General features: G+C 46.6%; 1 protein-coding gene across 5 annotated transcripts; it reads left to right on the top strand.

Annotated features, from left to right (window-relative positions):
* The first annotated feature begins 32,642 nt into the window (after positions 1 to 32,642).
* CALHM2 (calcium homeostasis modulator family member 2) lies at positions 32,643 to 66,245 on the top strand. 5 transcript variants are annotated; one of them, XM_073546575.1, is made up of 3 exons: positions 32,643 to 32,694; positions 53,121 to 53,706; positions 64,168 to 66,245. In XM_073546575.1, the coding sequence occupies exons 2-3, from the start codon at positions 53,164 to 53,166 to the stop codon at positions 64,582 to 64,584; spliced, it is 960 nt and encodes a 319-aa protein (XP_073402676.1). In that variant the 5' UTR covers positions 32,643 to 32,694; positions 53,121 to 53,163; the 3' UTR covers positions 64,585 to 66,245. The 5 variants fall into 5 exon arrangements, with proteins under 5 accessions (XP_073402676.1, XP_073402671.1, XP_073402675.1 ...); XM_073546570.1 differs by lacking the exon at positions 32,643 to 32,694 and adding an exon at positions 50,202 to 50,480; XM_073546574.1 differs by lacking the exon at positions 32,643 to 32,694 and adding an exon at positions 51,222 to 51,383.
* Positions 66,246 to 72,089: the final 5,844 nt, after the last annotated feature.

The raw sequence follows: 72,089 nt of genomic DNA, 5'->3' as shown, positions 1-72,089 counted from the left end.
ATATTCCTTTTTTTTCTAGTACATCAAAAGGTAACTAGTTGTGCTCATGTATGAAAGAAAGTGAATTCAACCAGGTTATGCATTTGGGCAGAGGAAATAAATTGTAAAATTATGTACTAAATTGTAAAAAATGGGGGAAACTGTCATTGAAAAACACTTGGGTGAATGGGTGGACAGCAAACTCCACTTTAGTGACCAGTACCAGACAGCTGCTGCCAAGGTAAACAAATTCATGGGATGCATTAAAACAGGACTAGAACAAAGTTTTACCTCTATACGAGTCACTAGCGGCCACACTTAAAATACTGGATACAATTTTGGTCACCAGTGTATAAGAAGGACATAGCTGAACTACATTGGGTGCAGAGAAGAGTAAGCAAGCAATACAAAGACAGGTTATTAAATTTGGGGTTATTCGGTTTGGAAAAAACGAAGGCTTAGGGGCAATCTTATTACAATGTATAAATATATGAGGGGACAGACCTTTCTAATGTTCTTTTTACACTTAGGCCTACGACGAGGATAAGGGGACATCTTCTACATCTAGAGCACAAATGTCAAACTCTGGCCCATAGGGTGAGCATATTTGGCCTGCGATGCTGAATGGGCCACTCACCCCATAATCACACTTTTAACTGTATCGGTATTGTGAATGACGATACAGCTGAAATCAGTGATGAAAAAGGGAGCATCAACTGACTTTCCCTCAGCCATCATTATCCCTTTGCGCTTGACGCCTCAGCACAACCAGCGTGATGTCACTTCAAAGAACCCGCTGTGCCAACCAGTAGAATCATAAAATGGTCGAGTTGGAAGGGACCTCCTGGGCCATCTGGTCCAACCCCCTACTCAAATCAGAATTAACTAAATCATCTCAGACAGATGTCTGTCCACCCTCTGTTTGAAGACTTCTATTGAAGGAGCACTCACCACCTCTCGTGGCAGCCTGTTCCACTCATTGATCACTCTAACTGTCAAGAAGCTTTTTCTAATATCTAATCTGTGTCTCCTCCCATTCAGTTTCATCCCATTGCTTCTAGTCTTTCCTTGTGGAACTGAGACTAAAGATGATCCTTCTACAATGTGACAGCCCTTGAGATATTATTAAGTCTCCTCTCTGTCTTCTCTTTTGCAAGCTAAACATTCCCAAATCCTGCAACCGTTCCTCATAGGACATGGTTTGCAGACCGGTCACCATTCTGGTCGCTCTTCTCTGAACTTGCTCCAGTTTGTTGATGTCTTTTTTTAAAATGTGGTGCCCAAAACTGGACACAGTATTCCAGATGAGGTCTGACCAAAGAAGAGTAGAGGGCAATAATGATTTCACGTGATCTAGACTGTATGCTTCCGTTAATACATCCCAGAATTGTATTTGACTTTTTTGCTGCTACTTTACACTGTTGGCTCATGTTCATCTGTGATCTATTAGTATACCCAAGTCTTTTTCACATGTGATGTTGCTTAGAACTATTCCTCCCATTCTGTATATGCTTTTTTCATTTTTATTGCCCAGATGTAGTACTTTGCATTTTTCCCTGTTAAAATCCATTCTGTTAGTTGCTGCCCACTGCTCCAGTTTATTTATATCTTTTTGAATACTGTCATGATCCCAATGCAGGTTTTTGAGCTGCACACCGGGGGTTAATGTCTGGAGCTCTGTGCAGGTTTTGACCTGCACACTTGGGGTTAATGATTGTGGCCTCTTTCTGGTTCTGGGAGAGCTTCATAAACCTCTGGGTAGCTTCAATCCCTGCCAGTTATACTTTTGCCTTTGGTCTAGTGTGCTGACCCCCATGTGCCTGTTTATTGCTATAGCTTGTTTATATGGTTCTGACCCGATTCTGTTCCCCGTTGTGAGTTTGCCTGTTGATTTTGTACTGCGTTATTATCTGTGTATGACTCATTGCCTGTGACCTGACCACTCTCTGCTCACCCCTCTTGTACCTTGCAGCTATCTCTGTGTGTGACTCATTGGCTATGTCCTGACTATTCTCACTGTCTATGCCCCTTGGTAACTTTGTCTCGCAGTTACTCTGCTAGGAATTGTCTTGCAGCTCCTAGCTCTGTGGAGTTTAGGCCACGCCTCTAGCAGTCACGTGCTTCAGGTCCTGCGGCTCTGAAGTACGCGTCTATTCGGTTGCTGCCCGCTCCACAGGTAGCTTTGAGCACGCTTTCGCTTACTCGGGGCACGCGCACTGGCTCAGTGAGCAAGTTCAGTGCGGTGTCTCTGACAAATCCTCTCTCTCTCTTCTCTAGTATTAGCTATCCCTCCTAGCTTTGTGTCATCAGCAAATTTAATCAGTTTACCCTCAAGTCCTTCATCTAAATCATTGCTAAAGATGTTGAACAATACAGGGCCCAGGACAGAGCCCTATGGTACTCCACTTGAGACATTCTTCCAACTGGATGTGCAGCCATTTATGACCACCCTTTGGGTCCGATCACTAAGCCAGTTATGTATTCACCTAACCAGTAAAGAGCTTCAGAGCTCTTGCTGCAGAGACCGGAGCAGCAGGGAGAAGTGAGTATTTTTTTTTATGTGGAGCCCATAATTCTTTATAGAGGACAATGCAGGGTCCCGTTATACTGTATGGAGCCCTATGTGGTGCCATTATACTGTATGGCGCACTATGTGGTGTCATTATACTATATGGAGGACTATGTGGGGCCATTAATCTGTATGGAGGACTATGTGGGGCCATTAAACTGTATGGGGAACTATGATGGGACAATACACTGTTAAGAGCACTATGTGGTGCCATTATACTTTATGGAGGACTATGTGGGGCCATTATACTGTATGGAAGACTATGTAGGGTCATTACACTGTATGGAAGACTATGTGGGTTCATTATACTTTATGGAGCACTATTTGGGGCCATTATAATGTATGGAAGGCAATGAAGGGCACATACTGTATGAAGTACTATGTGGGACCCATTATACTGTATGGAGCACTATGCTGTGCCTTTATACTGTATGGAGGACAATTTGGGGCCATTATACTGTATGAAGGATTATGTGGGGCCATTATACTGTATGGAAGGCAATGCAGGTCTCATTATACTGTATGGAGTACTGTCCACTGTCCTATAGACTTGGTCACTGTGTGCATGGCCCATGTGTTTATATTCAATTGGTTTCTTGCTTTTGCAAGATTAGGGAGGTCTCCACCCCTCCCTTGTGGGCCATGCACATATAAGCCGTCTTCCACAGCGTGTCCACATCGGACATTACCTTTCTGAATCCTGCTCATATAGGTACTATACACTTGGTCAGGTTTTTAAATACATTGGTTAGGGACTGCTCTTAGTATACATTTTTTGCAAAAAAACTATCAACCAAATACCCTGTTTTGTTATCATCTTTTTACTAGCACTTGCTGTTTACTGTTACTTTTTTACAACAGAGTATTTCTATACGTTTGTTATACTGTGTTTTTCTCTGTTTCTGTATGGAGTACTGTGTGGGGCCCATTATACTATATAGAGGACAATATGGGGCCATTATACTGCATTCTCAGGAACAGAAGGATTTTTAACTCTATAGTGTACAACTCGTTGTCTAACTTACCTGCGACCTCTGGAGTCTATGAGAGGTGGCCTATTTCACAGACAAGGTGCTTACAAGCTTTTTGCTTTAGAGCACATGTCAGACTCTGGCCCACGGGCCAAATCTGGCCCACAGGGTGAGTATATTTGGCCTGCAAGGCCAGGCGTGCCCCCCTAGTATATTTGGCCTGCAACACCGGGCTGGTCTCCCGCCCATGTACACCTGGCAGCGTGCTTTCAACTATATCGGCATCCTAGATGCCATGCCAATAGAATTGAAAGTGTCATTACAACATGCCTGTTGTACCAATATGTGCAGAGGACCTGAAGAGGTCATGAAGAGGTTAGATTTCAGAAAGGCAGATTTTAAGGGATTCAGAAAGAGAATTGGAGGGATCCAATGGCTGGATATCCTTAAGGACAAAAATGTCCAGGAAGGATGGAAAATCTTGAAAAATGAAATTCTCAAAGCACAATTGTTAACAATTCTGAAAAAAGGGAAGAATAGGAAGTGTTTAAGGAAACCAGGATGGATGAACACAGACCTTAAGCACATGCTAAAAAGGAAGAAAAAAATGTTTGTAAAATGGAAAGAGGGAGGCATATCTAAAGAAGAATATAATGCTGTCTGCAGAACCTGCAGGGCACGAATCAGATTACTAAAGCTGACAATGAATTGAGGCTTGCAAGAGACGTCAAATGCAATAATAAAGGATTTTGGGATATGTCAAAAGTAAAAGAAAATTTTGCATCTGTTTTCTCTCAGAAAGGAAATGTAACATCAACTATTCTTCACTGTCCTATTAAGTGTCATGCTCGCCATGTCTGTTATGTCCGCCATGTCTGTTTTACCTCATGACCCTGGAGCGGTGTGCACGCGCATCTCATGTCTGCTATCCTGCTTGTTCCCTAGAGCAGTGTGCACACTCACCTCATGTCTGCTGAGCTGCAAGATGCCTGCGTTTCTGCTTTGCCTTCTGTGATCTTCTCGTCATGTCTAGAATCCCTGATCATGTGTCTTTCCTAGGATCCTGCAGTCTGGTTCTGCAATCATCTCGTCATGTCTGAAACTCTGATCATGTGACCTTTCCTAGGATCCTGCACTGTCTGGTTCTGCAATCATCTCGTCATGTCTGAAACCTTGATCATGTGATGTTTCCTAAGATCCTGCACTGTCTGGTTCTGTGATCGTCTCGTCATGTCTGAAGCCCTGATCATGTGACTGCACTCTGTGATCCTGGAGCATCTGAACTAGGAAGTTCTCCCCTGGTCCTGACCCGGAAGAGGAGGTGCTATGCCCTATATTAGACTGCCCCTTCCTATGCTCAGGGCCTGAGTATTGTGTGGTGTCCCTGCATGGCTGTTTGGTCTGTGGGGTTGCTCCCTCTATTCTGTGCCCTTGCACTCTGCTCTGTCGTGCGTCTCTGCACACGCTCCGTGCTCGTACTCCATCTCTTGTCCAGTGCCTTGTCTTATGTTTGTCCGTTGTGCCATGTTCGTCCTTGTCCTGCTTGGACTTGTAGCCCTTCTGTTACTCTCTGCCTTGCCTGTTTTCGCTATGCCTTGTTTCGTACCTTGCCTTACTCTGCCTTGTTCCTCCCTATGGTCTCAGTCTTTGCTTGCTCTGCCTCGCTCTCTCCTATGGTGCTCTGTAGTGCTCCCTGGCACACGCACCATCCCTCCTTTCTTTCCGTTTGTGCTCTTTTCCATGTCTAGTCCCAAGGCTCTGCCTTGACGCGGCTCTGGGCTTCGGCCTACGCTCCGCTGCTAGACTCTTTCCTATTATGCTCTCTTGCACGTTTCTAGGCTAGTCCCAAGGTTCTCCCTTGGCCCGGCTCTGGGCTTCGGCCTACGCTCCGCTGCTAGCTCTGTTCTTGCTCTGACCTGAATCCGTGTTTCTGCCTATGCTTCTGTCCCTGGTTCTGTACTCTGTTTAAGCTCTGCCTTGTTTCTCGTCTTGTCTTCCCTTGCTCTGTTTCTTCGTATGCTCTTTGCATGCACCTGGCCTTCCTAGCCTCCTGTTTGTGCCTCAGCCGTGCCCGCCTGCTTGTGCCTCAGCCGTGCTCGTCGGTCAGTGACAGCTGTGTCGCCTGCCATGCCTCAGCCGGGTTCGCTGGAGTCTTGCCCGTCTGTCAGTGCCGCAGCCCGATCAGCTAGCCAGTGCCCTAGCCGTGCCCTCTGTGCTCCCTTGCACTTCACGCTGTTTCCGCACTGTGCTCTGCGTGCTCTCTAAAGCACGCGCAGGCCCTCGCCTGCCCATGGCATACCTCCCCGTGCTTCTGTAAAAGTACGCGCAGGCTTTGCCATGTCCCCTGTCGTGCCCTAACCCTGTCCTGGAACCCTGTCCCTGGCGTGCCTCTCTGCACGCGCAGGACTCTGCCTCGCCTGTCCCTGGCATGCTTCTCTGCACGCACAGGACTCTGCCTCGCCTGACCCTGGCATGCCTCTTTGCACGTGCAGGACTCTGCTTTGTTACCTTGTGCCTTGGCGTGTCTCTACACACACACTCTGTCTTACCTTGTGCTTTGGCGTGTCTCTACACACGCACCCTGTCTCGTTTTGTGAACCCTGGCATGTCCCCTACACACGCACCTTGCCTTGCACCTAGCCTTGAACCCTGGCGTGTCCCCTACACACGTACCTAGCCTTGCACCTAGCCTTGGACCTTGGCGTGTTCCCTAACACGCACATGCCTGGATATCTGACGTGCCTCTTTGCCTGAACCCTGGTTTGCCTGCCGGATGCTCGGAACCTGCCGATCGCTGCCAGAGATCGTAAGCTGGATGACTGCGGCCTGATGTCCGGAGCTGATGTCCGCAGCCTGATGCCTTGATCATGTCGATCGTTGCCAGCGGTCCGGAGTCCGATGCCATTGTGCCTTTACCTGTACCCAGGCGTGCCACCTGGCACGTACCATTCTATGGACCTTGGCGTGCCCACGCACGCACTTTGCACGTTTTGCTTGTTCTCACGTTTTTACACTGAATGTGATTCTGAAGTTATCCTAATGAAGATACCTTGCACCTACGTCTTGTCTTGCTTCTTGCTCGTCCTGTTGCCAGACACTCAATAGTGTCCCCTGAGCCGGCTGTCTGGTCCCAGCAGTCGTGGTGGCTCACCCCCTTGGTCTTGCCCCTGACACTCCCTGTACAGGGGGTGGGTTCTAACTAGGTCAGCTCGCCCTAGGTGGGTGGGTGCCACGGCCCAGAGGGTCCGCTCTAAAAAGGAAGATGGGCTCAGCAGAAGCTGAGTCCGTCACATTAAGGGAATAGAAGAATCCAGGATATCTATAAACAGAAAGATGGTGAGGAAACACTTAGCTAACCTAATTGAATTCAAGTCTCCAGGTCCAGATGAATTACACCCCAGAGTACTGAAGGAGATAGCAGAAGAAATTTTTGAACCGCTCTCCATAATCTTTGAAAATTTGTGGAGAACAGGAGAAATCCCAGAAGACTGGAGAAGAGCAAATGTTGTTCCTATCTTCAAAAAGGGGAAGAAGGTGGATCCAGGCAACTATAGGCCGGTGAGTCTGACTTCTATACCAGGAAAGATCTTTGAACAAATTATTAAACAGCATGTGTGTCAGTACCTGGATAAGAATGAAGTGATTAAACAGAGTCAGCATGGGTTTGTAACTAATAAGTCATGTCAGACTAACTTAATTTCCTTCTATGACAGAATCACTGATTGGGTGGATCAGGGAAATGCTGTAGATATAGTATATCATGACTTCAGCAAAGAATTTGACAAAGTATCTCACACAATCATTATTGAAAAAATGACTAAGTAAGGAATGGACAAGGCAACTGTTAGGTGGATTCATAACTAATATGTATGCAAATAACAAATATGTGAATTTTTTTTTTAATTGTTTTATTTTCAATGGGTAAAAAGGAGGGTGAGTTGAACGTCTGCTTTTTTAATTTTTTTTCATATTTTTTAAACTTTTTTTAAAAATTTTTTTACAGTATTTATTAGTTCCCTTAGGAGACTTGAAGCTGTGATCATCTGATCTCTTGTGCTACACATAGAAGTGCATCAGCATTGCTATGTATAGCTAAAAATCACCATCTCTTATGAACTATCTCCTATCACAGGAGCATCGTAATCACTGGAATATCGTAATAACAGGCACGGGGGTCATCAGCAGACCCTTGACTGTCATGGCAACCGATCAGCACCCCGCGATCACATCACGGACGTGCTGATGGGCAGGTGGAATGACACCCCCCACCAGAAAGTGTTAAATGCCGCTGTCAGAGATTGACAGCAGCATTTAACAGGTTAACAGACATGGGTGGAGCGCCACCCCACCCTTGGCTAATAGAGGCACATGATGACTGATAGTCATCAGGTGCCAGGATAGATGTGGCTTGGCGTGTGAACCCACATTAAAGTCAGAAACATGACCTTTAACGTACATGTATGTCAAAGGTCATGAAGGGGTTAAAAACTATGAAACAACATCCTGGATATACACAAACCTTACATCCAGCCTATATTACTGGGAGGTTGCAAACTAAATAATCAAGAGGCCTGAAAATCACAGAAGGAATGAAGATTGTAAACTGAAACTGAGTGTTGTTTAATCTTTATTTTCAGTTTTGAGTTAATTATATGCTTGTGCTGTGGGGCAGCCTGTGGGTGGGGCTGTGGGCGGGGCTTCATGTGGTGCTCTGCTTACATATGCATCTGTATGGGCTTTTAACAGGTCACTGATCCCTCAGTGACCTGCCCCCTATTTTACATACTACATATCTTATTGTTTGCAAAACAAAAAATTAAATTCATAGATAGATGCTACTGCGCAGGCGCCATCTTGGTGGAGACAATTTTTTGGGCAGGTCAGTTAGGGATCAGTGACCTGTCATAATCCGTACAGATGAATATCTAAGCAGAGCACCACATAAAGCCCCACCCTGGAGCATGAGCAGATCATAAACTCAAAAGTGAACAACAACAAGATGGATTTCATCAACCAAGGTATCATTTTACTCAGTATAACGGTGCCGACCTAACAGTGTCTGTAGGTTACTGTGCACAATCCTGCTGACAGGTTCCCTTTATCTAAAGGTAATCAGTAAAGTGTAAAAATTATTTTCCCCCTTTTCTTCTGCATAAACATCTACATTGTGTGAACCCACCTTTACTTTTCCTGTTATTCTCTCTACCGCACTTTCTGAAGTGTAAATTTTTCCTTATTTTTTTTTTATTACACTATGAATGTTGCATTTTTACTTTGTTACATTGTATCTTATCTTTGACATTTTAACAAGGTTTTTTACAGCATGAATATCCTTGAGCGAAATTTATCACAGTTGTGACTACATGAGCTGTATACATTATTCATACAAAAGCACATCACATACTAACTATAGGCAAATATATGCGAAGATTGTTCAGCTGCTATATTCTCACATAGTTTTATACTATTTTATGATATGATTTCCATCTTAACCAGCATCACTTTTATGCAGAAGATTATGCAGAGCTCACATTTGTCTGTTTATGATGTTTTTTTCGTTATCTCTTCACTGCTATTTGGTAAAAGTTGTGGATAGAACTTGAAATGAGAGAGGAAAATGACATCAGAAAGTGAAAATAAGATCACAATATCATTTTTCTTTTGGTGTTTTCATTAAAGGGGTTGTTCATAAATGGGTAAAATTGTAAAGTAGTTAAAAAAAAGCAAATGTACATCTTATTAAAAATATTTTATGAAGATTGAAGGGATGTTTCATTTTGTAGTTTACAGCTCCTTGCCTAGGATACCGGCCACACCACAGTTCCAGCTTGTCTGGCTACAAAGGAAAACAGCGCATTGTTCAAGCAAGCTCTATGTATTACAGCTTTCTCTCTCCACTCTGAAGCGAGCCAGATCCCTGGACCCAGCTAGCTTCTGTTCCTCTGTACTTTTATGCTGCAGAGACAAAGTTACCTTTGTTAGCTCCCTTGTAGAAAGCACGGTTCAGAGCAACGTCATGACTGTGCCGCTGGTCAGAACTGTTGGACCACAGGAACACACCGCTTCTGCAAAGCAGTAAACAAGGGGCAAGGAGTGGTGAGCTCCTGAAGCTGTATCTTAAGGCAACCAACAGTAATTGAATTGTACAAAAGTAAAAAAAAAGGTAACACCACTAGTTTGCAGGTTCAATGTATGTACTTTTCATTGATATATGTTGAGACGTTCACTCAGACCCAGTCTACTACGTCTGATTGTCCACCTCCAGTAGGCGTACGATGCATGGCAGTGTGCACATTCGCTCTGCAGGCACCATTATAGTCTATGGAATGTTGGCTCATACGTACGAATCCCATTTTGTGGGGGTGTTCAGACATAAGAACTGACAGGGCCACCGAGCGGGTGCCGGAACGCACTGTGAAAGCACCCTAAGGTGGAAAGAAGGTTGACTAGATCCAGGACCTGGAATGTAGGGATAATAAATGCACTGGTGGCATAATATGGGCTGGTTGCATTGAAAACAGTTGGTATCATATTAAAAACGACATTTGGATTCTGATAGCAGAAAGTCAGAAAAGTGCAGTGGCATGACTAAGAACCATACATATTTCTAGGTTTCTTACAAGGTTTCCTGTTTTTAAACTTGTGTTTTTTGTATCCTTTTAATGAACAAAGTTCTTTTTTTGCTTTGAAAATTTGGAGATTGCATGCTGGACAAGATCACTGTTTTTTCACATTTTTATTATTTATTACATTTTGCTTATATAGTGCTATCTTATTCCGCAGCGCTTTACAGACATTATCATCGCTGTCCCCGATGGGACTCACAATCTAAATTCTCTATCAGGATGTCTTTGGAATGTGGGAGGAAACCGGAGAACCCGGAGGAAACCCACACAAACAGATCACAGACTGAATATGAGTCAACAGTGTGATGCAGCAGCAAAAAGGCAAATGCTATTCTAGGATGTATTAACATAATGTTAGGGACGGCGGAACGCACTAAATATTAAATGACAGAAAGTACGTTCGCCTACCGGGGGCCACCGTGCAGAGGTGTTAAACTGCTGCTTTATAATGGCAGACTCGCTATATGGTGGTATAGCACACGCGGGTTATACGTCACCCGATGTGCGCTGGCGAGCTCTGTTAATCTCACAGAGACGCCTAAGGTATAAACATAAATGCTGGTCACATGACTAGGCCCAAGACTCAGGGTCAATGTCCGTCTAGACCTACCGTGCGTGCTGCGTCGCTAACGCGGACGCCTACAAGTGTTGCTGACTGCAGCACAGCGACCAACCCAGCCGCCACACGACAATGCCCAAGAGGTAGCACACTGTCGGACGCTAGTGCTGTAAGATGTGAACTGTGGCCTGTAGCATGCCACTGACTGGCGCTGACTCTATGACAAAGTCCCTATCCACACACGTAATATCAGAGGGAGAGGATCTTAATGAGTCATTTGCAGGCACATGCATTCATCATCATTCACACAGATAGCAATTAGAGTCTATACTAGCGCATGGCCGAGCGGCCATGCGGGCCTTTTATAGCCGTGCGCTTCCGGGATCTTCCAGATCTCTGAGATGGACTAATCAGATCCGGGGAAGGACCTGAGCACGTGACTCCCGATCACCAATGAAAGATCGTCTCATAAGCATGCCCAGTAGTGCGATGAGAGGACTTAGCCTCTGGAGTGGCTTGCTGCAGGACAACCTGCGTTGCTATTGCTGACTCAGAGGTGGCAGCAACAACCTGTCCTACAGAGCTGTTCTGAGCTGAGCGTCTGGGATGCTGAGATTGCTGTGCAGACTCCTGAGTGGTGGTGGAGAATGGGAGACCGCTGGATGCAAGGCTCTGGATTCCCGCTGTGCAGCTGCAGGAATCCGGCGCCTAACACAGAAGTATACAGTCTAGATCACGTGAAGTCATTATTGCCCTTTACTCCTCTTTGGTCAGACCTCATCTGGAATACTGTGTCCAGTTTTGGGCGCCACATTTTAAAAAAGACATCAACAAACTGGAGCAAGTTCAGAAAAGAGCGACCAGAATGGTGACCGGTCTGCAAACCCTGTCTTATGAGGAAAGGTGGCAGGATGTAGCATAGTGTATCTTTTGAGAATCCACCGGTACACAGGAGAACTTCACAGAGCAATTTATCTTGAGTAATCAGCATTTACTTCTTATGGCTAAACATGAGATAAAAATTCAGAAGCACATATCCGTGCTGCTGGTATAATACAGTCAAAAGCGAAAGTAAAACTAACAACAACAATAGAGCTTCCCTCCCCACTATACAGCAAACATATAACTTCACACTATGGCCATCTGCTGTCAGGCTAGTGTAAAGTCCTCCTTTACATAAACAATAAGTCCATTTCTGTTGCATATGCCAACACCCTTTCTCAACAGTAAGGACTTATTCAGTCAAACCCAACCTTTTATTAGTCTCTTGTGTTTATCAGCATTCAACGCCTTCGTGAAGATGTCTGCTGTTATTTCTTCAGTAGGACAAAATTCTAACTTAAAGACTCCTTGTTCCTGATGATCTCTCAAAAAATGATACTTCACATCAATATGCTTTGTTCTTGGATTGACTCTTTCCATCTGAGCAAGAACAAGACATCCTTGATTGTCCTCTTTCAATTTTGTCGGTTCCAACTGTGGTTTTCCCAGTCTGTCAACAATTGTCTTAACCACAGAACTTCTTGACTTGCATGTGCTGCGGCAACATACTCTGCTTCTGTTGAAGACAGTGTCACAATTAACTGTTTCTTACTTGTCCAACTTATTGGTCCACCTGAGAGGAAAAAAATATGTCCACTGGTAGATCTTCTGTCAGTTGGATCTCCAGCCCAATCTGCATCAACGTATCCTGTTAAAATGCAATTATCACTTGTGGGTAGTTTGAGCTTAACGTTGCTGGCTCCTTTCAAATAACGCATTACACTCTTTACAGCATTCCAGTCAGCTTTAATTGGTTTTGACACCTTTCTACTCAGGATTCCTACTGCTGCTGCAATGTCTGGCCTTGTAGCAGTCACTAGATACAGTAGTTTTCCTATTGCTGCTCTGTACTCTTCATTATTTGGTAACATGTTTTTCTCACTATTTGTCAGACACCGTACTGCACTTGCTCATAGAGCCAGTGCGCGTGTCCTGAGTACAGAAGCAGTGCTAAGAGTTACCTGGGGAGCAGGGCAGCAGAGGTGACCAGGCGTGCTTCAGGCTAATAGTGTCAGGGTCCAGTCAGCGCTGGAAGGTAAAGAAGCATAGGACCTGCGGACACTGAAACTGAATAGTCTGCACGGGACCTATGGTCATGTGACTACAAGGGGCGGGGCTTAGCGTCCTGTATTCAGATAGGACAGGACACCATACAACAACTCAGAGTCAGGCAAAACAGAGGTCACAGCAGTACGGGCAAACGAGGCACAGGAGCGACAAACAGACGGGTAGTCAGACAGAGCCAAAGGTCATACACAAGAGGGCGACGTGGTACCAAGGGGACGAGCAGAGAGGAGTCGGGTCACAAGCAGAGAGTCATACACGAGAGGTAGCGCAGTACAAGAGGGTCAGGCAGAACTCGTAACAGGGACAGAACCAGATCACAACCGAACAAGCAAGTAAGATATCAGGCACAAGGCACACGTATACAAGAGGTCACTTAACTCAGCCGAGGGCAGGAGTATAACTGACACCGGACCCAGGTCCAGTGAGCACTAAATAGCCTCCTGCTGCCAGAGAGAGGCAGCACAATTAACCCATAGTCTAACCAGGACGGGTCAAAGCGAAATCCCGTCCTGGATCATGACAGTACCCTCCTCTCAATGGGGGGCCACCGGACCCCCAGGTCTCTCAGGGTACTTGGCGTGAAAGACTCGGATCAACCGATCCGCATGAACCGATCGAGCAGGAACCCACGAGCGTTCCTCAGGACCATAGCCCTTCCAATGTATCAGATACTGAAGGGCGCGACGGACCAACCTGGAGTCGACAATTCGTTCCACCTCGTACTCAGCCTGCCCATCTACCAGAACCGGTGTCGGGGAAGATGATGATCCCTCCCCACTGGACCTCACAGGTTTCAAAAGGGCCTTATGGAAAACATTAGGGATCCTTAGAGATGGCGGAAGACTCAACCGAAAAGCCACCGGGTTAACTGCTTCGGTAATTACATAGGGACCTATAAACTTGGGTCCAAGCTTCGCAGAGGGGACCTTGAGCCTTATATTTTTGGTGGATAACCATACCTTATCTCCGACCTGAAACACTGGACCCACGGATCGTTTTTTGTCCGCAAAAAATTTAAATTTGTCCTGGGCCTTCGTAATGTTATTCTGGACCTCCCGCCATACCTCCCCCAACCGCTGGATCGTCTCGTCCGCCCCAGGACACCCAGAATTCAAGCGGGAAAACTCTCCGAAATGAGGATGAAACCCATAGTTGCAGAAAAAGGGAGATGTACCCGTACACTGGTTAATGCGGTTGTTAAACGCAAACTCGGCCAAAGGTAATGCAGTACACAAATAATCCTGTCAGGCTGAGGTCAAGCAACGCAGAATTTGCTCCAGAGACTGATTGGTCCGCTCGGTCTGCCCATTAGTCTCTGGATGGTAAGCGGACGAAAAGGACAGACCAATACCCAACCTATTACAAAATGCCCTCCAAAATCTGGAAACAAATTGTACTCCTCTATCAGACACCACATTCAAGGGTATCCCATGCAACCGCACCACATGCTCAACAAACAATCTGGACAACGTTTCCACATTAGGTAGAGCTGCCAAATGTACAAAATGTGCTTGCTTACTAAACCTGTCCACCACAACCAAACAACGGTATTACCCTTGGAGGGGGGAAGGTTGGTGATGAAATCCATGGACAAATGAGTCCATGGTCTCTCAGGAATTGGCAGTGGTACCAATTCCCCGGCCGGCCGGTTATGGGGATTTTTCGCACGGGCACAAACCTCACACGCAGACACATACTCCCCAACATCAGAGGCTAAAGAAGACCACCAGAATATTCTAGCAATGGCCTTCCGGGTCGCTGAGATCCCTGGATGTCCACCCAGAACTGAGTCATGGAACTCCTGGAGGACCTTGAGACGAAACTGAGCTGGCACAAAAAGTTTATCCAACGGCTTAGCTGGAGGTGCAAGAGCCTGGGCTTCTCGAATCTCCCGTTCCAACACATTAGAAACCTCTGCCACCACCACCCCAGGCTGAAGAATGGAGGATGGAGGTTCCGGGGGGGACACCGGATCAAGACTGCGTGACAATGCATCCGCTCTGATATTCTTGGATCCTGGTCGAAAAGAGATCGAGGAGTTGAATCGGGAAAAAAAAAAAAGTGACCATCTAGCCTGTCTGGGAGTCAACCTTTTAGCTGACTCAATGTAAGCTAGGTTTTTGTGGTCCGTGACTACCGTTATAGGATGAACAGCCCCCTCCAAAAAATGCCTCCATTCTGCAAAAGCCAATTTTACGGCCAGAAGTTCCCGATTCCCCACATCATAGTTTCTCTCCGCAGGGGAGAACTTCTTTGAGAAAAAGGCGCAAGGTCTTAAATTGGTCAAAGTGGCGGGTCCCTGGGACAATACCGCCCCCACCCCCACCTCTGAGGCGTCTACCTCAACAATAAATGGTTCAGAGGGGTCCGGTTGGATAAGAACCGGGGCCGACATGAAACATTTCTTCAAAAACTGAAATGCCGCTACCGCTGCGGTTGACCAATTCTTGATATCGGCCCCCTTTTGAGTCATGTCTGTGAGGGGTTTAACCACCTGTGAGAACCCCCTTATAAATTTCTGATAATAATTAGCGAACCCTAGGAAACGTTGCAGACCCTTCAAATCACACGGTTGAACCCACTCGAGAATGGCCTGCACCTTATTAGGATCCATGCGATACCCTTCAGCAGACACGATGAACCCCAGAAAGGACAGTTCCTGAACAAAAAATAAACATTTTTCAAGTTTAGCAAACAGACAGTTCTCCCTGAGCCTTTGGAGAACTGCCCGAACATGACCAATGTGAGTCTGTTTATCAGGCGAGTAGATTAAAATGTCATCCAAATACACCACCATAAAACGTCCAATCAAATCGGAGAACACATGATTTATGAAATTTTGGAAGACCGCTGGAGCGTTGGTCAGGCCGAAGGGCATGACCAAATTTTCAAACAACCCTTCAGTAGTGAGAAAAGCGGTCTTCCATTCATCTCCGTCCCGGACTCGGATAAGGTTATACGCTCCCCGTAGATCTAATTTCGAAAACCACTTAGCTCCGGACAACTGATTGTATAAATCAGGAATAAGTGGAAGGGGATAAGTATTCCTCACAGGTATTTTATTTAACTCACGAAAATCGAGGCATGGGCGCAAACCACCGTCTTTTTTTTTTACAAAAAAGAACCCTGCCACCACAGGAGAAACAGAAGGACGAATATGTCCCTTACGGAGGCTCTCGGAAATATATTCCTTCATCGCAGCCCGTTCCGGACCCGAGAGGTTATACAGGCGGGCTTTGGGCAATTTAGCACCTGGAACCAGGTCAATGGCACAATCAAATGGGCGGTGTGGTGGTAAAACCTCAGCCTCTTTTTCGGAGAAAACGTCAGTATAATCTATCAGGCACTCCGGAATGCCTTCTAGACCCACGGACGACACAGACACAGAAACAAGACATTTCTCAGAGCAATAGGGACCCCATTTAACAATGTCCCGAGATTCCCAATTAATCACAGGATTATGCAGCTGTAACCAGGGGAACCCCAACACCAGTCCCGCAGGCAGGTTGTTCATTACAAAACATGAAATACGTTCCTGGTGTAAGGAACTCACTTTAAGGAGAAACTCTTCAGTACAAAACACAATGTCATTCTTAACCAGTGGTGTTTTGTCAATAGCAACAAGGTGAATCGGAGTTTCCAACCTAACTGTCCCTAACTTACACCTGGCCACCAAGTCAGAGTCAATAAAGTTCAATGATGAACCGCAATCCACGAAGGCAGAAGTGGATGTGGAGACACCCCCACAACAAAGTTCCACTTGAAATGACATTTTAGAAAATGCAGAAAAGGGTACCTGAGAGCCTGGGTGACCTCCACGATAATCACCCGGACTCAGTCGCTTGCTGGTTAGTGGCCGGGAGGGGCAATCCTTTTTCCAATGTCCAGACTCGCCACTGTGAACACAGCATTTTCTCACGTGCCGTTGTCTCCTTTCTTCCTCCTTAAGGTTGATGGTTCCCATCGCCGTGATTTTCAATGAAGAACTGGCTCCCCTTCCTTGGGAGAATAATGATGTCTCGGTTTGTATCACTCCCCTTGCCCGTAACCTGCGATCCATTCGGACGGCCTGTGTCATAGCTTCCTCCAGGGCATCAGGTGGGGGGTGGAGAGCCAAGGCGTCTTTCAGATGCTCAGACAGGCCTCTACGGAACAACCCCCGGAGAGCGGCGTCGTTCCAGCAGACCTCAGCAGCCCAGCGTCTGAACTCTGAGCAAAACCACTCGGCTGAATGTTTCCCCTGACAAACATTCATCAGCCTGTCCTCAGCCATACACACCCGATCAGGCTCATCATAAATATGCCCCAGGGCCTCAAAAAATGCATCCACAGTCAAACGCTCAGGGGCCGTGGTAGGAAGGGAGAAAGCCCAAGCTTGGGGGGCTCCCCTTAACAGAGACATAATGACCCCCACTCTCTGACTTTCATCCCCAGAAGAGTGTGGTCTTAAGGAAAAAAAAAAAGCTTACAGCCCTCCTTGAAAACTCTGAAGTCATTTTTATCTCCAGAAAAGGTATCTGGTAACTTCACTGGAGACTCAGGGGAAATTAATGTAACATCCCGAGCCCCCAATGAAAGAACCCCCTGCACAGTGTCAGCGATCAGCTGCTGAGACTGAGCCAGGACTCTTTGTTCTCCAAAGAGTTTCTGAGACATCTGCGTCAGATGCTTAACAAGTTCAGAAAGAACATGCATAGGATCCATCACACACACAGGTGAATGGGAGCAGAGAAAAAAAAATGGTATGGGTCAGTTATAATGTCAGAGACAACGCACTCACTACACTTGCTCATAGAGCCAGTGCGCGTGTCCTGAGTACAGAAGCAGTGCTAAGAGTTACCTGGGGAGCAGGGCAGCAGAGGTGACCAGGCGTGCTTCAGGCTAATAGTGTCAGGGTCCAGTCAGCACTGGAAGGTAAAGAAGCATAGGACCTGCGGACACTGAAACTGAATAGTCTGCACGGGACCTATGGTCATGTGACTACAAGGGGGTGGGGCTTAGCGTCCTGTATTCAGATAGGACAGCACACCATACGACAACTCAGAGTCAGGCAAAACAGAGGTCACAGCAGTACAGGCAAACGAGGCACAGGAGCGACAAACAGACGGGTAGTCAGACAGAGCCAAAGGTCATACACAAGAGGGCGACGTGGTACCAAGGGGACGAGCAGAGAGGAGTCGGGTCACAAGCAGAGAGTCATACACGAGAGGTAGCGCAGTACAAGAGGGTCAGGCAGAACTCGTAACAGGGACAGAACCAGATCACAACCGAACAAGCAAGCAAGATATCAGGCACAAGGCACACGTATACAAGAGGTCACTTAACTCAGCCGAGGGCAGGAGTATAACTGACACCGGACCCAGGTCCAGTGAGCACTAAATAGCCTCCTGCTGCCAGAGAGAGGCAGCACAATTAACCCATAGTCTAACCAGGACGGGTCAAAGCGAAATCCCATCCTGGATCATGACACTATTCATCTCTTTAAGATAATTAGTTTCCATTGGAGACTTTACAGTTTTTGCATCCTTCAATCCAAATTTTTCTGTTATGTCTTGAATCCTGTGATTTTGATTCAGTAGGAAACTTCCGTCTTTTTCTTTTTCTATCTGTATTCCTAGGTACTGTTTCACATTTCCCAAGTCTTTGATTTCAAAATGTTGCTTCAGGGTTTTTAGAATGTTTTCTTTATCCCTTTCTAGTTCAGAACAAATCAAAATGTCGTCTACATATATGAATACATAAATCCATCTATTCATCAGCCTTTTTGTGTACAAGCATGGATCAGCTTTTCTTCTTTGAAAATTTTCATTTGTAAGCACTTCCGTGATTTTGTCATTCCATGCTTTAGCTGCTTGCTTTAAGCCATATATGCTTTTCTGTAGTTTGCAAACTTTGTTTGGGTTTCTTTCATCTTTGAATCCTGGAGGTTGTTCCATGTAAATGTCTTCTGTTAAATCTCCATTCAAAAATGCTGTCTTTACATCCAGATGTATCAGTTCCATCTGTTTCATTGCTGCAACTGTAAGTAAAGTTCTTATTGTAGTATGTTTGACAACTGGAGCAAATGTCTCATCATAGTCTTCTCCATATTTTTGAGAATACCCTTTAGCTATGAGTTTTGCTCGGTATCTTTCAGGTGTGCCATCTGTTTGGTATTTTACTTTAATAATCCATTTACATCCTATGGCTTTTCTTCCTTCTGGTAAATCTGTCAGTGTCCATGTATTTGAGTCATGCATGGATTTCATTTCTGTTTCTGTTCCTTCTATCCATTTATTAGCTTCTTCTTTTGGGAGTTTAGATATGTCTTCCCAACAGGTAGGTCCATAAATTTTACTTGTGCTTGTCTTGTATGAGAGACAATTTGGTGGTTTTCCTTTGTTCGCTCTCATTGAACGTCTTGGTTCTGTGTCTGTTTGTAGTTGTATTTCTTCATTTTCAGTATTCTGTTCTTCATCAATTTCAACTACTTTCTCATCAGATACCTCTTCAGTTATGGCACTGCTGTTTTTCTCATTTTTTGTGTCAAGTGAAATCATAGCGTCTTCATTTAGATCCTCAATGAATGTCACACTGTTACTCACCATGACTCTTTCTGTTTTGGGATCTAGGATTCTGTATCCCTTGCAATTTTCACTATATCCAACAAATATTCCCTCCATGGATCTGTTTTGAAGTTTGGAACGTTTTTCTGTTGGAATGAATTCAAAAACTTTACATCCAAAAACTTTTAAATGATTGACACTTAGTTTCATACCTTGCCACAGTTCATATGGAGTTTTCTTCAGTTATCTGGAAAAAAGTCTGTTCTGTAGATATGTAGCTGTTATTGCTGCCTCACCCCAATATTTCTCTGGTAGTTTGGAATCTGTCAGCATACATCTCATCATTTCTGTCAGAGTTCTGTTTTTCCTTTCTGCTACTCCATTTTGTTCAGGTGTGTATGGAACAGTTTTCTGGTGTTCTATACCATTTTGTCTTAAGTAGTTTTCTATTTTGTGACCTGTAAATTCACCTCAATTATCACTTCTGATGACAATTGGCTTCCTTTGAAATTTGTTACTCAACCTTATTACGTAGTCTACAAGTTTATCAAAAACTTCACTTTTATTCTTAATTACGTATGTGACTGTGTATCTTGAGTAGTCATCTATGAAAGTCACCATGTATCTATTTCCTCCTGATGTAGTCACTTGCATGGGTTCACATACGTCAGTATGCACCAAATCAAGTGGACTTTTGCTTTTCATCTCACTGTCTTTTGGAATAGATATTCTTGTGGCTTTAGATTTTATACAACATTCACATCTTACGGTAATTGAGTAATCTGATATCTTTAGATCTTTAGTCAATTCTTTTCTTTGTAGTTCCGTTATACTATCAGGGTGTCTGTGTACATACCTTCATCTGTTTCTTTGGTGTGTCAAGATGATATAATTGTTCATCTGCCTAGACATTGGTTATTGCCTTGTTTCCTACTAGAATTGCACACTCATTGTCTTTGAATTTTACAGTGAGTCCATTGGCTGTTAAACACTTCACAGAAAACAATCCGCCTTCCAATTTTGGAACATACAACACATTCTGTACAAGTATCTTCGAATCTTGTCCGAACTTGTTTGAAGAGTTTAGCATACCTTGTCCTATGCCTTCTGCAGTTATTTTGCTTCCATCTGCAAGATAAATGGCTTCTTTCTTATCTAAATCAAGATCAATGAAGAAATTCTTGTCACTTGTCATATGACTCATTGCTCCTGAATCAATAAACCAACCAAGTGATGATTTCTTCTCTGTTACTTTAAATGTGCCATTCCAATTATTCTCACATGAATCGGAAATTGTGCTTTTCACTTTCTGTGTATGCTCTTTATGTTGTGCTTTCCATATGGTACAGTCTTTCTTTAAATGACCTTTTTTTCTTACATCTGAAACATTCTCTTGTCTCTTTATTATAGGGTTTTTTAAATTCTGTAGCTTTAAGAGCGTTTCCACTGTCCTTTTCAGTAGAAGAATCATTTGTCTGTTCTTTTCTTCTCTGATATTCATCTATTAGTCTTGTTTTCACAAAATCTAATGAGATGTCTTTTCCAGGTCTTGTCTCTAGTGCATTTATCAAGGCTGTATACGAATCTGGTAAACTGCACAATAATATTGCTGCTACATGACTTTCTTTAATGTCTTCACCAATAGACCTTAGCTGTGATATTACTTCCATCATTGAGAATATGTGCTTCTGCATATTGTATTTGCACTCAATCTCATACTGTAAAACTTTCTTAGATCTTTCATATAGCTTTTCAATGCATCCCACATTCCTTTTGCTGTTTCTTCATTCCTTATGTGTATTATTTGAGCATCATCCACTAATAAGCTAATGGTGGCTATAGCTTCTCTATTCTTTCTATCCCATGTCTGATTATCTTCATCAGGTCTATCTGTAGTAATTACTTCCCATAAGTCATCTTTAGATAACATCTCTACTTTGAATTTCCATAACTGATAATTTTCACTGTTCAGCTTAGTTACTATGAGTTTCAGCTCAGTGCTGCACATCATTTTTATATAATCTTACTTGTTTTATGAAGATATTCTTTCTTCTTGAGTTCCTGTATATCCTGTGTGTGGTGATTCTCTGTAATTATCTCCAGTGTGCGACCATCCAGTTCCTGGGTCATAAATTCCTTTGTCGCTCTGTATCTGGATTTTTTCTTTTTTTTTTTTCAGTCTCCCTTCACTGGGTTTTATCTCCTTCTGTTAACAGAGATTATCTGCTTCTCCAGTGTCTGGATTGATTGCTTGGAGTTATCTTCTGGGTGTCTGGGACTATCTCCTGTTCTGGGCCCATGACCTGTAGCAGAGTGTATCTTTTGAGAATCCACCAGTACACAGGAGAACTTCACAGAGCAAGTTATCTTGAGTAAATCAGCATTTACTTCTTATGGGTAAACATGAGATAAGAATTCAGAAGCACACAGCCATGCTGCTGGTATAATATAGTAAAGTAAAACTAACAACAACAATAGAGCTTCCCTCCCCACAATACAGCAAACATATAGCTTCACACTATCGCCATCTGCTGTCAGGCTAGTGTAAAGTCCTCCTTTACATAAACAATTAGTCCATTTCTGTTGCATATGCCAACACAGGATTTGGGAATGTTTAGTTTGCAAACGAGAAGACTGAGAGGAGACTTAACCCCTTAGCGACAGAGCCAGTTTGCAGCTTAATGACCAGGCCAATTTTTACAATTCTGACCACTGTCCCTTTATGAGGTTATAACTCTGGAACGCTTTAATGGATCCCGCTGATTCTAAGACTGTTTTTTCGTGACATATTGTACTTCATATTAGTGGTAAAATTTCTTCGATAAGTCTTGTGTTTATTTATGAAAAAAAATGGAAATATGGTGAAAATTTTGAAAATTTTGCAATTTTAAAACTTTAAATTTTTATGCCCTCAAATCAGAGAGATGTGTCACACAAATTTCTTAATAAATAACATTTCCCACATGTCTACTTTACATCAGCACAATTTTGGAAGCAAAATTTTTTTTTTGTTAGGAAGTTATAAGGGTTAAAAGTTGACCAGCGATTTCTCATTTTTACAACAAAATTTACAAAACCATTTTTTTTAGGGACCACATCATATTTAAAGTCATTTTGAGGGGTGTACATGACAGAAAATACCCAAAAGTGGCACCATTCTAAAAACTAGACCCCTCAATGTGCTCAAAACCACATTCAAGAAGTTTATTAACCCTTTAAGTGCTTCACAGGAACTAAAGCAATGTGGAAGGAAAAAATTAATATTTAACTTTTTTTTGCAAAAAATTTACTTCAGAACCAATTTTTTTTATTTTCACAAGTGTTAAAAGAGAAAATCAACCACAAAATTTGTTGTACAATTTCTCCTGAATACGCCGATACCCTATATGTGGGGGTAAACCACTATTTCAGCACACGGCAGAGCTCGCAAGGGATGGAGCGCCGTTTGACTTTTTCAACGCAGAATTGGCTGGAATTGAGATCGGATGCCATGTTGCGTTCGGAAAGCCCTTAATGTGCCTAAACAGTGGAAACCTCCAACAAGTGACCCCATTTTGGAAACTAGACCCATTAAGGAACTTATCTAGATGTGTGGTGAGCACTTTGAACCCCCAAGGGCTTCACAGAAGTTTATAACGTAGAGCTGTGAAAATAAGAAATCTATTTTTTTCCACAAAGATGATCTTTTCGTCCCCAAATTTTTATTTTTTACAAGGGTAACAGGAGAAATCATACCCGCACAGTTGTTATGCGATTTGTCCTGAGTACGCCGATACCCCATATGTGGGGGGGAACCACTGTTTGGGCGCATGGGAGAGCTCGGAAGGGAAGGAGTGCCATTTTGGAATGCAGACTTTGATGGAATGGTCTGCGGACATCATGTTGCGCTTGCAGAGCCCCTGATGGGCCTAAACAGTGGAAACCCCCCACAAGTGACCCCATTTTGGAAACTAGACCCATTAAGGAACTTATCTAGATGTGTGGTGAGCACTTTGAACCTTCAAGTGCTTCACAGAAGTTTATAACGTAGAGCCGTGAAAATAAAAAATCCATTTTTTTTCCACAAAAATGATCTTTTCGCCCCCAAATTTTTATTTTTACAAGGGTAACAGGAGAAATCATACCCGCACAGTTGTTATGCGATTTGTCCTGAGTACGCCGATACCCCATATGTGGGGGGGAACCACTGTTTGGGCGCATGGGAGAGCTCGGAAGGGAAGGAGTGCCATTTTGGAATGCAGACTTTGATGGAATGGTCTGCGGGCATCATGTTGCGCTTGCAGAGCCCCTGATGGGCCTAAACAGTGGAAACCCCCCACAAGTGACCCCATTTTGGAAATTAGACCCCCTAATGAACTTATCTAGATGTGTGGTGAGCACTTTGAACCCCCAAGCGCTTCACAAAAGTTTATATACGCAGAGCCGTGAAAATAAAGTCTTTTTTTATTCCCACAAAAGTGATTTTTTTTTAGACCCCAATTTTTAGACCCCCAAAGTTGGCAAATAGTGGAAACCCCTCAATTCTTGCTCCAACCCTAACCCCAACACACCCCTAACCCTAATCCCAACCCTAACCCTAATCCCAACCCTAATCCTAATTCTAACCCTAATTCTAGTTCGCCCTAACCCTAATTCTAACCCTAGTCGTGACCCGAGCCCTAACACTAGCCCTAGCACAACCCTAGCCCAACCCTAACCCTAGCACAACCCTAACCCTAGCCCAACCCTAACCCTAACCCTACCCTAACCCTAACCCTAGCCCTAACCCTAGCCATAACCCTAGCCCTAACCCTACCCTAACCCTAGCCCTAACCCTAATGGAAAACTGAAAAAAAAAATATTTTCTTTATTTCATTATATTGGCCTATATAAGGGAGTGACAAACGGGGGGGTTATGTACTATTTTTTTTATTTTGATCACTATGATCGTTTATCATAGTGATCAAAATAATGGAATCTGCCAGCTGGAGCCGGCAGATTCCCGACGGGTGCACTGCGCATGCGCCCGCCATTTTCAAGATGGCGGCGCCCATCGGAGGATGCCGGCGGGACGTGGGACCACCGGGAGGGGACGGAGGGCCACGGAGAGGTACCGGGGGGGATCGGGGACCTTATTTCTCTCTCCTCTGATGTGCGATCACATCAGAGGAGAGAGAAATTAAATGTAAAATCGCGGCTTTTTTTTGCGGTCGCCGTTATAGGGTTAATAACGGCGATCGCAAAAGCGGGGGTCGGTAAAAACCGACTGATTCATGTTCTCTGGGGTCTCGGCTACCCCTGGCAGCCGAGACCCCGAAGAAAATCCGACACTGGGGGGCGCTATTCACTTAAATCACAGCGCCGTGAATTAACGGCGCTGTGGTTTTAGTACCCTTAATTACCGCCGTTAAAAGGCGTATCGGCAGTCGTTAAGGGGTTAATAGCTGTCTACAAATATCTAAAGGGCTGTCACATTGTAGAAGGATCATCTTTATTCTCATTTGCACAAGGAAAGACTAGAAGCAATGGGATGAAACTGAATGGGAGGAGACACAGATTGAATATTAGAAAAAACTTTTTGACAGTTAGAGTGATCAATGAGTGGAACAAGCTGTCACGAGAAGTGGTGAGTTCTCATTCAATGGAAGTCTTCAAACAGAGGCTGGACAGACATCTGTCTGGGATGATTTAGCGAATCCTGCTTTGAGCAGGAGGTTGGAACAGATGGCCCAGGAGGTCCCTTCCAACTCTAACATTCTATGATTCAAACACGGGGAGGACATGCAAACAGATGTTGCCCTTGGTGGGGTTTGAACCCAGGATCCCAGCGCTGCAAGGCTGCAGTGCTAACCACTGAGCCACGTGCTGCTCACGTGTGTTCTACTATCCTTCTAACTGGCATTCACTGTCTGTTCACATCTTGAGAGTTCAAAGTTTTTTTTCATCAGGTGAGCTGAACATCATTTTTTTTGCATATGGGTAGGCATACATGACAATGTATATCTTTATGTCTGTATATCTTTGTGCATTTATGTCTTTATGTGTTATCATATTAATTAGGTGTAGCATTATTACTTAAGCAATGTACTATACACATGTAATATTTTGGCTTGGTATTGTATTGTTTTCTGTTTATGTGTGCGACAGATCACATACAGACCAACTGCAGCCAATGTGCAGATGAACTGCCACATACACTAGTCTGGACTAGTCAATGGACCAAAAATAAGTATGTAATCAAAGATCCTGAACCAATCAAGGAGCTGCACCTAGAGCCAATCTCGTTTGCAAATTATGGATGTAAATGGGCCAATTTTCTATAAAACCACCCGACCTTGGGCTCCATTTTTCAAAACGTTCACAACATTTGTAAAATTAAATCCTTCATCACCTTCATATATTCTATCTGTTGCTGCATTCCTTAGAATGTCAAATTCAGCTTTTGAATTTACATGCAAAAAAAGATTTAAGTTCTTTTGCCATGACAGAGCACTTCTTTAACCACTGACCCCTAAAGTTGTTTTCCCACCTGACACCAGTCTCTTTAGGCTAGGGTCACACAACAGTATTTTCTCTTGTCCGAGAGAATGAGATGATTATTCTATTTACACTCTGGTCAAACTCAGTTCACAATATGATCCGATTTTTACAGATCAGGAGAAGATGGAAAAACATGTCTCCATCTTCACCATTCTGTCAGTCCATGAAAATCGGACTACACTCTGTACTCGGATGATATCTATCAGATGCTTTCCATGGACTCATTGACTTGCATGGCAAAGTGCAATCCAATAATCAAATCCAAAAAAAATCAGACACATGCACAGCCCAAAAAAATAAAATTGACACTGACATAACAGCTGTCAATTAAGCTAAAGAGGCTGGTGCTAGGCGAGGAAATAACCTGGAGAGACAATGGTTCTTAACGCCTCATTTACATGTAGATTAAATTGCTGATTTCTTAGGAATGGAGCAACAGATTAAAGATATGAAGGTGTCAATAGATTTAGATTTCAAAAACCTGCATGTCCATTAAACTGGTTTAGGGTATTATCTTACTGACAGATTCACTTTAGCCAATGATGGTTTATCTGTAGGATACAGTGATAAAACTATAGATTGAAACGTAGGCGTGATCTATTAGTCAAAATAAACTTTTTTTTTTTCTTCACAACACAATCAGATGTCATCTACTTCTTTAGTTTTTTGGCTATTTTTTTTTCCAAGTTTGATTCCTTGCTCTATGGAGATAGTTGCAGGTCCAACACCTGGCACTCCACCGGTCAGCTGAAAATTGCTAAGAGATGTACGTGATGGTACATAATGTGTACAGCAACCAAGTATATTGCTTAGTGGCCGCTGCTACAGTTTACTGCAAATCCGTAATGGAAGATCTGCAGAATAACCACTTGCAACAATGAAAAATTACAATCTCAAGAGCGCAAGAAGAAATTCTTATGACATAGGTCCTTAATTGAAGTGTCTCCAATGTCTTCAAATACTAAGTGGTTCTGGTTTTTGGGGTCCCGCTATCAAACAAGATGGCATCCTGAAAGCATATAGGGAAAGTACAAGTAAAGAAACAATGCCATAAAATTTTCTGTTGGACTTTTTGCAACTTTTTCGCCCATCCATTTGGCAGCTCTGGACCAAGACAAAACATGCTTCAGATTTTAAAATCTGATTCTTACGCATTCACTTTCTCTTTCCTCTGTATAACCTTTCCGACTTTCCTCAGGTGATAAATGCCCTATGGATGCATATGTGGCGCCCCTGAGGCTCAGTCGCCACAGAGGTACTGCACCTTCTCCTAAGGTGTGGTGCCCCACCATCCAGGTAAGTTGGGGGCTCCTGACCACGCTCCAACACTCGCACCCCACACGATAGAGTAGTTCAGCAATACCACATTGCGGCTCCTTGCTTAGAGAGAAGCAGAGCACCAGTCAGTCAGTCGGTCAATCAGTCAGATGGAGAGTCTGAGAGAGGAAGCCACTCGGAGAGGAGTGGGGATCCCTGGAAGAGGGATGGAGGAAGGAGTGCTGCAGCTGCCTCAGTGATCTGAGTTAGCTGGCACGGGAAAGGAAAGAAGGAGAAAGACATTGAACCGAAGCCTGAGCTTCCATAGGAGGGAAAGACAAGTACGGAATGTAGGAGTGAAAGGGAACACAGAGGACGTGGGTTAGAGGAAGAACCCTGCCTAGAAGTTCTAAACGCAAGGCCGGGGCCCGGTCCCCGAGGTTGTATGGACACTAATGGTTCTGCAGCAGACACTGGTGGAGTAGTGGGCTGTAAATGCACTACTCCCATCTAAGGCTTGGGGGCACAACATCAACACGGATAGAGAGCCGGGACTCAGGAGGAGAGAGTCCCCGAAGCAGGCTACAGCTGTCTGCCGTACAAGTAGAGTTCTTGGGAAAATCTGTCAGGAGTAACTCCAGTGTAATTCAGTACTAGGAGATCTTCACACTTAAAGGCGCTATAGAGGAGACGTTCAGAAAAGGCACATAAGTTGGCGGAGTGTGGAAGGGAGCATTCCATCTTGCCTGGAGGTTGACTGAGTCCCTGACCCGGAGGACACGGCTCAGAAGCGGGCACTACAGACTGTGAGTAAAGCTTTGGAACTACATGCCCTGGTGTCCTCCATTCCTTCCTGCGTCCGTCCGCCTGGTGCTGCTACATCCCCTGCGCCAAACACTACATCATCTAAGTGTCTCTTCACCTATCCTGCCCTGGGACAGCAGCCCTGCCTGTGGAGGGCTATAACATCATTGCTGCACCACACATCTGTCCCGGAGGATCTGTCTGCAGCGTCGGCTTAACACCTCCCTTGCCGAACACCACAGGTGGCGTCACAAACTATTCCATTAACTACATTCCACCATTCACATCTTCCTATTACTTGGGCGCCCAGGGCCACGGTCCGGGTGACCGCTGCTGTGACATATCCCACTGATACCAGCCCGGTACCGAGTACCCCACAGCCCTGGGAGGGCGACCCACATATATCATAATCATCAAGAACTTTCCATATAGATATAGCAATCGCACAATTCAAAGCGCATTCTACAAGTGTGGGGATGGGGTAGGAAGTACAGCAATATGTCTTACATGGCCAGGGCACCAAAGTGGCTTGTCCCATCACTGTATGCTGGCAGTTCTCATGTCCTGCTCCTTCACCTTACAAAAGTATCTAGAGCCAGGCTCAGACTGGCCCAGAAGGGAACAGGGGAATGCCCCGGTGGCTCCTGTGCAGATCTGTGCCACCAACCCCACTATATGGGCAGTACTTGGCATAGTTCACTTGATTCACTCTGTACAGAAAAAAAGTTGCATTTAATCATTCAATAACCAAACTACCCAGTTTATTATTATAGGTAAATTTGTGAACAAGGGTAGTGTAATATTTGTATGCAGGTCAAAAGTGGGTCCCCTTTAACCCCTTTACCCCCAAGGGTGGTTTGCACGTTCATGACCGGGCCAATTTTTACAATTCTGACCACTGTTCCTTTATGAGGTAATAACTCTGAAACGCTTCCATGGATCCCACTGATTCTGACATTGTTTTCTCGTGACATATTGTACTTCATGTTAGTGGTAAAATTTCATTCATATAACTTGTGTTTATTTGTGAAAAAAAAGGAAATTTGGCGAAAATTTCGCAATTTTCCAAATTTGAATTTTTATGCCCTTAAATCACAGAGATATGGCACACAAAAAACTTAATAAGTAACATTTCCCACAAGTTTACTTTACAGCAGCACAATTTTGGATCCAAAATTTTTTTTGTTAGGTACTTAAGGGTTAAAAGTTGACCAGTGATTTCTCATTTTTGCAACACCATTTTATTTTTACGGACCACATCACATTTGAAGTCACTTTGAAGGGTCTATATGATAGAAAATACCCAAAAGTGACACCATTCTAAAAACTGCACCCCTCAAGGTGCTCAAAATCCACATTCAAGAAGTTTATTAACCCTTCAGGTGCTTCACAGGAATTTTTTGAATGTTTAAAAAAATGAACAGTTAACTTTTTTTCGCAAAAAAATTACTTCAGATCCAATTTTTTTTATTATACCAATGGTAGCAGGAGAAATTGGACTGCAAAAGTTATTGTGCAATTTGTCCTGAGTACACTGATACCTGATATGTGGGGGGAACCACTGTTTCGGTGCATGGCAGAGCTCAGAAGGGAAGGAGCGCCATTTGACTTTTTCAATGCAAAACTGGCTGGAATTCAGATCGGACGCAATGTTGCGTTTGGGAAGGACGTGATGTGCCAAAACAGTGGAAACCCCCCACAAATGACACCATTTTGGAAACTAGACCCCCCAAGGAACTTATCTAGATGTGTGGTGAGAACTTTGAACCCACAAGGGCTTCACAGAAGTTTATAACGTAAAGCCGTAAAATAAAAAAAAAAATCACATTTTTTCCACAAAAATGATCTTTTCACCCCCAATTTTTATTTTCCCAAGGGTAACATGACCCTAAAAGTTATTGTGCAATTTGTCCTGAGTACGCTGATACCCCTCATGTGGGGGTAAACCACTATTTGGGCGCATGGCAGAGCTCGGAAGGGAAGCAGCGCCATTTGACTTTTTTGGCTGGAATTGGGATTGGATGCTGTCATGATCCAGTGTTGGATCTGGCGGTATTAAATGCATTAAGTGAACTTTTTTTCCTTTGGTTCCAAAGTGTGTCGTGATAGCCCCCGGTGGCCATTAGAATTATCACACGTGGTGTTGTTTATTCTAAGTTGCCCGGTGGTGGGGAATGGTATCGCACCTTAGGTTTAGGTTAATGTTCACTTAATTATGGATCAGGTGTGACACCCTATAAAGGTGTGCTAGGGGGGTGCAATCACTGCCTGTGATATTGTGAGTTTGTGTTCACTCTGTTTTTGGAGAGCCTGGATGAAGGATGGAGCTGGTGAGGAGTCCTGCGCAGCTTAGCCAGGGGGGATGTGTTTCAGCTATGGTGTCTGGACGAAGGGCTGGCATGGCGTGGTGGAGTCGCAGTGATGGTGTCAGCGGGAAGTGTCTGCATGGGCTGGTGGAGTGGCGACTATGAAGAGTGGCACTCACCATGTGGGACTTGGCCGCTGAGCTGGACTCAAGCATGCTCGACTTCGTGGCAGAAGCTGAACACTTCCTTGGGACTCTGGTACTAAGCAGCTGCAGCTGGTGGTGGACTCTGCTCCAAGGCTGCACTAAGGTGAAGGATCCTGTTATGGTGATGGATCCGGGTGGAGGAGAAGACGCACGCAGGTGGTGGGCTCTGTTGCTGGGAGCGCACGCAACAGAGCAAAGCTAAGTGGTGTTTCCCCTGTATTGTCTCTTTCCTCATGTGTGTTATTAGTGCAGTGGTGGGATTAGTCTCCGCACCGACCCATTCCCTAGTGAGGGTTTAGGGTCAGGGTGAGCAAGGGCGTTAAGGTACGCGTGCGGCGACAGGTGCGGAGCCTGTTTAGGGAATGTAAGGAGTGCAGGGACACTGGCTCAGGGGAGCTTAGGAGGTCTCCATTTCCCCATTCCCTATCGCAGGGCCCACCATTGTTATAGTTTCCCAGGTTCCCCCTTTATTATTTGATTATTGTATGTATAACGTGTAATACCCAAATTCGCCAGGTGGAGGCGGCGTATCCACCTGCACGTTTTATTATTTAAATTCGCCCCACTGGAGGCGGTGTATCCAGGGTCACGTGTGTCACATGGGTTCGCCTTGCGGAAACATCTGCGTCCTGACACGCGTGATCATGACATTATCACAGGCCATACAGTTTTTTTTTCTCTGGCGAGCTTTGGCCATGTGGAGACAGCTGAGTAATTGCTGCCGGGCCTCACTGATGTGAGTGGGGAGCGGCAAGGTGTTTAGAGCCGCCGCAGCAGCAGTTATCACGGTCTGGGGCCTCTGCTCAGGTAACCAGGAAATTAAAATGGCGGCTTTGGCAAATTGCGGGTCTGGCAAAAGCCCCTGAAGTCGCTGCTGGGGAGCGGGACTTGCTCATGCACGTGGGCGTACCCAGGCAGGTGGGAGGAATGGTGCCCCACGGAGCTGCTTGGTGTTCCCCGAGGTGAAGGGGTGCGTTCCAGTGATGAGCAGACTGGTGTAGAGTCTGGGGTTTACGCCAAATCTTCAAATACCACCTTAGAAGCCGCCCCTCCTGGCCGTGTGGAGGCGGCCAGTGAGTGTATATTTCCTCCATATGCGTCCCCTTCTCCTCCTGGTGTGTGCAGCAGGTGTGCTGCGGGGGAGTAGGGACAAATCTCTACCCTCGCCATTAACCAACCCTAGGAGGCGCAGTCCTCATGGTGAAACGGTTGGAGGGTGGTGTCCCTTGGTGAATAGCGGGGGTTTGAGTGTGGTGACACAGGGGGTACGCCCCTGTGGTGAGCTGACTGGTGTGATAGTCCGCGGGGTTTTACGCCAAATCTTCATACCATCGAAGAAGCCGCCCTCCTGGTCGTTTGGAGGCGACCAGCGAGTGTATTTCCTCCATTTCCCGGTCCCTTTCTCCTCCTGGTGTGTGCAGCAGGTGTGCTGCGGGGGAGTAGGGACAAATCTCTACCCTCGTCATTAACCAACCCTAGGAGGCGCAGTCCTCATGGTGAAAGGGTTGGAGGGTGGTGTCCCTTGGTGAATAGTGGGGGTGTGAGTGTGGTGACACAGGGGGACGCCTCTGTTGTCAAGTCCAGAGTGAGTTCACCAAGTTATGACAAATGTATGTGTGCAATAAACGTTCAGGTCCGGACCTGTGTGTGAACGAGCTTGTATGGGTGCCACCAAAAAACATCTTGGAAATGTGTTGTAGAGTCTGATCAGCTCTGAGCAAACATACACATTCATAAACTCGTTCCCCAGGTCGGCGCTGTGGAGATGAGTGGTGCCTCCAAAAGGAACTTTATTGCCAATATCAGCGGTGTTTGTCATAAACCTGAAGTGTCAGGTAGTGGTGGGGTGAACTCAGGGTCTGGGCGTCCCCGCTGTAGGTGTTTCCCTAATGAGGGGTGGTCTTGAGGGTCCAGAGGCCCCTCATTAAGGAGGGGGTACTGTCATGATCCAGTGTTGGATCTGGCGGTATTAAATGCATTAAGTGAACTTTTTTTCCTTTGGTTCCAAAGTGTGTCGTGATAGCCCCCGGTGGCCATTAGAATTATCACACGTGGTGTTGTTTATTCTAAGTTGCCCGGTGGTGGGGAATGGTATCGCACCTTAGGTTTAGGTTAATGTTCACTTAATTATGGATCAGGTGTGACACCCTATAAAGGTGTGCTAGGGGGGTGCAATCACTGCCTGTGATATTGTGAGTTTGTGTTCACTCTGTTTTTGGAGAGCCTGGATGAAGGATGGAGCTGGTGAGGAGTCCTGCGCAGCTTAGCCAGGGGGGATGTGTTTCAGCTATGGTGTCTGGACGAAGGGCTGGCATGGCGTGGTGGAGTCGCAGTGATGGTGTCAGCGGGAAGTGTCTGCATGGGCTGGTGGAGTGGCTACTATGGAGAGTGGCACTCACCATGTGGGACTTGGCCGCTGAGCTGGACTCAAGCATGCTCGACTTCGTGGCAGAAGCTGAACACTTCCTTGGGACTCTGGTACTTAGCAGCTGCAGCTGGTGGTGGACTCTGCTCCAAGGCTGCACTAAGGTGAAGGATCCTGTTATGGTGATGGATCCGGGTGGAGGAGAAGACGCACGCAGGTGGTGGGCTCTGTTGCTGGGAGCGCACGCAACAGAGCAAAGCTAAGTGGTGTTTCCCCTGTATTGTCTCTTTCCTCATGTGTGTTATTAGTGCAGTGGTGGGATTAGTCTCCGCACCGACCCATTCCCTAGTGAGGGTTTAGGGTCAGGGTGAGCAAGGGCGTTAAGGTACGCGTGCGGCGACAGGTGCGGAGCCTGTTTAGGGAATGTAAGGAGTGCAGGGACACTGGCTCAGGGGAGCTTAGGAGGTCTCCATTTCCCCATTCCCTATCGCAGGGCCCACCATTGTTATAGTTTCCCAGGTTCCCCCTTTATTATTTGATTATTGTATGTATAATGTGTAATACCCAAATTCGCCAGGTGGAGGCGGCGTATCCACCTGCACGTTTTATTATTTAAATTTGCCCCACTGGAGGCGGTGTATCCAAGGTCACGTGTGTCACATGGGTTCGCCTTGCGGAAACATCTGCGTCTTGACACGCGTGATCATGACAGATGCCATGCCGCGTTTGGAAAGCCCCTGATGTGCCTAAACAGTGGAAACCCCCCACAAATGACACCATTTTGGAAACTAGACCCCCCAAGGAACTTATCTATATGTGTTGAGCACTTTGAACCCCCAAGGGCTTCACAGAAGTTTATAACGCCCGGACGTGAAAATAAAAAAATCATATTTTTTCCACAAACATGATCTTTTAGTCCCCAATTTTTTTATTTTCCCAAGGGTAACAGGAGAAAATGGACCCCAAAAGTTGTTGTACAATTTGTCCTGAGTATGCTGATACCCCATATGTGGGAGAAAACTACTGTATGGGCACATGTCGGGGCTCGGAAGGGAAGTAGTGACGTTTTGGAATGCAGACTTTGATGGAATGGTCTGCGGGGGTCATGTCGCGTTTGGAGAGACTCTGATGTGCCTAAACTGTTGAAACTCCCCACAATTGACCCCATTTTGGAAACTAGACCCCCCACGCAACTTATCTAGATGTGTGGTGAGCACATTGAAACCCAAGTGCTTCAAAGAAGTTTATAACTCCCGGGCGTGAAAATAAAAAAATCATATTTTTTTTCCACAAAATTATATTTTTGCCCCCAATTTTTATTTTCCTAAGGGTAACAGGAGAAATTGGACCCCAAAAGTTGTTTTGCAATTTGTCCTGAGTAGGCTGATACCCCATATGTGGGGGTAAAATACTGTTTGGGCGCATGGCAGAGTTTGGAAGGGAAGGAGCACCATTTGACTTTTTCAACGCAGAATTGGCTGAAATTGAGATCAGATGCCATGTTGCATTTGGAGAGCCCCTGATGTGCCCAAACAGTGGAAACCCCCCAATTCTAACTCCAACCCTAACCCCAACACACCCCTAACCTCCGCCCTAACCCTAACCCTAGCCCTAATCCTAATGGGAAAATGGAAATAAATAATTTTTTTAATTTTATTATTTTTCCCTAACTAAGGGGGTGATAAAGGGGGGTTTGATTTATTTATAGCAGGTTTTTATATTTGGCAGCTGTCGCACGCTAAAAGACGCTTTTTATTGTAAAAATAGTTTTTGCATCATCACATATTGAGAGCTATAATTTTTCCATATTTTGACCCACCGAGTCATGTGAGGTCTTATTTATTGCGGGACGAGTTGACGTTTTTATTGGGCATGTGACTTTTTTGATCGCTTTTTATTCTGATTTTGGGACGCAGAATGAACAAAAACCAGCATTTCAAGAATTTTTTTTGGGGGGTGCGTTTACTCCATCCGCGTGCAGTAAAATTGATAAAGCAGTTTTATTCTTCGGGTCAGTACGATTACAGTGATACCTCATTTATATTTTTTTATGTTTTGGTGCTTTTATGCAATGAAAACAATTTTATATGAAAAATAATTATTTTTGCATTGCTTTATTCTGCAAGCTATAACTTTTTTATTTTTTCGCTGATGATGCTGTGTGGTGGCTCGTTTTCTGCTGGACAAGATGACGTTTTCAATGGTACCATGTTTATTTATATCTGTCGTTTTGATCGTGCGTTATTGCACTTTTTGTTCAGCAGTATGATAATAAAGCATTATTTTTGCTTTGTTTTTTATTTTTATTTCTTAAGGGGTTCGCTAAAGGGGTTAACTAATGGGACAGTTTTATAGGGCGGGCCATTATGGACGCGGCGATACTAAATATGTGCACTTTTATTGTTTGTTTTTTTATTTCCAAAAAGCAAATTTATTAGGGAATATTTTTTTTTTTATTTATTTAGCGATTTTTTATAAATTATTTTTACTTTTTTTTTTAAACTTTATTATACTGTCCCAGGGGGGGACATCACTGTCATGTGTGAGGTCGCTGATCTAACACATCACAGATTGCTGTGACAGATCAGCGATCTCACACAGGCACTGCAGCAGGCTTCCTCATGCCTGCGCTTTGCAGGCACTGAATAAACCGGCTCCCTGCAGGCCCCCGAAGGTCCCCGCCGCCATATTGGATCCGGGGACCTGCAGGGAAGGAGGCCCCCACAGCAGCGCTGCACATTGCGCTGCTGCAGGGGTCTCAGGGAACCCCCCTCCCTGCCGATGCTTCCCTAAACCCCCGATACACTGCGATCGTGTTTGATCGCAGTGTGCCAGGGGTTAACGTGTCGGGGGCGGTCCATGACCGCCCCTGACACATAGTACCAGGTGTTAGCTGTGATAATCAGCTGACACCCGGCCACGATCAGCGGCGCTCACCCCGTCAGCGACTCTGATCGCGCTAGACGTACTATCCCGTCCATGGGCATAGGGTCCCGGGTCCCATGGACGGGATAGTACGTCAGATGGCAGAAAGTGGTTAAGTCAATGTTACTGGTGGGTCTTTGGCACTCTAGTCCGGCACTGTCTAGAGCAGTGTTTCCCGAACTCCAGTCCTCACGGACCCCAACAGGTCATGTTCTCAGGATTTCCTTAGTATTTCACAGGTGATGGAAGTATCATCAAGGCATCAGGAATTCTCTCACATGTGTAACACTATGGAAATCCTGAAAACATGACCTGTTGGGGTCCGCGAAGACTGGAGTTTTGGAACCACTGGTCTAGAGCAAGAGATTAGGAATTAGCCTAAAGGTACTGTCACACTTAGCGATGTACTGTGGGAGAGAGGGACCCCGTCGAGTGTCCGGGTCGGCGGTTGGTACGCTAGGGATGGAGATGTCAGGGACAGAAGGGTAATAGCTGGGAAAGATAGACAAGAGGATGCAGTACCTAGAAATAACCACAAGATGGCAGGGGGGAGTAGTTCAGGACTCAACAGCAACTTAGAGATAGGAACCCAGAAGGGGAATTCCCGGGACAATGAGTCAGCAGACAGACACGGAGGCAGCTGGAGACGATGGGAGCGACTGTCAGCAAGTGTAGATTACCAGGGCGAGACGAGACACTTACCGAGGACTTCAGGGGGACGGCACCAAGACAAGCAGCTGAGACCTGCCTCCACGCTCCAGCCCGTGGCCGCTGCTGCCTCCACACTTCAGCCAGCGGCTGCAGCCTATCCGCGGTCACCTGCGGCCGCTGCCTCCACGCTCCAGCCCATGGCCGCTATCGCCTCCCCACTTCAGCCAGCGGCTGCAGCCTACCCGCGGTCACCCACGGCCGCTGCCTCCACGCTCCAGCCCGCCGCAGCCGCCCCGCTCCCACTAGTGGCCGCAGCTGGTACTGTGCTTTTGGCAGCAACTGCCCCGCCCCGGTCCACACCAGGGGTTGGTCCTCTGCTGGTCGCGAACTCCCCGTCGCAGCCGTTAGCTGCGCAGGTGGCCTGCCATTTGCCACCCCTCACCGCCGCCGCTTGCCCCAGTCCGGGGACTGCGGCCTATCCAGCCAAGGACTCCGCCGAGGCCCGCGGGGCCCCCGTGTCATCAACGCGCCGCAACGCGCGAAGCTTTCGTCAACGACTCAACAACTGGGCCCAGCAACTCTTCCGTCGAAAGGTCAGCAGAACGGCGAGGGACGTCGGGACAGCTAAGTAGACTTTAGACTTAAGGACCCGTAGTCGGCCACACCGCGGCCCTATAGTGACCTGCCGTTGCCGGGAGTAGTCGTGTTCTACATTACCGTGTTTGCTTGTTTAGAGCCCCTGCGTGGGCAACCTGTGATACCCCTGTTTTGGTGATCAGGCCGTGACTGAGGGAAGTCCCCTCAAGTCCCATAAACGAATCTTTAAAAAGCACTGTAGTTGTCTCGTGACTCGACGCTGCATCCTCCGTACCTGCTAGTACCACATTTGGCGTAGTCGGCAGGATGCAGTCTCCGAGTGCAGACGGCGGTGCGCCTGATCAGAGTGGGGTTGCGGCCGCTGCCGATGGCGGGGGACCCCACTCCAGTATCTCTCTGGGGGCCATGCTAAGTAACCTGCCCCGGTTTTCTGGCACCGATGTGCTGTTGTGGAGCTGGACAGAACGGATGCGGGGCCTTTTCCGCATGCACCCCATGACCCCCGATTTAGAGGCTGAGGTAGCCCTTATGGCGCTGGATGGAGAAGCCCGGAAGTCGGTAATGTTGAGACCCCCGGGGCATCGTAATACCTTCGCCAGGGTCTTGCAGATTCTGGAAGAGACCCACGGGGACCCAACAGACATGGGGGAGTTGAGGACCCGGTTGTTTAGTCGGATGGAGGGGGAGACCATCACCCAGTATATGAACGCCCTCCAGGAGTTACACACCACCATAGAAAGGAAGGACGGAATGGGGGTGGGGCCCATCGACATTACCCTGCGTGACCTGCTAGTGACTGGACTCCGGGACCCGCTAATCAAGCAGGCATTGCGGAAGCAGATCCGAGTGAACCCACGTTTAGCCTTCTCAGAGGTGGGGAGTCAGGCCCGGGTGCGAGAGCAAGAGCAGAGGATGACGGCTCCTGTGGGAAAGGTCCGGAGCATGGAATCTTCCGTAAGTGTTGTCGAAGAACCCCAATGGATTGCGGAAATGAGACAAGAGCTGAAAAGCATCCGGGGCGAACTGGCCAAAGTAAAGAAGACAACGGAACCCGCACCCGGTCAGCCCAGCTACAATCCCAGGCCCGGGGGGGCCTCGTAATACCCGAGCCTCCCCGCCCCAGTGCTATGAGTGCGGGGAATTGGGTCCCTTTGCCCGGGAATGTCCGCAGCAAGGGAAATACCCACGTCGGCGGGCATTAAACTAGAGGGCTCCGGGCATGGGGGACGCCGTTCGGAGCCAGAAGCCAACAACAAGGGGTGGTGGAAGTCCCAAAGAACTGGTCGCTACGTGCCCAATAGTATGGGCCGAAGTTGAGGGTCGTGCGATGCCTGGTGGACACGGGGTCGCAGGTGACGACCATGCTGGTAGCGAACTTCCGGCAGCATTTCCCGGAAGCGGCCAGGCCTCAGTGGGGGCCCATGATACGACTAGTGGCCGCAAACCAACTGCCGGTACCTGTCGCTGGAGTGGTGTGGCTGCAATTTACCTTATGCGGTTAACCCCTCGGCCACCGGGGAGTGGTCCTGACCCAAGGAGAGACTAATGACCGTCATCCAGTCATCTTGGGCATGAACGTACTGCGGGAGTTCGGCAATCTGCTCCTCAATGATTCCACGCAGGAGACCCTAAGTCAGTGGGGTTCTCACACGGCCCAGGGGCAGGTCTTCCAGCGGTTGGTGCGGGAGGCGCGAGTGCTCCAGGAGTGTCAGGAGAGTGAGGCGCTGGGCAAGGTCATCGCACCGGCGGCCCCTCCGCTTCTGCTCCCTCCGGGGCAGACAGTGGTGGCTCTGCCTATCCGTGCCCCGATACCACTGGAGGGCGTGGAGGTGCAGGTGGAGCCATGTTACTCGGAGCGCCTACACCCTGGCATCCTGGTGGCTCACTCCCTGGCTACCGTGCGGGAAGGGACTGTCTTAGTAAGTTGTGTCAACCTGGAAGATCAAGATGTCACCCTGAAGCCCCGGGCCGAAATGGCCAAGCTGGTGAGGCCATTGGAGGAGATGCTGCCGAACCCTGCTGTCCAGCTGAGGGCGCAACCCGAAGACACCTGGACAGTCGCGGTGCGGATCCAACAAGCTGCAACACCCTCGGGCCAAGAAAAAGGTCGGGTCATCCTGGAAAGAATGGGGGCCGAACTCTCCGGCCTAGCGCCGGCCCAGCTTCTCCAAGTAGAGACACTTATTGGGCAATTTCACTGCGTCTTCGCCAGCCACGAGGATGACTTCGGATGTACCACAGCCATCACGCACGGGATCCCCACGGCAGGAGCAGCCCCCATCCGGGAGCGGTATCGGCAAATACCACCGCAGCTATATCAGGAAGTAAAGACTCTATTAGCCCAAATGCTCCGGAAGGGGGTCATACGGGAGAGCCAAAGCCCCTGGGCGGCCCCTATAGTCCTGGTTCGGAAGAAAGATGTCACGCTGCGTTTTTGCGTGGACTACTGGAAGTTAAACGCCTGCACCATCAAGGATTCGTATCCACTGCCCCGCATCGAAGAGTCTCTGTCCGCTCTGGGGAACACAACGTACTTTTCAACCCTTGACCTGGCCAGTGGGTACTGGCAGGTGCCGGTGTCGGAAGAAGATAGGGCCAAGACGGCATTCATCCTTCCCATGGGACTGTTCGAGTTCAATCGAATGCCGTTTGAGCTGGCCAACGCCCCTGGAACTTTCCAGCGGCTGATGGAGCGGTGTCTAGGAGACCTCAACTTTGAAGCCACGTTGATCTACCTAGACGATATTATCATCTATTCCGCCACTTTTGAGGACCACCTGAAGCAGTTGGGACAGGTGCTTGGCCGGCTGCAAAAGTACGGGTTAAAGGTGAAGCCCCAGAAGTGCCACCTGTTCCGCACCCAGATCGAGTACCTGGGGCACACCGTCTCGGCGGAGGGGGTCCGACCCTCTCTGGGAAAGGTTGCTGCCATCCAGGGGTGGCCCAGCCCTGAGACGGTGAAGGACGTGCGGGCCTTCTTGGGGTTGGCCGGCTACTACCGTCGGTTCGTGAAGAACTTTACACGCCGAGCTCGAGCCCTGCAAGACCTGTTGAAGGGGGCTCCCGCTGGGGCGAATGGACGGAAAATCCAGTGGCAGCAACCGCAAGAGGAAGCATTTCAAGACCTCAAGGCTGCTCTCTCGGACGCCCCAGTATTGGCATATGCGGATTTTTCGCTGCCGTTCATCCTACATACCGACGGGAGCCTCCAGGGACTAGGAGCTGTGTTGTCACAGGTGCAGAACAGCTGCGAGAAAGTGATCGCCTACGGTAGCCGGTCGCTGCATGACTCAGAACGCAACCCGGACAATTACAGCTCCTTTAAGCTCGAGCTCCTCGCGGTGGAGTGGGCAATGATGGAGCGGTTCGCAGAGTACCTGGCGGGCTCCGAGGTGCTAGTGCGGACCGATAACAACCTGCTAGCTCATCTGGAAAATGCCAAACTGGGGGCCCTCGAGCAACGGTGGGTAGCTCGGATGGCCAAATTCAATTATAAGATCATTTACAAACGGGGAGCTGAAAACGTACACGCCGACGCGCTCTCCAGAATCCGACACACTATCCCAGGGAGAAGTCGAGATGACGAGTTGGAAGCAGATGAGACACCGTTCGCCCTCCCCACTACCGCACCGGCAGTCCGCACGCAAGAAGCGCCTCATCCAGGACCCCTAAGAGGGATGCTGGAACAGCCCCGTGACAACTGGATCCAGCAGCAACAGGACAATACGGAAATTGGACTCCTGCGCCGATGGGTGGCCACCGGCAAATTGCCCACGGGCTCACAAAGGCAGACTTTAACCCAAGATATGTTGCTAATGTTACGCCAGTGGGAAAAGCTAACCATCAAAAAGAGACTCTTATATCGAAAAGCCTTGTCGCGAACCACGTCAGCTACAATATGGCAGGTGATCGTCCCCGGTGCCCATCTCGACCAACTGGCCCGGGAAGCCCATGAGAAGGGGGCTCATTTTGGTGCACAAAAGACTTTACAATGGCTGCAGCAGATGGTGTACCACCCACGCTTACACGCTGCGGTAGAGGAAGTTTGTCGAACCTGCCGCCCGTGCGAGCTCTCTAAACCCCCCCGCACAGCGGGCCCCGGTGCAAACTATTGTAACATCAGCCCCTCTGGAGCTTCTTACGGTGGACTATCTGACCATAGGTCCTGCCTCTCAGGGGTATGAACATTGCCTTGTTATGGTGGACCACTTCACCAAGTTTGCCGTAGTGACCCCCACTCGAGACCAAACAGCAGAGTCAGCCGCCTATGCGATTTGCAAGAACTTTATTCAAGTGTCCGGTTGTCCACAACGAATACATTCGGACCAAGGGGCGTGCTTCCTAGGAAGAGACATGGAAGAACTACATCATCTTTACGGTATTGATAAATCACGGACTACGCCATACCACCCGCAGGGAAACTGAGCCTGCGAATGATTCAATCGAACGCTAATCCAAATGCTGCGCACCCTGGAGAGCGACCGCAAGGCCCGCTGGCCTGAATATGTCCCTGAGCTGGTGTGGGTATATAATAACCGGGTGCACAGAGTGACTGGTTACACCCCCTACTCATTGCTGTTTGGACGGGAAGGTAAAGGAATCACAGAAGTGGAGTTAAACCCGGAGGAACCTCTACCCTGGACCGGAGTATCCTCGTGGGTCCGAAATCACCGGCTCCGGCTGCAGACCCTCCACCGAATCGTTCATACAAAGCTCCAGGATCTAGAACACCCGGGGGCAGCACTGCCCCCACGGATTGACTTCCGAGCTGGAGATCGGGTACTTGTACTAGATCAGCGCCCCCAAAACAAATTAGAATCACGGTGGGAGGAGACCCCGTACGAGGTGTTGCGCCGGATAAGCTCCGACGGGCCTGTGTACGAAATACAATCAGAAAGAGACGGTACACCTCTCACTCATACTGTGCACCAAAATATGTTGCGGCCCTGTGCGTCCACTGATCCCATGCGACCCGAGCCGATCACTCAGGCCCCCGACCCCCCCGCCAACGGTCTGGGACCTGGACGACGAAGAAGACTTCCCAGCCACATCCGCAGGCCCTCCAAGTAGTGACATTATAGCAGACCCAGTCAGCCTGCCAGAATCGACCCATCCACCACCCCAGAAAGCTCCACCCCGGCCGAACTTAGACGCTCCGAGCGGTCAACAGCTGGCAAACCCCCTGAACGTTACCAACAGGACCAGTTCGTAAGGTGACAAGAACTGTCATCTCCAAAGACTAACTCGGGTCTACGAAAGCCCTCGCCCGAGGACTGGTGAGCATACAGGTGGGGGAGTGTGGGAGAGAGGGTCCTCGTCGAGTGTCCGGGTCGGCAGTTGGTGCACTAGGGATGGAGATTGTCAGGGACAGAAAGGTAATAGCTAGGAAAGATAGACAAGAGGATGCAGTACCTAGAAATAACCACAAGATGGCAGGGGGGAGTAGTTCAGGACTCAACAGCAACTTAGAGATAGGAACCCAGAAGTAGAATTCCCGGGACAATGAGTCAGCAGACAGACACGGAGGCAGCTGGAGACGGTGGGAGTGACTGTCAGCAAGTGTAGATTATCAGGGCGAGACGAGACGCTTACCGAGGACTTCAGGGGGACGGCACCAAGACAAGCAGCCGAAACCTGCCTCCACGCTCCAGCCTGTGGCCACTGCCGCCTCCGCACTTCAGCCAGCGGCTGCAGCCTATCCGCGGTCACCCGCGGCCGCTGCCTCCACGCTCCAGCCCATGGCCGCTGCCGCCTCCCCACTTCAGCCAACGGCTGCAGCCTACCCGCGGTCACCCGCGGCCGCTGTCTCCACGCTCCAGCCCGCCGCAGCCACCCCACTCCCACCAGTGGCCGCAGCTGGTACAGTGCTGTTGGCGGCCACTGCCCCGCCCCGGTCCACACCAGGGGTCGGTCCTCTGCTGGTCGCGAACTCCCCGTCGCAGCCGTTAGCTGCGCAGGTGGCCTGCCATTTGCCACCCCTCACCGCCGCCGCTTGCCCCAGTCCGGGGACTGCAGCCTATCCAGCCAAGGACTCCGCCGAGGCCCGCGGGGCCCCTGTGTCATCAACGCGCTGGAACACACAAAGCTTTCGTCAACGCCTCAACAACTGGGCCCAGCAACTCTTCCGTCGAAAGGTCAGCAGAACGGCAAGGGACGTCGGGATAGCTAAGTAGACTTTAGACTTAAGGACCCGTAGTCGGCCACACCGCGGCCCTATAGTGACCGGCCGTTGCCGGGAGTAGTCGTGTTCTACATTACCGTGTTTGCTTGTTTAGAGCCCCTGCGTGGGCAACCTGTGTTACCCCTGTTTTGGTGATCAGGCCGTGACTGAGGGAAGTCCCCTCAAGTCCCATAAACGAATTTTTAAAAAGCACCGTAGTTGTCTCGTGACTCAACGCTGCATCCTCCGTACCTGCTAGTACCACAGTACCAGCGATCCCGACCAGCGATGTGACGCGGTCAGGATCGCTGGTACATCGCTAAGTGGTCGCTAGTGAGCTGCCACACAGGCAGATCTCACCAGTGACATCGCTGGGGACGGGGGTCGCTATTAACCTGTCACACTAGGCAATCCTGATGTCCTCCCGCCCGGCTCCATGCTCGTCTCTCCACAGGAAGCGCCGCAGGAAGCTGACGACGAGAAGCGGTCCAGGACGTTCTCGCGCGATCAACGATAACCAGCGGGGGAGCGGGTCATAGGTAAGTATCAGACACAGTGATGTCGCTAGCAATATCACTATAATGTCACAAATTATAGCGATATTGCTAGCAATATCGCTTAGTGTGACAGTACCTTTAGCTCAACCAAGTGTTTCACCTCATCCTCTTATGGCCCCTTCTATAACACTGGTTCCATGACCAAATCAATGTAACGCTCAGCTGCTAATGTACCTGGAATGAAGACTTGAGGGGCACAGCTACATTATCCCACCTATATACTATAATCCCAGGAGTAGGACTGGTGTGATGTTCCATCATGAAGGCCTCTTCATGGTGTTACCCATGTGCTCTCCAGACCAGTCTCTGGGTATCATTGAGTCAAAGACAGTAGCGGGACTCATCATATCGAACAAGATAGACCTCCATTCCAGCTTCCATTACACTCTCGCTCTGCATAATCATAGCCTTTGAGAGTGGAATCGTGACGTCAAAGAAACACCTGTAATTGGATGTCTGGCTCATAGCCCAATTGATTGCAGATGTTTTCTGATGGTTTGTGCAGATACTATTTGACTCCTTTGGCTTGGCATGTAAGATATAACTTGCAGCACAGAATAGATCAAGCATGGTCAATACTCCAAAGCTTCCCAGAAGTCATTTTTCACCATGACAACACCAGGCTGCATGTTTCTTGTGCTAATGTGAGCAGCATGAGTGGCCTAAATGTGCCAGCATGGCTGCAAAGTCTCTATGGAGCACAGCTGAGGCGTCATTAGTCAGCAGTTGCATAGGGAGCTGCGAGCAGGGAATGGAGGAACATTAGTGTGACCAACCATTAACCCATTTCTGACATCTGACGTAATAATACGCCCCTGCGCCTTATTGACCAGGGATGGATTATTATGTCATCACGATCATCGCCGGGTGTCAGCTGATTTTGACAGTTGACACCTGGCGCTAAGTGCTAGGAACGGTCTCGCACCGCACTTTAACCCCCTGCGATCGAACGCAATTGCAGCATTCCAGGAGCAGGCAGAGGGATAACAGCCTCTCTGCCTTTGGATCGGAGATCCCACAGCATGACGCGGGGTCCCAGTCGTTGCCATGGTGACCCAATATTTTCGTGATGACATCCACATCACCAGAGCGATGAACAGTGCATGATTAGCAACCCCTGTCAGGGCAGAGCTGACAGTTTGTACAGCACAGCGATGCTGCTGCATCTCCATGCTGTACAAGCAATCAACTTGCAAAAAATGATAGTCCCATAGTGGGACAGAGTAAAACAAAAAATTTAATCCTTGTAAGGCTGTGTGCCCACGTAGCAAATTTTAAGCGTTTTGGCCGCGATTTTCGGCGCAAAAACGCTTAAAAATCGTGTACAGAACTCCCCCCATGCATTCCAATGGTATTCCGCACATGCTGTGCAAATGCTGCGCTTTTTTCCTCAGCAGAATCGCATCGCGGAAAAAAATCGCAGCATGCTCATTCTTTTGTGCGGAATCGCAAAGAATTGCCGCGATTCCGCACCCATAGGAATGCATGAGAATCGCTTACTTCCCGCATGTGGCTATGCCCACCATGCGGGAAATTAATCGTCTCATGTGCGGTTGGTACCCACGGTGTGGAGGAGAGGAGACTGTCCTCCAGGCCCTGGGTACCATACCCCTGTAAAAAAAAATAAAAAAAAAATAATCGGGGTATATTTACCTTCCGACGTCCCGCGCTGCATTCCCGGCCTCAGCGTTCCCAGTAATGCCTTGCAGCAAGGTCCTGTGGTAACGTTGGTCTCGTGAGATCGCTATAGTAACGCGAGACCAACGTCATCACAGGTCTCGCAAGGCATTACTGGGAACGCTGTGGCCCGGGATGGCAGCGCGGGACGCCGGAAGGTAAATATACCCCGATTTTTTTTTTTTTTTTTTTTTTTTTTTTTTTTTTTTTTAAGCATTTTAACATTCTCTCTTTTACTATTGATGCCGCATAGGCGGCCTCAATAGTAAAAAGCTGCTCACACTTGTCAAACACTATGTTTGACGAGTGTGACCAACCTGTCAATCACTTTCCAAGCGATGCTTCAAATCGCTTGGAAAGTGCTTGAATATCGCACGTGAAAATCACTGCAAAATCGCGAACATAATCGTGGTAAAATCGCGCGGAAAAAATGCGCGATTTCTGGGAAGGAGTCCGTTTTTTAGTGTCCGGAATAAAACGCTACGTGGGCACCTAAAAATATTTTTATTAAAAATAAAAAAAAAAACAAAAGATATTGTACCCATTAATGAATATTTGTATAAAAAAAATGTAAACAATAAAAGTACACATATTTGGTATTGCCGCGTCTACAACGACCCGACCTAAAAAAACCGTCCAACTAGTTAACCTCTTTAGTGAACATCATAAAAAAAACGTTTTATCATCATACCACCAAGCAAAAAGTGCAATAAAACGTGATAAAAAAGAAGGATAGAAAAAGACATGGAACCGCTGAAAATGTAATCTAGTCACACAAAAAACTAGCTGCCATACAGCTCCATCAGAGGAAAAGTTAAAAAGCTATAGCTCTCAGAATAAAGTGATACAAAAATAATAATTTTTGATTTTTTTCATTCTGCCTCCCAAAGTTCGCAGTAAGGCTCGGCGCACATATATCCACAGACACCCCGGCTCCTTATACATAAAACACAGAGATGGACCAGACAGACACAATATGGACCAAACAGGCACAATCCTTTGGCACAACTTTCAGTCCAACAGGGAACAAACAAGTAAATTGCAACACTGGTTTCCAGCGCTCTCACTAGCAATGTCCACGGTCATACCCACAACAGCCACAGTAGCTGAAACAAAGCAGTAGTCAATACACCAGGATATGGACGCTTCAAGTCCCTTCAGCAGGGCACACACACAATCCTGTGCCCGTGTTGCTGTCCTAAAGTCCCAGAGCAACAGATTCTTTCCCCTCCTGGGGTCTAGCAATGCTCTGGCTGTCATTGCTGTACTTAAGTCCCGGGGCAGCAGATTCTATTCCCTCCTGGGGTCTGGCAATGCCCCAGCTACTGCTACACACCTGCCCAAGGCAACCTTGCCCGGGCTACTGACTGGAAGCAGCAGCTTCCTCCCGCTTTTCTGCTGCTGGCCCAGCCCACCAGATTAACTCATTGCTGTCCCTAACTATACACAGGCAGCAATTACATATGAAACACATAGATAATGACAGGGGGATTTCCACAATAAAATCATGTGAGCATAGCATATTACTAATATACATGGTTTCAACATATTTCACAGTACACAAGAGTAAGGCCGGGATCACACACAGTGAGATACGGCCGAGTCTCGCAGGTTAAAACCAAGCTCTGGCGCCGACACTCCGGAGCGGAGCGTGCAGCCGCACAGCAATACATGGAGCTGCACGCTCCGCTCCGGAGTACCGGTGCCAGAGCTTGGTTTTAACCTGCGAGACTCGGCCGTATCTCGCTGTAGTGTGACTCCGGCCTAAGTGCAAAACACATACATCGCCAGACAACAAACATGAGGCATCACTTGACATGCAAAAAGAAGAGTCGCATAGGTCCCGTGTGGAGGAGGGGCAAACAAGGGTCTCCGCCACCTCCTTACAGTAGAACAAAGGCTCTGGAAAAGCTAAATTGTTCCTCACCAGCCCAAAGAAATTCAGCAAATGCTCCGCTCCCAAATTCAAATGTTCCCCTCCCTTCTGAGCCCCACAGTGTACCTAACCACATATTGCTTCCACGTTTGGCATTTCTGAAGCACTGAGAGCCCGCCATGCCTCCAGAAGCTCGGGCTGGACATAACATACTGGTGACTGCAACGTACTGGTCACTACAACGGCAGTTTGCAATTTTCACTTGGCAACATTCATTACTGCTTGTTTCTGGAAAATACCCATGGAGTCAAAATCGTCACTACACCTGTAGATAAATTCCCCAATAGTTATAGGTTCCAAAATGGGGTCACTTGAGGGGGGATTCTGCTCATCTTCTGTGATTCAGGAGGCAAATAGTGCTCTGTTCCTCCATATGGCTATGTAGTACCGTACAGTCACATATGGGGTATTGCCATGTTCAGTAGAAGTTGTGGGAGAAATTTTGGTGCCATTTTTACCCATTTCTCGTGTGCAAATGTAGAATCTGGGGCTAAAACAAAATTTTGGGGGTAAAAATGTAGATATATTTTTGTTCACTGCCCAATGGTATAAAATTCTGTGACACACCCGTGGTATCAATATGATCACTGCACCCCTAGATGAAATAATTGGGGAAAGTAGTTTGTAAAATGAGTTCACATATAGGGGGGTTTCTGCTGTTCTGGCACCTCAGGGGCTCTTCCAATGTGACATGGCACCTTCAAACTCAGGAGAGATTGCACAACAAAGTGTATGGTGTAATTTCTGCTGTTACCATTATGAAAATGCAATATTTTGTGCTGAAAACATATTTGTGGGGAAAATTTGAGTTTTTATTTTTGCGGCTGAACGTTATAAACTTCTGTGAAGCACATGAGGATTCAATGTGCTCACCACACATCTAGATCTGTTCTCTAAAGGGTCTAGTTTCCAAAGTGGCATCACTTGTTGGGGGTTTCCACTGTTTAGGCACATCAGAGGCTCTCCAAACATGACATGGCGTCTGCCAATTGTTCAAGCAAGTTTTGCATTAAAAAAATCAAATGGCGCTCTTTCCCTTCTGAGCTCTGCCGTGCGCCCAAACAATAGTTTTCTCCCTCATATGGGGTATCTGCATGGTCAGGAGAAATTACATAACAAATTTTGGGGTTCATTTTTTTCCTGTTACCACAGCATTTTTTATTTTACATAGGTTAAAATGGTTGTGTACACTGCAGCAGAATCTGCTGCAGAGCCGCATGGCCAAATCCGCTGCGGATCTGCAGCAGAATCCACAACGTGTGCACATACCCTGAATATGGTTTTGATCACCTTGAGGGGTGCAGTTTTTAGAATGGTGTCATTTTTGGGTATTTTCTGTCATATAGACCCCTCAAATTGACTACAAATGTGATGCGGTCCCTAAAAAAAATGGTTTTGTACTAGGGATGGGCGAATCCTGAAATACTCGGAATCGCTAGACTCTAACGAGTCCGACTCGGAAACTCGCTACTCGTTGCGAGTCTAGCGAGTCCAATGTTAATGAATGGGGATGCGAGTATTGCAGCGATTCCTGTGCTGCCATTTTTTTTGTTCCGCTTACTTCCCGCATGTGGCTGTGCACACCATGCGGAAAGTAAGCAGAACAATTGTGGATGGTACCCACGGTCCGGAGGAGAGGAGACTGTCCTCCGGGCTTTGGGCACCATATCCCTGTAAAAAATAGAATTTAAAAATAAAAAATATTGTTAATCTTACCCTCCGACGTCCCGCGCAGCCTTCCCGCCTCTCCACGCATCCGTTCCCAGTAGTCCTTTGCGAAAATGCCCGCGATAGCGTCCGTTCTCGCGGGATCGCGAAGTCTCGCGGTCATTCGCGCGACGTCATCGTGAATTACCGCGAGACATCGCGATCCCGCGAGAACGGACGTCATCGCGGGCATTTTCGCAAAGGATTACTGGGAACGGATGCGTGGAGAGGCGGGAAGGCTGCGCGGGACGTCGGAGGGTAAGAATAACAATATTTTTTATTTTTTTTACATTTTATCTTTTACTACTGATGCTGCATAGGCAGCCTCAGTAGTAAAAAGTTGGTCACACTTGTCAAACACTATGTTTGACGAGTGTGACCAACCTGTCAATCAGTTCTCCAAGCGATGCTACAGATCGCTTGGAAAACGCTAGCATTTGCATTGGACTCGTTACTGTGCGAGTAATCGCTTGGAAACTCGCAGAGTACCGACTCCTGCGAGTCCCCTACTACTCGCAGAGTAACGAGTCCTAACGAGTAGATTCGCCCATCCCTATTTTGTACATTTTGTTGTAAAAATGAGAAATCGCTGGTCAAATTTTAACCCTTATAAGCTCCTAACAAAAAAATGTTTGTTCCAAAATTGTGCTGATGTAAAGTAAACATGTGGGAAATTTTATTCTATGGGAAAAAGACCACTGTGCACATGCAGCGGAAAAATCCGTGCAGAAACGCAGCGCTTTATTTTCCGCACCATGTCAATTCTTTGTGAGGATTCCGCAGCATTTTAACACCCATTCCTTTACAGGAATCCGCAGGTGTAAAAACGCAAAAAATCTGCATTAAAAAAAGCGAGGTTTTTGACCTGCGGATTCTGCCAAAACATGCAGATTCCGCGAGGAAAATTCCGCTAGCAATCCATAATGTGTGCACATACCCTAAAAATCTGCCTGGTTATTAACGTGCACACCCCTTTCAGGGACAGTGGTTAAAGGGGCTAAACCTCACTGAGGCACGGAACTGCAAGGATTTCTACTTGTGGCACTCATACTCCATACTGAATAAATCAAGATGTTTTGAAAATTTTGTTTCCATTTTTATCAGCATTTGCACATTATTGACCTGTTTAGCGATTCTATAATTTACAAGATTCCATGACTATATATAATCAGTCGTGGAATAGCGGGATAAGAGGTTATGAAATCTATACAATCCTGCTCTGGAGCATGTGGTCAGAGGAGCAGGGAAATATTCACATCTCTGCTAGAGTTTTGGCTGGATCCCCCCTTTTTTGACGTCACGTGACGTTTCCTCTGCACACACCCTTGGGTAGACTCCTGGACAGAGTAGTCTGTGCTCCTCAGCAGTGTCTTGTCAGGTTGTCAGCCCTGGCTGTGAGGACCCAGATTCCCTGGAAGGCTGACTGCAGAAAGCTGAAGACACTCTGAAGGAGCAGTAAGTTTTATTATTACAGACCACTGTACAGATGCAGAATCCTACAAGTCGCTGTGTCCGCCATAAGAAGGAGCTGGAAAAAATGATGCATTCTTCTGGTTTTCCTAGTACTTTCTCTTGCAGTATATAGTTACGCCACCACTACTGATCTATAGATCTGCTTTAGTTGCATTCATGTGCTATGTGGAAAAGCTGAATATTTCTTACCGTTATTTCATGCATTCTTGCGGTTATTGGCTGCACCGATTTACAGGTTTTAAATAATCCATTCAATATTCCCGGTAAAACTTAAAGCATTTTTTGCCACATAGTTGTCAGCTGTGCAGCAAGAACTGTGGCAAAGTTGCTGTATAGCCTTAATAAATCTGTTTTACAAGGTGCTACCGGAAGGATACACTCCTTTTTTGGACAATTTTTTTTGGTTCTCTTTAGGGTCACAAGACTGTATTTACTTTAATCCGAGAAAATCGGTCTGATAACGGTAATCACACTCTGATCAGACTCAGATGATGATCAAAGTGTGATCTGATTTTCTTGGATGAGAAGAAGATGGGGGGGACTTTTCCATCTCCTCTATTCTGTCAATCCATGGAAATCGGATTGCACTCCGATGTGAAACAAGTGCCGTCGTTTCCCCCCCCCCTTGACCGGAATGGTTGAGTGCGATCCGAATATCAGATCCGAATCGTGCAGCATGCAATTTTTTTTTTCCTTGGGCAAACGCTGTTCAAGGAAAAAAAATCAAACGTGCACGGCCCATAGAGTAACATTGGTTGAAGGGCAATCGGATGATTTGTCGGGTCGCACTCAGACCGAAAATGCCGACAGCTGCACGAGCCTGTCATTCATCACTCTTGTGCACCTGCCGCGATGTGTACTACTGCAGATTCATTTGTACATATGGTAGGATTACGCCGCACATTTCCCTCTTTGCATTTTAGAATTGAAAAGTACATTAGACACCAGAAGGAATTTCTAATAGACTTAACAAATAGTTATAAATATTGCTGGTTTTGCATCAAAATGTTAGATTTTTTTAAGCTTTTATGCCGCTCTCATTAGTTTAAAAAAAAAAAAGATAAAAAAATTGGGTTGCTATATACACAGCAGCCTGTTCATTACTGCCCTGAGGGTGGGGAGATGTGCGCCCCACATGAATACACATTTATATTGTGTTTTCCAGCCAAATCCTGCCGAAGTGTTTTGAATTCTTTATTTTTCAATCTGTCAAAGTGTAAGAAACGCAAACGTTAACCGGCATAAAAATAATGTGCATCAAAAACGTGTGAAAAGAAAAATTCACACAATCGAAATGTGTCAGCTGCTCGCCAAACTAGTGTGCAGTTTATTAGGTAAGAGAATGATCCCACGGGACTGATCTGCAGTGAAGTCCGCTATCCTTTCAATGTGTGTACTTGTTTTTTTTTTTTTCATTTATTTTACTCCCTTATGTAGCACTTTCATATTCCGCAGCGCTTTACAGACATCATCATCAAGATCACTCTCCCCACTGAGGCTCACAATCTAAATTCCCTATCAGTATGTCTTTGGAATGTGGGAGGAAACCCACGCAAACACCTTCATTATACGTAGCATTTTTCTCCCTTTTTTTTTCCTCTTCACCTGTTATATCACCCCCACCCTTCTTTCTATTTTTTTTCTCCTTTCTAGGTAACATCCTGGATAGTATTACAAACAGGTCTGTACTAGCTTCTGTAGTGTAACGTTACGTGTTAACATACACAGGGGAATTCTTGGCCGTGGGCATTGATCTAATATTGCCTCACCTGGGACACTTTCACATACATCAGTATCATTTTCTTTGGGAAAAAAAACATTACATTATACATACATGTGTCCCCCTCCCTGCTTATTGACTTGCACAACTATTTCCACAAGTGCCTGGTAAAATGTTGTTAATGGAACAAAGATGCAGCCTCAGAAATAGGTGCAAGTCCGCTCAGACCACCACTGATTGCATATCGATCGCCTACCCTAAGGATAAAACATCGGAATATATTCCTGGAAAACCTCTAATGTGGAATACAGAGATCAATATGGTTCCGCTCCGCATTGTGCTCTATCATTTCCCTGCGGTCATTTTTCATACATGGTTTTTTATGGTTTATTCACAAGTTCCAGGTGCGCATCAGACTGTGGCTGTACCGTATCACTTGGGACTGAACTCTTAGCCACACGGTCACATGGTCCTGCACATATTTTACACTGCTTTTTTCCTGCCAAGAAACGGTGCAAAAATTTCTGACCCAAATACTTAATGTGCACACATACCCTAAGGTTTTGGTTCCTACATAGAGGATTTATGTTGTTTTTTTTATTCATCATATGATTCACATTATAGCCTTTTATCCAGGATTTTTATATTGTGAAAATTGACAATTTTGCATTTTGAAGTGCGTTTTGCACGAAATGAACAATTAACACAAACTTTACTTTGTGCTGAGCTCACATAATTTGCTATTTTGTGTTTCCTTTTACCACAATATTATCTCTACACCGCCAAGACTGAAAAGGAAATGGAAACAGGAAGAGGCAGCGAAAACATTAAAATAAGATAACGTTATCATTTTTATTTTGTTTTTCTTCTATTGAATTGAAATATTTTTTGTTTTTCTGCAGAATAAAGTTTGCAAGCTTTTCTGGACCTTGAAACAACGAAAGAATGGCTTCTTTAATATCGGAAAACTTGAAATTCTTTTCTCTGTTCTTCAAGAGCAGAGATGTGATGATATTCAATGGACTGGTCGCATTGGGGACGGTTGGCAGCCAGGAGTTGTTCTCTGTAGTAGCGTTTCACTGCCCTTGTTCTCCAGAGAGAAACTATATGTACGGACTGGCAGCTATCGGAGTGCCCGCCCTCGTCTTGTTTCTCGTTGGCATCATATTAAATAACCACACTTGGAATCTAGTAGCAGAATGTCGGAAAAGGGCAATGAGAAACTGTTCGGTCCCTGCTACCTTCCTATTATTTGGGTCCATAGCAGGAAGGGCAGCTGTAGCCCCCGTGACTTGGTCGGTTATTTCACTGCTTCGGGGAGAGGCTTATGTGTGCGCCCGCAGCGAGTTCTTAAATCGCAACACATTTCTCGACTTTCCTATTGACAAAGGACAAGAAGACATGGCTAAATTTCCATGCAAAGACACCCCAACTGAGCTTCTGGTCTTCAAAGAAGAAGTTATACGGAGATTAAAGTATGAATCACAGGTAAGTTCTACAGTCCTGAAATATGGCCGATAAATATTCCATACATAGAATGTAAATGTCTTTGGTCTTCACCATAGTGGTGTTTGGAGTGTGACTGTTTGAGGATGTGGACAGGTGTCTTTTATACCGATAACAAGTTCAAACAGGTGTCATTACTACAGGTAATGAGTGGAGGACAGAGGAGCCTCTTGAAGAAGAAGTTACAGGTCTGTGAGAGCCAGAAATCTTGTATGTTTTTAGGTGACCAAATACTTATTTTCCACCATAATTTGCTAAATAAATTTTGCCAAATCAGACAAAGTGATTTCCTGGATTCGTTTTCTCATTTTGACTCTCATAGTTGTGGTCTACCTATGATGTCAATTACAGGCCTCTCTCATCTTTTAAAGTGGAAGAACTTGCACAATTGGTGGCTGACTAAATACTTTTTCCCCCACTGTATTTTTCCCATTCAGTTAGGAACCATAGTTTTTGTTCTGTGAGGTAGCGCTGTCATTCAAGGTTGGGGGACACTCGCTTGGCAGCCACACAATCAGATCCAGCACGGGTTTTCATAAGCCATAACATAGTCCATGAGGTTTATTCGTCATCATAAACCACAGAAGCAACATAAACAGCATTACAGCATAGCGTCCATTATAGCTTCACTCTGGTTAAGCCTGTGGTCACACACAGGTTACTCAATGTCCATACTCAGGCTCTTCAGCCTCATCATTATCTCACCCACGTCAGGGTTCTCTCATGGCTGTTGCTCCACGCTGCAGACATCCACTCTCTCCTCTGGGACTCTCAGACGCTGGCAGCCATTACACCCAGCCACACACAGTCTGTTAGTGAGGAGATCCTTCTCCTCACGGGACCTTCCAAATTGGACCAATGAGGTCCCAGCATTCACTACATGTGACCTACCCTAGCCACATTACATGGTCTATAGCCATGCCCACCGGGTCACGTGACTATGACCTCATCACAGGTCCTTCACACACTCATAGCCTTTTAATACAGGCGTTTTCAGACACACCCCTGGGTGGGTTTGTAGGTAACCAGAACCCGCCCATCTCTCTAGTTACCTGAAGACTTCTCCCTTATACTTAGAAACAACACCTCAGCAATGATATTGCTGATTACACATACCCAAGTTTCCATCTCAAAGCCACCCACTTTGAGATACATAACTATCCTTCAGGATTCTGCCACTCATCCGTTTTCTTGGGACATCCACACAGCGCCCCCTAGTGGACACAGTGGTCATTACACCACAGTTCCTAGTAGGGGTCACAAACCATTTAAATTGGAGAACAGGTAAACTTATATGATCCATTAATTCATTAATTGGATCCACTGTACCAATTCTTAGAAGCTATTGCTCCACAAATTGTGGTAAAATATTCAGAACTGAGAGTCCTCAGTGGTTGATACCTTTTAATGGCTAACTGAAAAGATGGTAGCAAATTGCAAGCTTTAGAGACTACTCAGGTCTCTTCATCAGGCATTGACTAATACAAAATCTGAAGAAACACATTTATGCACAACACAGCACAGAAATAATGCCGTAGATAAGACAATTGATGTGAAGCAGAACTGTCATTATGGGAGAGTGATAAACAGTTGTGGCCATAAGTATTGGAACAGTTAATAGATAAGGAGTTCAAATGTTTTATGGTCCTCTGATTGAGGTCTGGTTCTGTGTTGTGATGCCCCCACAAGATCAGACGAGCAAATTCCTTAATTGATGTAAAAATACAGAAATCCAGGCGACACATTTCTTCCTGCACTGAGTGTGTCAAAGGTCGTCATAAGTTTATACTCCCAGACTCGCCTGTCTCTTTGAGATTTGAAATTAGGAGTCTCAATTATGAATATTTTTCCATCTACTAGCTAACATGGTACGAAGAGATACATATCTTTCCTGTATCAAAATGTGGTAGAAATCTTGGAAATGATACCATTACAATGTTTTTTTACTGGATGCAATCATGACAGTAAATCCAACAATGATTTCAGCTGTGACTTACAGACATATTTCCCACATAGAACTCGGCCTGCCCATACCTTACATGATCAGCTGTAACAACCCTGCTGGCATCACTGCATGGCCTCCCATCCCCCACACACCAACTTACTTTCTGCTTCAAGCCATGCTGTGAATTCTGTCTGTTGCCAGCTCTGTGCCGCTGCTCTCCATGTTTCCTGACTGTGTGTATAGGGGGTGCGGCGCCTGAACTCTCTGGTTCTTATGCAGTCAGGGTGCACCTGGCTAATGGGTCCCTGACCAATCACCTAGAGCCCTTGACTATTTAGCTCCGCCACAACCTCTGAAACATTGCCTGAGCAGTGTCTAATCTCAGTTAGTATCTTGCTGCTGAGGAAGCCAGGCCCTGTTCTGTGCATCTCCTTCTTTGTAGGAATACTCTTTGTCTTGCTTTGTACCTTGTCTGCCTGCCAGGAGGCTGAATATCCTGACCCTTGAGTCTTGTTCCCTGTACCTTGTCTGTACTCTGTCCGCCTGCCAGGAGGCAGAATATCCTGGTCCTTGTGTCTTTGTCCCTGTGCTCGCAGCTTTATCTGTGCATCTGCACCCTCGCAGCTTTATCTGTGCATCTGCACCCTCGCAGCTTTAATTGTGCATCTGCACCCTCGTAGCTCTGCCTGCTCGGCTCCCTAGCCGCTCTGTCTGCATGGCTCCCTAGCCACTCTGTCTGCTCGGCTCCTTAGCCGCTCTGCCTGCTCCGCACTCCTGCGGCTCTGCCTGCTTCGCACTCCTGCGGCTCTGCCTGCTTCGCACTCCTGCGGCTTTGCCTACCTGCACCTCCTGTGTGAACAGGTCCAAACCTGTTCTCTCATACACCACTCCCTCCTGCCTACATCTGCTGTGTGAACAGGTCCCTACCTGCCCCTTCTCATACCACGCCAGTCTGTTCTGTGTCTCCAAGCTGTGCCCGCCTGTCCTCCTACTCCACACTCCTGCCTATATCCATACCTGCACCTCCTGTGTGAACAGGTCCAAATCCTGTTCCATCATACACCACTCCCTCCTGCCTACACCTGCTGTGTGAACAGGTCCCTACCTGCCCCTTCTCATACCACACCAGTCTGTCCTGTGTCTCCAAGCCGTGCCCGCCTGTCCTGTGTCTCCAAGCCGTGCCCGCCTGTCCTGTGTCTCCAAGCCGTGCCCGCCTGTCCTGTGTCTCCAAGCCGTGCCCGCCTGTCCTGTGTCTCCAAGCCGTGCCTGCCTGTCCTGTGTCTCCAAGCCGTGCCTGCCTGTCCTGTGTCTCCAAGCCGTGCCGGCTTGCCCTGTGTCTCAGCCTGCTTATCACTCGCACCTGTCCAGGTGTCCTGTTCCCGAGTGGGATCAGCAGCCACAGCCAGACACCACCCTGGAGTGGCACCCGGCAGCTACCTGCCGCACAAGCCTCACCTCACCATCAGAGGCTCCAGTGAAGACCAAGGAAGCTGCCGTAGTTACGCCCCTTCCAGGGTAGTCTGGTTTGTGGCACAGTGGGGCCACAACCCCCTGGCTCGCGCCATTCAGCCAAGGCACGAGCGTGACAGTTTGCTCAGGCCATGGTCCCCGCTGAGTCCCATGTCCTTTCGCCCTCGGAGCAAGATGAACTTTTTTGCCAGTATGGGCAACCAAATAAATTTACCCGGTCTGAGGCCCAATCCTTCACTGCTCCACCCACCATTGTGGTCTCCAATAGACTGTTTGCTCAACTAGAGGCTGGCATACCTAAAGTTGAACCTCCCTCGGACCCGCCAAGATATGATGGGGACTCCAAGCAGTGTCATGCCTTTATGGAGCAGTGCCTACGCTATTTTCAATGGCATGCTCCCTACTTCGCCAGCGATCGGGTAAAGGTAGGATTACTAATGTCCTACCTAACAGGATATGCGTTGCAGTGGCTCAACCCCCTTTGGGAAGCAGGGGATCCCATCACCTCGAGCTTACCGGCCTTCCTGGTGGTCTTCTGCAAAGCCTTTGACAAGCCCAGTAGAGTGTCTCCTGAAAAGTCTTCCCCTCCAAGCTTCCAGGAATGGATCGGACGAAAGAGACCTGTGGCCAATTCATCTTCTCCGTCTGTGACCGTCCATGACCCATATGTTCCACAGCCTGCCAAAGCAGCCTCCCATGCAAGATCCAAGAGGTCTAAGAAAAAGGGGCTGGCTAGGTTGTCGCCAGAGGCCAGTCCTGAGAAGGAACATCCTGATGGTCTCAGCCCTGTGAAGCCAAAGCTCTAGAACCTTGGGCCCTTGGTGAGAGTACCTCCTCGCTACTAAAGTCTGTGACTGTTCCGGTGCCTTGTGGGAGTTTCCGCCGTGCAGATGTATGCAAGTTACAAGCCAGACGAAGTCTGTGCATGGCTCCTGCTCCACCGCTCCAGAATTCATGGAGGAGGTTTGGTGATGGCCGAGCCCTACTTGTGAACAGTCCAGCATTGAGGGGTCAACTACAGCTCCTAATCGGAGCATTATACACAGAGACATTTGTCTTCCACCTGCTGACCAACTTGCCTACCGGTCGTTTTGAGCCGGGCACTCTATTGCCCCTTCCGGTCCAAAGACCCAGCGTGGTGCTACATTTGGATCTGCCTAGCCAACAGAGGTGTCTAGTTCCACTACTGCAAGGTCAGTCTTCTGTATCGTCTCCTTCGCCACCTGATCTGCCGGCTATCAAGCCATGGTGTACTGACGTCACTGAAGAAAAGAAAGCAGTGGCGCCCTCTCCGCACACCTCCGGTGACCATACCAGTGACCAGTCCTCAGGAACATCCCTGACGCTTGATAGTCTTCCCCAGGATAATGGGCTGAAGATGGATCCTGAGTGGATGCCCTCGGCTCCTCTATGGCCAGTGGGTGAAGGTCCCAGGATTAAGCAGTACTCGTTCGCCAACTTGAAAGAAGTGGTCCAGTCTGTTCCGGGTAACAGGCGGAGGTGGCTCCCCATATGTATGCCTCCAACTTCCATGTGGCAGGTGGATGAAGAGGGGAGAACAGTGGCCTATGCATCTCTGTTTTTTACCCATCTGGAGGAGGAGGTCCAATTTTCTTGGGATATCGGGCTGAAGTTGGACTCAGTAAAGGTCTCTTCTGTTTCCAGCTGGCCGGCTGATGTAGGGGTCAAGTCTGAGGCTTCCAGGTCCCTGCTTTCTGCCACTCAGGAGGAAGAAATCCAAGTCCTTATACCCTCTGTGTTGGAAGCTGACTCCATCGGGCACCAAGAAGCTTGGCACTCTGGGATTCCCGATGGCACACATATTCCACCCTATGTGAAGGATGTCGTGTCAACCTGGACTGTGTGTGGTCCCATACTCCTTCTTCAGGTCATTCTGGCAGGCTTGAGGAAGAGGGGCCGTAAAGGGGGGGGGGTACTGTAACAACCCTGCTGGCATCACTGCATGGCCTCCCATCCCCCACACACCAACTTACTTTCTGCTTCAAGCCATGCTGTGAATTCTGTCTGTTGCCAGCTCTGTGCCGCTGCTCTCTGTTTCCTGACTGTGTATAGGGGGGCGGCGCCTGAACTCTCTGGTACTTATGCAGTCAGGGTGCACCTGGCTAATGGGTCCCTGACCAATCACCTAGAGCTCTTGACTATTTAGCTCCGCCACAACCTCTGAAACATTGCCTGAGCAATGTCTAATCTCAGTTAGTATCTTGCTGCTGAGGAAGCCAGGCCCTGTTCTGTGTATCTCCTTCTCTGTAGGAATACTCTTTGTCTCGCTTTGTACCTTGTCTGCCTGCCAGGAGGCAGAATATCTTGGCCCTTGAGTCTTGTTCCCTGTGCCTCTGTCTGAACTCAGTCTTACCTCTGTCTGCCAGTCTCCTTGTTTGTGGTTCCTTCTCTGCCGTGTCTTTCCTTGTGTCCTCCCTATCTGTGCATCTGCACCCTCGCAGCTTTATCTGTGCATCTGCACCCTCGCAGCTTTATCTGTGCATCTGCACCCTCGCAGCTTTATCTGTGCATCTGCACCCTCGCAGCTTTATCTGTGCATCTGCACCCTCGCAGCTTTATCTGTGCATCTGCACCCTCGCAGCTTTATCTGTGCATCTGCACCCTCGCAGCTTTATCTGTGCATCTGCACCCTCGCAGCTCTGCCTGCTCGGCTCCTTAGCCGCTCTGCCTGCTCGGCTCCTTAGCCGCTCTGCCTGCTCCGCACTCCTGCGGCTCTGCCTACCTGCACCTCCTGTGTGAACAGGTCCAAACCTGTTCCTTCATATTCCACTCCTTCCTGCCTATATCCATACCTGCACCTCCTGTGTGAACAAGTCCAAACCTGTTCTCTCATACACCACTCCCTCCTGCCTACACCTGCTGTGTGAACAGGTCCCTACCTGCCCCTTCTCATACCACGCCAGTCTGTCCTGTGTCTCAAAGCCGTGCCTGCCTGTCCTGTGTCTCCAAGCCGTGCCAGCTTGCCCTGTGTCTCAGCCTGCTTATCACTCGCACCTGTCCAGGTGTCCTGTTCCCGAGTGGGATCATCAGCCACAGTCAGACACCACCCTGGAGTGGCACCCGGCAGCTACCTGCCGCACAAGCCTGACCTCACCATCAGAGGCTCCAGTGAAGACCAAGGAAGCTGCCGTAGTTACGCCCCTTCCAGGGTAGTCTGGTTTGTGGCACAGTGGGGCCACAACCCCCCCGGCTCGCGCGTGACATCAGCCAGTAATCTCATCTTTTCCAACTCTGTATGCCTCATAGAGGAATTGTTTCTGTTTGTTTCATTGAGCCAAGACTTTTCTTCAGATATTCCACACTAGCTGGAAATAATCCAATCTCAATACACGAAGATTTTCTGCACTATTGAGAGGCTTTGAATTTCTATATGCACCTTTTATCTTGGTTTTGTCATATTTTTATATTTTATATGGCATTACCTTTTATACGATGCTCTAACGTAGAAGAACTGAAGAGGGGGGATGAGGTGGGCTTGAGTATTGTTAGATGAGCAGAAAATTACCATTTTAAATTTTCATTATCGAGCGGACATGCGCTCCTCTTGTTGGGGGTCAGCATCCGCCTTTCCCACTGTTATGTCAAGTGACCAAATAAAGAGAGTTAATTTAAAATAATAAATATTCCGCACTAGTAAATTATTGCCTTCGGGATCTGCCAGGTGTTTCCTGTGACCTATCATGCCAGCCACATGCTGGGAATATGTTGAAGAGGGAGAGGGAAAGCTGCGCTATTTCTGTCCACCCTATGATGTTTCTCAGTGTGCATAAATTTTATAAAGTTTTCAGTAGTGTTAATCACCAATAACATTGTGTATATGGCACAAACTATTATACGGTAAATACAAGTTCTGCATTTATGAACATTTGTTTGCCGTATACCTTCATGTATGCTGAGAAGCCTAAAGAGCTAATATTGGGTGTTGCAATGAAAGAAGCGGCACTCGCCGTTCCATAAAATAGTCCCTTATTACTATTACCGTACCTTTTTGTATTTAAAGGGAACCTGTCAGCAGGATTGTGCACAGTAACCTACAGACAGTGTCAGGTCAGTGCCGTTATACTGATTACAATGATACCTTGGTTGATGAAATCTGTCTTGTGGTTGTTGTTGTTTAATCTTTATTTTCAGTTTTGAGTTAATGATCTGCTCGTGCCCCGGGGCGGGGTTGTGGGAGGTCTTCATGTGGTGCTCTGATTAGGTATTCATAATGCAGACTGCTGACAAATCACTGATCACGAATGGCCTTCAGTTATAAGTTCCCCCAGGTTCATTGTTGGGTCTACTGTTAATCAATGCATTAATTATATAGAAGAAGAGAATAATAGTGGTGTTTCTATTTTTTGCATATGACCCCAAGGTATCTAGCATAGTAAAGTCTATGGAGGATGTTCATAAGTTACGGGATAACTTGGGCAAACTGAATGTTTGGGCATCCATGTAGCAGATGAGGTTTAATATGGAGAAATGTAAAGTTCTGCACCTGAACACATATGTGGGCATCATATGTTTTAGGGGAAGTAAAACTAGGTGAGGAGTCACTTGTAGAGAAGGATCTTGGTGCAGTTGTAGATCAATCAGTGGCTCCTACAGATATCAGGATATCATTATATATTAAGGCACGGACTCATGGAGCAGGGAGGTAATACTACCTCTTTAGTGTGGCCTCATCTGGAATCCGCAGCTCTGTTCTGGGAATCAGTTCATTGAAAGGATGTTCTGGAGTTAGAAAAAGGACAAAGAAGAGCCATAAACATGAGGGACATGGAGGATCTTAGTTATGAGGGAAGATTAAAATATTACATTTGTTTATTCTTGATAAGAGACACCATAGGGGGGGACATGATTATCTCGTACAAGTACATAAATGGCCCAGACACAAAATATGATCATGTAAATCCTCATCAAAAGACAAGAGGACACTCCTTCCATCTGGAGAAGAAAAAAAAAAGGATCAGTCTCTATAGGAGACAGGTCCAATATAGCATGTGAACTATAAATCTGGTCACAGATTTTTATTTTTTCTAAAGAAAAATAAAATGTAAACTAGCTTGGCCGGTGCAAAATTTTCGCACATTGGTCGTCGGGGGCGCAGGCAATTTCAGAAAGAGCAAGCTGGTCAAATGTAAATGTATTTCATGAGCTGATGAACACAGCGAGGTATTTATATTTGTAGCTTGGTAATACAATAAATTGGTTTGATAAGTAGAGGCCAAAAAATGTCTTCCGGTTGAGGTGCCACCTGCAGGTCATTGTGTCTTTCTGCAGGTTTATGAAAATGAATGTTTAAACTGTATTTAGTGATAAAATCGTGGATGTGTGGTTTGTTTGGCTGTTTTCTTCCTGAAGGGAGCAAGTTTACCTTTCAAATGGTGTATCCTGTGTGTGTGTGTGTGGAGCGAAGTAATCAGCGAAAAAGCAGTGTATGTGTACAAATGTGTTGGTAGTGTGCTTTGGGGGTACTGTGGTGCCACCTGCAGGTTTATGAAAATTAATGTTTAAACTGTATTTTGTGATCAAATCGTGGATGTGTGGTTTGTTTGGCTGTTTTCTTGCGGAAGGAAGCAAGTTTACCTTTCAAATGGTGTATCATTTGTGTGTGTGGGTGCAGTATGAACGGAGTTACAAAGGAATCACCGAAAACAGTGTTTAGAAATAATAGAATAAATACTTATGTAAAATTCTAAATGTTGATACAGTCAATCAACACTCAGGATCAAGAGGGGAAAAATGTTCTTTTTAGGACAGACTGGATTATGAATTCTGACTGTACATATACCCCATTTCCCATATCCCGTCCCATCCTTTTGGCTGAATTTGATGAACATATGTTTTTTTTCAACAACGTAACTATGTGCCGGCTGCTGACATCGGTTTCCTGTTACAGAACTAATCTCCTCTAACAGAACAATGAAAAAGCTGGAGATCGCGCTATCATAATCTAATAACTGCTGTGTGATCCCAGCTCCCCCATACACAGGAATAGTTTCTTGGCCTAGCGGCTCCGATGTTCTTTATGAGAAAGCTGGCAGCAAACTTCTGTAGCTATAGCTAATCTCCGTCTTAAACACAAGCACTGGCCACTAAAATTCACGGGAGAGTAAATATCGGCAGGTTCGTCTGACTTTAGATTAATGTGTATAGTATGGAGACCTTTAATTAAATTAGATAAGTAGGCTTATACCCGCTCAGTGGGAGAAGTATGAGTGGTTGTCTATTGAAAAGTCTCCCTTTAAGGCCGCAGACAGATGACCATATTTCTCGTGCGAGGATCGTGTCACACTGCACCGATTTGACCCCCCCCATCTCTCCTGACCTGAGCATGACAGCGCAGCTGTCACACCCCGGTCCGGAGAGCCGACAGGCAGTCCGAGGATTACGATGCGATCCTTGCATGAGAAATACAGCCGTCTATCTGCACCCATACATAAAGAGTCTTGTGTGCACCTAGTTGGAGTATTAACGAGGTTGTCTCATTAGAAGCAACGTCTTCAAACTTTGTCCTCTAGGGAAATCTGCTGATCGCCCAGGTCTATTTCCTACCATTCCCGGCTTATAGCTAATTTTACAAGTGAAAGTCATGGCCAGTCAAACATTTTCTATATCCATGGATGGCCATACATTTCTCAGTTTTAGCTCTCGATTAGGCTCGAAAGAGTACAGATGCACATGGGTTGTTTTCATGAGGAAACTCAAACATTGGTATGTAAAACTGCCAGTATATGCTTCATTTTTTTTCTACACGATCATCATGTGTGTCCTTTTGTATGTGCACAATATAGTTCATTATACTCTCACGTTGGCATTTCTTCATCCAGCATCACTAGCCAAGCGAATTCATCTAGCTAGGCAGGAAAACTTGGGATGGATACAAAGCAAAAATGTATATACTGTATATAATTTTATTATGTGCCATCATTTTGGTCCAGCAAATTTAAGTTAAAAATAAAGTAATTGATTAATTTTGTTAATAGGTTGGACTCACATTCTTTTCTATTCTCTTGCAGTTTCTCGGCTGGATTCTAATTGGTGTGGTTGCTTCAACGATATTCCTTCTTAAGTGCTTACACCATTGTTGTTCTCCTTTGAGTTACCACCAGGAATCCTACTGGCACCAGTATCGTTTCTCTGAGAAGGAACTATTTAACCGCACGGCCGAAGTCCATGCCAAGATCTTAGCCGCCGGTAACGTCAAGCAATTTTTCGGTTTTGTTGCTTTGAATAAAGAAGAAAAAGAAATGGTAGCGGAATATCCGGTGGATGAAGTTCAGCCAAGTCCTCAGTGGAATGAAATAACAGGATTATACCTGTATCGGGAAAACAAAGGCTTACCATTGTACAGTCGCCTTCATAAATGGGCTAAAAAGATCATTGGAAATGGCACGGATGGTGGAGGCACAGAAATGGCGCTGCTGGCAGTGTGAGGTGGTGATCATTAGACAAACTGTATACAACTGATATAAATACGAGAACTTGAAGGTACTAAAATAACCTTTTTTTTTAACGAGCACCTTCCTAAAAGTCAAAACAGGTCAATACAAGAGGTCAATCCATTTCCAAATGTGTACGGTGCTCTGGCTACACATTGTATCTTGTACAGGGATTTAATTGTATGGAAAAAGAGGTATATGCAACTGTGGTTCAGGGAAGGAGTTTATGTATCCGTCTGATGTCTACAACCACTTTCCTAATTCTGTTGTGTGCCATTTTATACATTCTGCACTGCCAATAATCTTCAAAGCATAAGGGATCCCATCTTGTTGGTGTCTTTCAGACGTTCATCAAGTAGAGCTTCTATGATGCAAATGGCCTCCATTTTACCTCCTTTCTCTTTTTAGCCAGACTGGTGTAGTCTACTTCTCATTTGGGGACTCATCTGAATCCTGCTTTTTGGGGATTCAGGTGGAAGCTCCCCAGATGGAGCTATGAACGGGGAAACAGAAGTGAAGTGCACTCAGCCTACATATGTGCCTAGTTTAGACAGTTTCCCACATGTGGAGCTGATGATGGGTGGTGGATTATCAGATTCTCTTTTGTATTTCCGTTTCCTCTTTTCTCTAAAAGACATTAGAAAACCGCGGACGCCCACTGATCTCAGGAAGACTACGTCAATTAAATATCTGCTTCCACTTTATAGGAGCTGATCACGGATGCTTATAGCTCTATGATCCCCACAAGTTTTGCATCTTCAGTAACACAAAGACTCTAAAGGGCTTGTAGAAAGTGTACAACTTTTAAACGAAACCTGTCAGTAGGGTTTTGCTATGTTATCTGAAAGCCCCATGGTGTAAGGACAGAGACCCTGATTCCAGTGATCTATCACTTTTTAATGCTGCACCCAGTAAACTATCAGTTTTCTCTGCTGCAGATCTAGCAGAGCTCTAAATACTGAGCACTGTATAACCCCGCCCACATTTCTGATTGGCAGCTTTCTGTCACTATATAGTATACACAAAAAGCTACCAATCCGTACTAGGGATGTGTTTGAGCCAGGAAGCATTAGACACCTAGTCCTGTGGTGATAATCCCCTGCTAATGAAACACTGATTGTAGTGAAACAGCAAGACGAGCATGTGACACATCACTTGAATCAGGGTCTCTGTTCCTACATCATACTGCTCTTATGTTACATAGAAAAAACATGCTGACAGATTCTCGTTTTAAAAAAAGAAAAGGATTCTGAGGATACTTGTATACTATAGTATCTCTAGTGCAGGATGCAGGACTCCATGGGGTGATGTTTACTAGTTCTTTTGGTGCCTACATTAGAAATAAATGGATCCTCTTTTCTGGGGCAGATTCTTCTGAAAAATAAAGATGTTGTTTATTTTTACTGCAATTTCGTAACTTGCTGCTGGGACCTTGATCAATATTGTAAGGCTATGTGCCCAAGTTGGCGTTTTAAAACTGACACAAAACCGGACTCCTTCCCAGAAAACGCGCGTTTTTGATGCGTTTTTTTCCACGCATCTTCTGGACTCATAGGAAACAGCTAAAAATGCGGACTAATGCGGAAAATAATGAGCATGCTGCGCTTTTAGCCGCTAAGGCCGGTTTCACATTTGCGCTTTATAGTGCTGCGACGGCCTGCGCACGGCCGCCGCTAAGCCCCGCCCCCTGCCGGCTCCCTGCCCGCCCCATCCGTTCATCGCCGCCTACTAGCTCACATGGGCGCTTGCGATCTGCGCACCCTATCTTTAGCATAGGGTGCGCAGATCGTGCGCTGGCAGTGCGCAAGCAGGATTTTGCCGTGCGCTGCGCACTTTTGAAGGTGCGCCTGTGCGCGCCGAATGCAGCATGTTGCATTTCGGTGCGCACGGCGCACCTTCAAAAGTGCGCAGCGCACGGCAAAATCCTGCTAGCGCACGGCCAGCACACGATCTGCGCACCCTATGCTAAAGATAGGGTGCGCAGATCGCAAGCGCCCATGTGCGCTAGTAGGCGGCGATGACCGGATGGGGCGGGCAGGGAGCCGGCAGGGGGCGGGCCTTAGCGGCGGCCGTGCGCAAGCCGTCTCAGCGCTATAAAGCGCAAATGTGAAACCGGCCTTAGCGTTTCCTATGGGGAAAAAAAAAGGCATCAATTGGCACAAAAAGGCCAAAATGCATTAAAATGAATGGGATGCTTATTTTAAGCGTTTCTGAAGCGACTGATCCCGCACAAACGCTTAAACGCTTAAAAAAAAAACACAACGTGGGCACACAGCCTTAATCATATTGATGGCTTTGCCACTGGTATTAAGTGTAGAATCCAGCACTTGTATAATGCTCCAAATCTTTGATACCATCACAAATTGGATTACAGCTGAACATAACTTGGTGGAAGAACAGGAATGTGTATATTGTGCTATGTATATTGAAATCTCCGCTGCGGAATTGGAGCTAAATAAAACAAGAGGTTTGGATCTTTATATGAGTGCCGGATTCTTTGACAAATTTTTATTAAATGGAATGTGGTCACACCCGGGTGCCAGCTTCTAAAAATTGTGCTCTGTTTTTGATTTGTAATAAATGCTTTTGCAACTGGGACTGGCATCCTGAGACCGCCATGGTGATATGGGCGGTCTCCTTGATGAATGTTGATTACAGAATCATTTGGCATATTGTTACCTCTTGAATATGCATTTATGTATAAGACTCAGGAACTCTTTTATTGGGGGCTTCTTTTCATAATTAAACTTTACATATTTTCACAAAATATCTGTTGTAGATTTTCATTTTATCAAGAAGGAAAAAATTCTGCAAAAGGGTCATCTTGTGGACATAAACACCTCCAAAAGGTGTTAGATGAGGATGTCACGGATCGTTTTGATGAACAGGTGGTGCGCAAAGTAAATTCCAGTCCTGTGAAATGCTGGTGATCCAACTAATGTGTCCGAACACACAACTCGCTGTTCTATGGCAGGGATTCCCCATAACAGCAGATGGCCAGTGTGATTGCCATCCCTAAGGCTATATTCACATGTTGCGTTTTTGCAGCTGGTGTTTTACTTTTCTTTTTCTTAACATTTGCATTCCAGGTTACTTGGGTTCTAAGTTAAAAAAAAAAGTTCTGTAAAATTGCAAAATAGTCAAAAACGATTCAGTTATCATTCACAAGAAACCTTTTCAGTGGCCGATAAGGTTTATTCATTGCAGTAGAAAATTGTCCTAAGAAATCAAACCCAGTCAAAAGAAGGAAACTGCAAAATTACAAATTCTGCAATTTCTTTTTTTTTTTCATTGACCTGTATGAGTTTTATCATAAAAACGTTTGTTTTTTTTTCTCTTTCCTGTAGGGAGAGGAGCAAGGAAAAAAAGACATTTTGTTCTGAAAAATGCAAGAGTAAATATGGAATCTCACATTTCTTGGCTCAGGATTTTTTTTGTATTTTGTGAACCAGCATAATGATTTTCCATGAATTACAGTGAAAATATTTCTGCAGTTTTGGTTTGGTTCTTACATGGCAGACATGAGCTTATTCTGTTTTAATAGACATCTTGTACTAATTTATTTTCCAGGAATGATTTTTAACTATTTAAATCTCCATAACAACAGTGAAGTCGTGTCTGAGTCATGAACTAAAAATAAGCAGACAAGGGGCGGACTGACTGAGCAGCCTACATTGTGTCATTGACAGAAGGGGCTTTTCTTGGCATAAAGCTGATGTTTGACATTGAATTTGCTTTTTGCATTGTGTGTGAGTTTTGATCTCCTGTAGGTATGATTGTGTCAGTCTGATCTCATCTTTAACCCCTCTCTGCCATCCAACGTACTATTCCGTCCATGTGACCTGGGCCTTAATTCTCATGGACGGAATAGTACGTCATGCCCTTTAATGCGGCATCGCGACTTAAGTCGCGGTGATCGCGTAAAAATTCCGACGCCATCTTACCTGTAGGAAGATGGTGTCAGGATCCCGGGCTGTCTCCTTCCTCATCCGGCCCTCCGATCGATGTGATAGGCTGTTCATAATTAAACAGCCTATCATAGCCTTTCTCATTGTTTCAGCCAATCAGAGTAGCTGAAACAATGAGGTCCCAGGCTAGGATCGAGTACCGAGGAAAAGCCCCTGGATTGGCGTGACCGCGCTGTGCCCTGCTGGTGACCTGTCTAGGATCGGAGCTGTGAGCTCCGATCCTAGGCTGTTGCCAGGGTTAACAGGGAAAGCTCTGGTGGTATTGATATGATCATTCAATCCCACCAAAGACAGCAGATCACAGCAGCAGTGTGACTGCTCTGTGACATGTCTGTCACCTGTATGTGACCTGTGTGATCACACTGCCACACTGCAGGGGTCTTCACACATAGCTGATGATTCCTGCAGATCGGTCATACACTGCCGGAGCTCCTCCTGTGCTGGGACTCGTGGTGCCAAAGCAGCCAGTAACACTACAATTCCTGCTGAAGAAAGAAAAAAGAGAGACTACAACTGTAAGTGTTAACTGATCCCTGCCCTATCTCTCTTTATCCACCCCAATCCCACCCTTCCCCCTCTTTTTACCCCTCTACATGCCACCTCCGTGCACACATTTAGCACCCGCCGTACGTTGAATGGTGATGCAGTTCACTGATCAACACATGTGCTCGCATTTTTTTCCTCAGCCCCCTTTGTGCCAACTCTGTACGCACATCCCGCAGGTGCCAAACTTTGATAAGTGACGCAGTTCACTTATCAGAGCTTGTGCCTGCCATTTTTTCCATTTTTTTCACACACCCCCTTTGCGCCACCTGACTACAATCGTAAGTGTTGATCCCTGATTCCTGCCTGATCTCTCTTCATCCACCCCAATCCCCCCCCTTCCTCCTCTTTTTACCCCCCTCCACCCCCTTTGCGCCGCCTCCATGTGCACATTTAGCAGCCACCAATTTTTGATAAGTGACACAGTTCACTTCTCAGAGCTCGTGCCAGCTGTTTTCCATTTTTCTTTTTCACCCCCCCCTTGCGCCACCCCCATGCGCACATCCAGCAGCCGCCAAATTTTCATAAGTGACGCCGTTAACTTATCAGAGCTAGGGCCTGCTGTTTTAGACTTTTCTTTTCAGAGGCACTTTTTTCTCCCTACTTGCTTTCTTCTTTTAGATTTTTCCTTTCAGAATAGTTTTCACCAATCACTATACCCCCACACATACACATAGCTATAAATAAAGTATAACCAAGCACCATATTCACAAAAAAAGTTCCACCCGTCACGTTCGTCCCAACAGCGCTATTCATTGGAGGAGGCATATGTTTTCCTTGCCTCCGACACTGATAGCGAGGGAGAGCATCCCACATTTCTTTACTTTACCGATTCTTCGTCCTCATCCTCTTCCTTCTCATCTTCCTCCTCGGGTCCTGCGGAACTGCCACGCAGATGTCCCAGGACAGAAGATGAGGCAGCGCCCAACATTCCAGATGAGGAACCAGCGGACCCTGTGTGGACCTCGCCCCACGAAAATTACGAGCCACTGATTCCTGAATTTGTGGCAGAATCAGAACCAAGTTTGACACCACCGGCCTCACAGAAATTGACTTTTCTCAAAGTGTTTTTCTCTGAGGATTTTGTTAACCTCATGGTGGAGAAAACTAATTTGTACGCTCGTCCATTTTTGGAACAAAACCCCGGTTCATCATATTCTAACTGGTCTCCTGTAGACGCAGTTGAAATGATGCAGTTTTGGGGTCTGGTCCTCCACATGGGGATCCTGAAGAAGCCAGAACTTTGGCAATATTGGAGTGTTGATATTTTATATAATGCTCCAGTGTTCCGAATGGACATGGCCCGGTCGCGTTTTGAGGTCATCCACAAATTCATGCATTATACTGATAATGCACAGTGTCCCCCCACGAGATGACCCCAGCTTTGACCCTCTGTTCAAAGTTCGGCCGGTCATTGAACACTTCAGCAAAAAGTTTGCTGAAGTGTACGTGCCCAAAAGGGACATCTGTGTGGATGAATCCTTAGTCCATTTTAAGGGAAGGCTCAGATTCCGTCAGTACCTGCCAAGCAAGAGGGCCAGGTACGGAATCAAACTCTACAAAGTGTGTGAGAGTACCTCAGGGTATACCCACAGGTTTAGAGTGTACGAAGGAAAGGACACCAGGATTGAACCCCCTGAGTGTCCTCCTGTCCTGGGAGTGAGTGGGAAAATTGTGTGTGATTTGGTTTACCCACTGCTGGATAAAGGTTATCACCTCTACACTGAAAATCAGAGAGGCCTCCCGAAGACGCTACTTGGGCAGATGCTCAGAAAAGGTGACAGCAGAGCCCAATGTAGCGACCGCCTGCTGGTGGTCAAGAACAAGAGGTATGTCCTTCTCTTGACCACCATAAACAGTGATGGCAGCGCCCTCAGCACTGTATAGGGTACCTCTACACAGGAAAGCAAACCGGACTGTGTACTGGGGCACAACAAAACATGGGGGGCGTTGATCTCTCCGATCAACTCCTCCAATCATATAGTGCTTTGAAAAAGGCCAAGGTGTACAAAAAGCTGGCCGTGCACATCTAAAAATGGCAATGTTCAACGCTTTCCTGCTGTTAAGATGTGTACTCCACACCGATACGTAATACGTTCAGTTCCAGGAGGTAGTGTTTAAGGCCCTGATGTGTGGCAATCCGGAAGGAGCGGGCCCTGGTACTTCCGGAACTGAAAGTGCTCATATCGTACCAGGTCAGCATTTCCTGGGGGATGTCCCGCAAACTGGATAAAAAGGTGAGCTGCAAAAAAGGTGCCGAGTGTGATCAATGCAACACCTGCCCCCAAAAACCTGGCCTGTGTATGAAGGATTGCTTCAAATTGTACCACACCTTCATGCACTACTAATTTACTTTACAGGAAACCGTAGATTAGTTCCAGAAAGGGGGCACATCTAGATAAGTTCCTTGGGGGTCTAGTTTCCAAAACGATGTCACTTGTGAGTTTTTTTTTTACTGTTTAGGCACATCAAGGGCTCTGCAAACAGAACATGATGCCCGCAGACCATTCTATCAAAGTCTACATTCCAAAATCGCACTACTTCCCTTCCGAGCCCCGACGCGTGCCCAAACAGTTTTTTCCAACATATGGGGTACCAGTGTACTCAGGACAAATTGGACAACAACTTTTGGGGTCCAATTTCTCCTGTTACCCTTGGCAAAATTAAAAATTGAGGACTAAAAGATCATTTTTGTGGGCAAAAAAATAGGATTTTTGTTTTCACGCAAGGGCATTATAAACTTTAGTGAAACACTTGGGGGTTCAAAGTGCTTACCACACATCTAGATAAGTTCCTTAGGGGGGTCTAGTTTTCAAAATGGGGTCACTTGTGGGGGGTTTCTACTGTTTAGGCACATCAGGGGCTCATCAAACGTGACATGTGTCCGATCTCAATTCCTGTCAATTTTAGGTTGCAAAAGTCAGACGGCGCTACTTCCCTTTCGAGCCCTGCCGTGCGCCCAAACAGTGGTCTCCCCCACATATGGCA

Source organism: Dendrobates tinctorius, unplaced genomic scaffold, assembly GCF_039654945.1.
Source record: "Dendrobates tinctorius isolate UK_male_01 unplaced genomic scaffold, ASM3965494v1 ptg000149l, whole genome shotgun sequence".
Taxonomy (NCBI): Eukaryota; Metazoa; Chordata; class Amphibia; order Anura; family Dendrobatidae; genus Dendrobates; species Dendrobates tinctorius.
The sequence above is the reverse complement of the archived record's forward strand: the minus strand, read 5'-3'. Positions and strand labels throughout refer to the sequence as shown.

Coding starts and splice junctions, on each gene's coding strand:
- CALHM2 (XM_073546575.1), top strand. CDS start 53,164: ATGGCTTCTTTAATATCGGAAAACTTGAAATTCTTTTCTCTGTTCTTC. Junction 53,707..64,167: donor GATTAAAGTATGAATCACAG/GTAAGTTCTACA, acceptor ATTCTCTTGCAG/TTTCTCGGCTGGATTCTAAT.